The sequence below is a fragment of the Triticum dicoccoides genome, chromosome 2A (assembly GCF_002162155.2).
Source record: "Triticum dicoccoides isolate Atlit2015 ecotype Zavitan chromosome 2A, WEW_v2.0, whole genome shotgun sequence".
Lineage (NCBI taxonomy): Eukaryota > Viridiplantae > Streptophyta > Magnoliopsida > Poales > Poaceae > Triticum > Triticum dicoccoides.
In genome coordinates, this window is record NC_041382.1 from 695690170 (window position 1) to 695749124 (window position 58955).

The 58955-nt window shown below is 44.6% G+C and overlaps 1 pseudogene; it reads right to left on the reverse strand.

The window, feature by feature from the left end:
• Positions 1-11493: 11493 nt before the first annotated feature.
• On the reverse strand, positions 11494-23391 carry LOC119358126 (annotated as a pseudogene).
• Between the last annotated feature and the right edge of the window lie 35564 nt (positions 23392-58955).

The window sequence follows — 58955 nt, forward strand, 5'->3', positions numbered from 1 at the left end:
GACCCCGCCGCCCCGACTCTGCCTCGACGCTGCCCCGCTGCCCCGACGCCGCCTCGACCCCGCCCCGACGCCGCTGCCCCACCTCGACCCCGCCCCGTCCACACCACCGTCGCCGGGGCACCCGTCCTCCCTCCGCGGCCTCTCCGGCTGCTACGAGTGCCGCGCCATCAACGTCGAGCCCGTCTCAAGGTCTGCCGCCTGCCTATGCCTATGAATGTTTTGCCTGCATAAACACCAGATATAGAAAAAACAGCTATTTATCTCTCCCTGCAAACTGACTGATGCTAGTATAGATATTTAGTAGAATGAGTAGAGTTTGGTTTATAAATGTACCTTGGAATTCGATGTTCTTCATGACATCAAGGTCGATGCCAGAGGCCACCTGGTAGAGTGTCACCAAGGTCTAAAGAAGAAAAGGAGTCCATTAAAAAGAGATATTGCTCTTTCTAGCTTACAACAAAACTAGGGTTCATTATAACAACATATTACGCGAAGCAACAGGATTGCATCCTACCGCAATAGTAGAAATTACGCAAGGAGACCAGGAGTCTATTAGTGGTCATTACTGCTAGTCAAAGGAAGTAGTGAACCAAAATCTCAATGTCCCTCTACAAGTTATGGCATACAAAGACTGGAAACTTTCGGTTAAAGAAATTCCTCTTTCTCTGAACAAAAACATTTTCATTCAGTTAAATGCAAATTCACAAGTACAACCATCCACAGTAAAGGAGCTATGAACATATTATTATTTTGGTTACAGAAGCATCCACGCCAAAATATACAGGGATGTAAAAAACACTTAGAAAGAAAGCACTTCATCAAAACAAAGAGTTAAACCACATGACAGATAGGTAAGCTCTCCATACAAAGCATCCTAAAATCGGTGCTGCACACAACAGTTGTTCTTGAGATCGTGGTGGTGGGTATAATTGATGGATTCAATTACATCATAGAAAATGTGAGTAACTCTTTTGCTAAGAGAGAACAGTGTTTCCTGACCAACAATGAGACTACTAATAGCAACTTAACGAGACGACCGAATAAACATACACAGGCATAGGCAGTACACCTAGCAATCTGACATGGCATCACATATTCACTGAAAGGCATAGGCATAGGCAAGATTTTTCTGGTGCAAATCATGTAATAAAGAACTGAAAGGGAGTCAGTTAGTATGGCCACCTAAAGTTCGGTCCAGGATGGACGAAGCTCCAAAAGTTTGAATTTGAGATCGAGGGAGAACTTCTGGGGTTCTGTTGTGGGTTATGATTCCTCGTACAACGCTCACAACCTGAATAGATATGATTTTCTGTTGTGAGAAGTTGAAGGATTTGAGGTTGGCTCCTGTTGAAACTTGGCTAGAGATACAACTTTGTTTTGTCATTGGGAAGTGTAAAGCATTGGAGAAGATTTATTGTTGATGCTCACACCTCCAGAATATTTAGTTAAAACCTTCTGCTGAACTCATTAAGTTGTTGACTGCGCATTATGGAGAAAATTGTATTTCTGCAACCAGATTCAGCTACTGCCGTTACAACACTGTCTTTTGAGTAAATTGAGACTCCACATCATCACTGACATCGCAGGGCCATTTCTGTCAGATCCGTTGTCGAACTCCTCTAACTTGGAAACTTGGGTTATGTGTTACTCTTTCTTCTGAAGTTGTGCTTCTGTGTTATAAATCTCTGAAGTTGTGGTTCTGCAAAAATCGTGCCGCTGAAGTTGTTTGTTAGTGCTTCAAGTTATTTATCTTCTTTTAGGTTATTTATCACTTGTGTTATTATTATACATCTTGTGCTCATCTTGTTTAGCTTAGGTTGTTGGTACACTTAGTTTTTGGGCCTCAACATATTTACCATTTGTGTTTGAAAACTAAACGAGTAGTTTGTTTATACATTTGAACCTAATACCAATTCATTCATCTCCATACCACTGCAGACACAACAGAACAGAGGCACTTCATCACCCACGGCTGAGAAAGCAAGGTAGAATCACCACTGCATACATACTATTTCTCTTTTTTTTCTGTTCTTTTCAGATCAATATTGTTGTGATCTTTCATGTCTTTTATAACAGGGAAAATGGTTGTATATGATAGACATCGAACCGTTTCTGTAAACTGAGTACTAACTGAGTTCCCTAAAAAAAGAACCTTAGTACTAACTGAAATATGATGGAACAGAAAATACAATGAAATCAATACGGAACATGCTAGATAAATATTGCCATGAAACCAGATGACACTGATAATTTTAGTGGAAAACAAAGGACTCTTCTGTTATTTTTAGTGAAAAGTTGGTCCACCGACCACTCACATATCCAATTTCCATGATCCTCAACGGAAGTCAGAAACACAACATATCCATGGACTTCTCATTGTTCAAAATCTTCTCTTAGGATTAACCACAACAGCATATCGGGGGTTTAGGAATCAAAATATCAGTTACATCAAGAGTTAGCAATGACCAAACTGGCATGTAACAGAGACACTATAAAAGATAGCCAACATCCAGTTAGCCCTAGTACTTGGTGTTTGTAGAAAACCAGGAGTGTCAATGGGACTAGAATTCACTTGTTCTTATATGGGTTTGTAAAACTTGTTCATGTACTGAACTACTAATGCCTTGTGATGCTCTGAATTACTTGTGATGCCTCTGAATTACTTGTGATCACATTGAGAAAGACTTGTAAAGATGATGATCATCTTTAACAGAAAACAATTTGTGATGATTTTGCTAGTTTGCTGGGTTTTGTCTCCGACCATCGTGTCGTGATGATTTTGCAGGTACCCCGAGAGGCCCTTGAGTTTGCCGGAATGTCGATTAACTTCCGTTCCGGCAAATTCGGGTACTCCATATGTCCTATTTTCAGCAAAGGTCATGCTGAAATTTTCCATGAATTTTAGCATGACTTTGCTAAAAATAGGACATATGGGGTACTTGTGACTAATGCATGGGCCGGGGTATCTTAGTAGTTAATTAAGTAGGATCAAGTGCCCCGGCGTACTTGTGACTAATGCATGGCTTTTAGGGTGCCTCGGTGTCGATAAAAACCGAAATGATGAAAAGTTAGGCTTTTAGGGTGCCTTGGCGTCGAAAAACCCTCAATGATAAAAGTTTAGATTTTAGGATGCCTCGGTGTCGACAAACCCTAAATGATGAGACCATGATCTTGTTCCTTGACAATAACCAACTTTTTGACCAAACTTTGTTTCTATTTAGAGAGAAACATGGCCCACAACGATGAGGCCGGGGGTTCGGGCGGCAAGGCATTCTGGGAGCTGTCCCAGGAGATGGAGGAACAACCTCACTTGTATGAGGCCGCCGCCTTCCCCACCGATCCTAAGACCACGGATGGTGCCGCCGAGGATGACCACACTGATGCCACCACTGATGGTGCCGCCGAGGATGCCACCACTAATGATGGCGGCGCACGCATAGATAGCAGCCAGCCGAAGAGGCAACGGAAGGACCGGCGCCCGATCGTGCTCCGCACCCTCAAGGAGGAAGTTACTGAAGTGGACTCCAACGGGAATCCAACGGCGCCCGAACGAATAGTCAAGGGGTACTCGCTTCAGCTCGGGTGCATTGTCCGGAGCACCGTCTCGATCAACACCGAGAACCTGAGGCATCCTGACCGGGGGAATTTGCGCCACCTCCTCTTCACGAAGCTGCACGAACGATACAAGTTCCCCGCTGAATTCGAAAACACAAGCCTCAAAGGGAATAAAGTGAACAATGCTTCCCTCACGAAGATGAGCAAGGCCCTGTCTACTTGGAAAAGCAATGTGAAGAGAATGATCGAGAAAGGTGAGAGTTATGAGAAGATCAAGGAGAAAAATCATTCGATCACCGAAGATGACTACAACGACTTCAAGATCAATTGCTTGAGCACCGCAAGCTCCCAATCAAGTGAGTGGGGGAAACAAATGCGGGAGCTGAACATAGGGGAACACACACTCGGTCCCGGCGGTTACAGAGTGGCGGAGCCTATATGGGACAAGGAGGAGGCGGACCGTGCCGAGCAAGGCCTACCGCCCCTCTTCGATAAATACGGTGACAAGCAGACTAGGAACTTTGTCAGGGCCCGGTACAAGAAGGACCCGAAAACAAAGGAGCTTACCACGGATCCGAAGACCAGGCAGCTTGAGCTTGTTCTGGTAAGGAATACACCCCCGCGTAATTAGCTCCATATGGTTGCATTCTAATTAATGAAGCCGAATTTCTAAATGGTTCACATTCCTTCCGCAGGCGACTGAAAGCAGTAGCGCGGGGTCGACTCAGAGCAACCCTTGGGACACCACTCTAAATAGGGGGTTGAATATAATGAAGAACAAGGATAAGCTCAGTAAGCCGACGTCAGCTGGTCGTGTGGCCGGCAAAGGCTTGTCGACAAAATGGGGGTCATACTATACCGCTGGTGTGCGGAAGGAGAAAAAGACCAGCTCGGAAAGCCAGGCGCGAGAGGTTCAAGAACTCAAGGCACAGGTGGCGCGGATTCCGGAGATTCTCCAAGAGCAAGTGGAACAACGACTCGGAGCGACGATCACCGCCCTTGTGCCTACCTTGATCTCGGGGTTGAATGCGTGGATTGCGGGCGGCCAACAGGGGCCGCCCCCGATTCCTAGCTTCACGGCCAGCAACTCGCATAATGCGATGGCGGGGCCATTGGTGCCTCCGGCGGAGGCGGCATTGGTGTCTCCGACGCTGGCACGGGAGCTTAATGCACCCGGGTGTACGCCGGCCGGCACCTCTTCAGCAAGCGGCCGCTCCGTCAACTGCACGCCCGCCGTTGGCGGTGCCTCGACATTAGCCGAGCTCGACGCCATCATCACGGTAACTAATTAAGCCTCTCTCGGCCGAGGACTTCATCTCCTTGCCTTTGACTGGGCATCCCTGACGCCCTACATGTTTTCGCAGGGCGCCGCCGACGTTCCGTGCACTCTCCTCCACTTCGTGAACAACGAGTTGGTCGATGTCGCCAAGGGCAAAATCGTTCAACCGGGCAACCCCTTGTTCCACGGTACCCAGATGCCACCCAACTTGTTTAGGGTTCAACTGGTTCGGGTGCTGCCAGGCTGCGACGACTTGTTACCTCCGATTCGACCCGTCGGAGCCGACGATGATGACGTGATGACCCTCAGCGCCTGCCTGAGCTGGCCCCTGCTTTGGCCGAAGAGCCAGATTCGTTTGGGGGAGGGGGACACCACCCCAAAGACAACACCGCCAGTCGTGCCGGCGCCAAGTCGGCCCCATGGCAAGACCGCCGTAACGGTGCCGGACATCCCTATGCCACTGGATCCAAACATGCATATGGCACAGGATCAGAACGACGACGACGACGACGATGATACATTTGGCAACGTCGATCAGTACTTTGCCGAGCATGGGTACGATGGCGACTTCATGGGGCCTCCTTCTCAAGAACCAAACCCAACAAAAGACGTGTGCGATCTAGCTCGTACCGCGGAGAAGCCAAGTTGCAACAGGCGCCGTCTGGCGTTCAGCTCTCAGGAGACGCCTCCAGCTGCCGACTTCATCGAGCCTCAGATAGGCGAGGTGCGAAATATTATCAGCCCCAACACACTCAAGAAGGCGGTCTGTGAGCAGAACTCGGTCCCATTACAGGAGAAGAAGAAGGCACGCAAAAGAAAGACTAAGAAGGGTGCGAGCCAGCCGGCACCGAGTACGATCCGTGCTCAGGACGGGCCACCTTCACCGCAGGATATCTCGACGAGGGTGCATGTGGCGGGTAGGGCGATGCTACCGACAAATATGCTCAATGCTGCAACCGGTGCTATGCGGAGTCTGCATGACAGTGTTCTTGCTTTGGAGAAGCGGCGTCTCAGGGAGAAGGATGTGGCATACCCGGTTTTCGCGGCCAAGGTGCCAGAGGGCAAGGGCTTTGTGGATAACTCCATCGGGCGTACGATCGTCCTGCGTTTTGATGACATCCACGCTATGTTGAACCTTCATCCGCTGCACTACACCTTCGTTCGGCTATTTTCGCTGAGTATGGAGATGCGGATCATTCGCGACAAGACCCCGGACATCGTGATAGTCGACCCCTTCTACATGTGTGCCAAGATCTTGGGCAGCGCTGGGGACCGGCAAGTCGCGAGTTCTTACCTCGAAGGCGTCATTCTGGCAAACCAAGATAAGGATAACTTCCTCGTGCCTTACTTTCCCGAGTAAGTCCTCCCCTCAACCGGCCCGTAACATATGAATTCTTACTTTTCGATCGTTTTTCTTTTAACATTCCGTGTTTTCTGCAGTGACACACGTTGCACGCTCATCCTCCTAAGCCCCAAATATTCCATGGCCACGTATTTCGACCCGGACCGTCAGTCGAACGTAGACTACACAAATGTCAAGAAGGTTCTTGATGATGTTCTCCCCGGCTACGCCCAATCTGGAGGCACCTTCACCAGGCCTATTCGTAACTACGGCAAGCACGTGTTCTCCCACAATACGACGTTCTGCTGCGTCAAGCAGCCGCCTGGCGGTCAGAAGGGTGCCTACTACGCCATCCATCACATGCGGGCGATCGTACGGGACCATCATCAACTTCTGCTACCGAGTAAACTCCAAGATTGGGCCGCGAGCGTGTCGGCAATCCAGGACGCGGACCTCCGACAAGAATTCTTTCGCATCCAGTCGGAGTTTGCGGAAATCATCCATCAAGATGTCCTTCGTACCTCGGGGCCGTTCTACCTCAGAAATCAACCGTCCAACAGTGACATCGACACAATGCTACAAATGCAGGATGACAACGCCCGTTCTTTCATGACTCCCACGATAGACGGCGGCTTCATCCACGCTCCGGTCCCTTGAGTCGAGTTGTCTAGTTCTGAAACATCGATTGGCTCATGTTGTAATTAAACTTTAATGAACTTGTAGTATGTCTCTTTGGTTTTGAGAGTCGTTCAACTTAGATGTAACCGATGCTATTAATGTCTTGCTTTTCTCTTCCGATCGTTCTGTTGCATAATTATATATTGCTTATGTATTGTCTGTGAATTGGTACTAACATTTCGTTTGGCTAGTGCATAGTGATGCCGACGTATGTCGTGTACAAGGGTAAGGTTCCCGGAGTCTACGATGACTCGGAGGAGTGACAGAGACAGGTTCACCGATTCAGCGGTAACAGTTACAAAGGGTACACCACTAGGGCCGAGGCCGAATCTAGATACGCCCGCTATCTAGCGGGAGAGGGGAGGGAGCGTTGGAGGAACCGGATGAAGACGAGTTTCATCGTGATGATGCTCATCGTGATGACCGCAGCTCTCTTCTATGTGATGGTAGTTTAGATGATCGATATCGACTTGTAATGCGAAGACAAACTCGCTACTCGCGGTCTCGAGACTTGTAATATAATGTTCTATCTTTGTTCGGTCTTTTTAATTCGGAGACTAATATGATGAATTGTATTCGGAGACTAATATGATGAATTGTATTCAAAGACTAATCTTCTATTGTATTTGATGAATCTATTGTTGATGTGTGCTGTCTATATTTTGTCAAATTATACATTTTGTAACCTGTGCAAAAAACAGAAAATAAAAAAATAAAAAAAACCTAATATTCATACTAATGGCGCATCACACGACAGTGCGCCATTAGTATGACAGTGCATACTAATGGCGCATCACCGGGTAGTGCGCCATTAGTATGCTGCGGTTACTAATGGCGCATCCAGAGGTGGTGCGCCATTAGTATGCCAAAGCACCTGGGTATACATGCCAACTGGGAGGCATACTAATGGCGCACCCTCGCATATACTAATGGCGCACCAGGTGGTGCGCCATTAGTATACCAGATACTAATGGCGCACCAGCTGGTGCGCCATTAGTAAAAATTACTAATGGCGTGCTATCAATGGCGCACCAGTGATGCGCCATTAATGGCCATATTAGGTGCGCCATTATGATGTACGGCTAGCAATCTTTGATGCAGCATCTATGCAGGAATGAAGAGCTCATCCATAGTGGTCATGTTTGTGGAGGAATTCATGGCCAGCATCACCAGTAGTGAACAGGCACGCGTTCCGTCCGGCCTGGCAAATGTTTGGCTAGAAACCACTTTTGGACGCCGATAGCATAGTCACTGAGGCGTTGTGCTCTAAATTGACATCGCGTGGTCGTCTTTGACGTAACGTCGGATGAAGCCATGAGCGATTGCAAGAGCCATGACTCGTTTGGCGTCGTTGTGGTAGCTGCTAGCAAGTGTGTAGGTAAATAATTCAGCCATGACTCTTTCCTTGATAAGTCGAATCTGGTCTAATTGATGAACCCTAAATTCAGCCTATGTTTTTGCATCGCCGTCGGGCTGCCTCTTGACTTGCCGAAGCCGGAGGCGGAGGAGGAGGAGGAGGAGGAGGAGGGAGAGCAGTTGCCGGAGCTGATGGAGGTGACGGATCCGAAGGAGGACGGGGCGAAGTAGCATGCTCCGGGGTTTAGCATGGAGGAGGCGGATGCGGAGTTCACTGTCGCCCAAGCTGCGGAGATGGCGGAGCAGAAGACCATCCCGAAGTCCATCCATAATGAGGCTTATGTGGAGGTCAACCAGGAGTTCTCCGGTAGGAGCGGGCGGCGACGGATGCGCTCTTGGCCAAACTCGACGCGGAGATAGAGGAGGAGGCCAGAGCGTAGCAACTGAAGGAGCCAGAACTACAGCTGCCGCCCATGTATCAGGAGCCGGACACGGAGATAGTCGACATCTCTGACAAGGAGTAGCTAGGTGATCTACGTAGAACGTATGTTTTTTCCTTTGCATGCTTTGTATGGATTTAAGAATGTAGAATGAGGCGTTCAGATGTGGTTGTGATAATTTGAGGAGTGTCTGATCACTGCCCGCGAATGCGCCCTGACGGGTCCCGCGGACGTTTGAGAAGTCATATTTGTCATATGCAGCTGTGGATGCTCCGACCAAACAGAATTTAAGATGAAGAGGTTTATGAGAAGGGTGTTGGCGGGGGTGGGTGACATGCGACTATGTTTTTTTACCGGAGCGGGGAGCTACCGGCAAAGAATACATCACACATGATTGCTTTGACATTCATGGCCATTGTTCGGCCTTCTTTTGTTCATAGGATAGGGATTTTATAGGAATAGGAAAATCATAAGAAGTGAGATGACATGCATGTCAATTTCTATAGAGAATGAGATGCCATTTGGTTCATAGGATAGGATTTTTTCCATTGAGTCTAGGCTAATGTTTTTTTCCTCCAAAATGTGAAGGATTAATTGCCATCCTACATAGGAATAGGAATCCATTCCTACAAATCAAAGGGCTTCAAAGGAATTTTTCCTTTGCAAATCCTATCCTATAGAATTCCTACAAAAATCCTACAAACCAAAGGAAGCCGCATGTATAAGTAAGCCAATCTTTTTCACACTTCAATACGTGAGAATACAAACCTGCTGGGGACCCTTATGCATGCTACCTCTTGAGCACTGCGTTGGCTTTCTCTTGAAGAGAAAAAGGTGATGCAGTAAAATAGCGTAAGTATTTCCCTCAGTTTTTGAGAACCAAGGTATCAATCCAGTAGGAGATCACGCTCGAGTCCCACGCACCTACACAAACAAAAAGAAGCTTGCAACCAACACGATAAAGGGGTTGTCAATCCCTTCACGGTCACTTACGAGAGTGAGATCTGATAGATATGATAAGATAATATTTTTGATATTTTTATGATAAATAAAATATAGATGCAAAGTAAAATAAACGACAATAGAAATAACTAAGTGTTGGAAGATTAATATGATGGAAGATAGACCCGGGGGCCATAGGTTTCACTAGTGCCTTCTCTCAAGAGCATAAGTATTACTGTGGGTAAACGAATTACTGTCGAGAAATTGATAGAAAAGCGAATAATTATGAGAATATCTAGGTATAATCATGTATATAGGCATCACGTCCGCGATAAATAGACCGAAACGATTCTGCATCTACTACTATAACTCCACACATCAACCGCTATCCAGCATGCATCTAGAGTATTATGTTCATAAGAACAGAGTAATGCTTTAAGTAAGATGACATGATGTAGAGGGATAAACTCATGCAATATGATATAAACCTCATCTTTTTATCCTCGATGGCAACAATACAATGCGTGTCGTTTCTCTTTCTGTCACTGGGATCGAGCACCGCAAGATTGAACCCAAAGCTAAGCACGTCTCCCATTGCAAGAAAGATCAATCTAGTAGGCCAAACCAAACTGATAATTAGAAGAGACTTGCAAAGATAAATCAATCATACATAAAAGAATTCAGAGGAGATTTACATATTGTTCATAGATAAACTTGATCATAAATCCACAATTCATCGGATCTCGACAAACACGCCGCAAAATAAGGTTACATCGGATAGATCTCCAAGAAGATCGAGAAGAACTTTGTACTGAGATCCAAAGTGAGAGAAGAAGCCATCTAGCTAATAACTATGGACCCGTAGGTCTAAAGTAAACTACTCACACATTACCGAAGAGGCCATGGAGTTGATGTAGAGGCCCTCCGTGATCGATGCCCCCTTCGGTGGAGCTCCGGAAAAGGCCCCAAGATGGGATCTCTCGGGTACAGAAGGTTGCAGCGATGGAATTATGTTTTCATGGTGCTCCTGGATGTTTGGGGGTACGTGGATATATATATAAGAGGAAGAAGTACGCCGGTGGAGCAACAAGGGGCCCACGAGGGTGGAGGGCGCGCCCAGGGGGGTAGGCCCCCCTGCCTCGTGCCCTCCTCGATCGTTTCTTGACGCCCACTCCAAGTCTCCTGGATCACGTTTGTTGAGAAAATCACGTTCCCGAAGGTTTCATTCTGTTTGGACTCCGTTTGATATTCCTTTTTTGCGAAACCCTAAAATAGGAAAAAAACAGCAATTTGGGTTGGGCCTCCGGTTAGTAGGTTAGTCCAAAAAATGATATAAAAATGTACAATAAAGCCCATTAACATCCAAAATAGATAATATAATAGCATGAAGCAATAAAAAATTATAGATACGTTGGAGACGTATCAATGCATGCCATGCAGCTTTTGTCAGGAATCTACATGTGGGTAGTAGTACGACGATTGAACATTCACAAGTATCTCTCCCAAGGAAAGACTAGTATTAAATTTGATAGCCAAAATTTTAGAGATTGCTATATTTTAAACAATAAATTTAATTGCTGATATTTTTATATATCTGAATTGCTCGAGGCAAGACCTTTAAACTAAGATCAAAATTGGATACATTTCAACTAATTTTATTTCACAGATTCCAAATAACATATTTCACTCAACTAAAAAAACTATTTCACATATGTTGAACAAGAGAACTGATTTCACTCAATTTGAAAATATATATTTCACTCATTTCAATAAACAATTTCACTTATATTATTTACAAAAGATAGGTTTCACACATTTTTCAAAACACATTACACTCACTCAATTGAAATAATATATTTCACTCATTTTTGAAAAAAACTGATTTCACATTTCCGTTACATTCAAAATCCAATTTCAGTCAGTTCCAGAAAATGATTTCCCTAAAAATTTAATAAGTTCAATGAAATAACTTTCACATGTCGACAAATGTAAGTTTCACATTTTGTAAACAACAATTTGGCATCTTTTCGCACACCGCAATAACGTATTTTCACACTCAGTTCCACTTATTTTACAAAACGAATTTCACTCATTTGAAAAAACATATTTCACTCAAATTTTAACCATATTTCACTCATTCGAAACAACCAAATTTACTTATTTCAAATGATTTCACGCATTTCAAAAACATATTTCACTAATTTCAATGAAAAGTTACGTTATAATAACACAAAAAATATCCAATTTCACTATGTTCCAAAAAAATGATTTCCCTGAAATTCAAATAAGTTTGAAATATGTTTCATAAGTTAAAAAAAATACCATTTCATATATTTGAAATATTCAATTTCACGCATTGAAACAATCAAATTCACATGTTTGAAAGAACACGTTTCACATATTTTCACTCATTGCCAATAACAGATTTCGCCCGGTATATGCGGGAAATTAGACGTAAAATTTAAATGTGTTTGAAATCTGTCCAATATTGATCTTGTTCTAAAGATATTAGTGTCACAAGTTCAAATATGTAAAATATTTCAAAAATGAAATCACTGTTTAAAAGATATAAACGATTGAAAATGTCAAAGAGAAAATAAAAGCCATGAAATTTACAGGATGGGAGATTAGACAGATAGGTCGCTCTCATGCATTTGCAGCACAGAGTGGATGTCTTTTGCATGCATGCATGGGCGGGGCCTACGCATGATTTGACCTAATGGTGGATACGGCCGTGAACTTCTGCTTAGTCTTCACCAGAAGGTGGATCGAAATCACAAATGGGTTAAGCGTCAGTTTGGTTCACTTCTTCACAACATGACTGCCACACACAATGCAGTGAAGAAAAACCACTACTACCTCCATCAAGTCTTCGGTCGCACCTGGGCAGTCCTGTCACATCTGTATGGTGAAGAAGATCTGAAGAACATGGGTCTCAATGAAGATTTTGACTGGTCTGCACCTCCACCGAAGAAATTCAAGAAGGTCAAGGTTCCTTCTCCGGTGGCCAGCTCATATTCTTCATCAGGCGACACTGATGAACATGAAGATTTGGATGACACTGCGGCAGGCCCTACATCAACAAACGACCCCAACAACGCTGGCGCTCCTTCATCAACATGATTATCCTCAGGGGCGTTAGTCCTCATTTTTGATCCTTTTGGTCATTCGATGACAAAGGGGGAGAAATATGAGCTAGTCTTCAAGCGGGTCTACTATATGGGCATTTTTTTGCTAAGTTACAACTCTCGTTCTTCTGAAACTTTATTGGATCGAGTTGTAATCTTAAACCCGATGGTGCTCTGATACTTTTGATGCACCATGCTCTGATACTTTCGATGCACTATTCTGCATGCTTATTCCTTGTTAATATTATTGCACACATGCTGAATTTCATCAGGCACCATATTTCATGATGCATTTCACATTCTTCATATTATATATTAAATGCGTGTATGAATTACAAGATATAGGGGGAGATCTCCATGATTCAACTCTTCAAGTGTGCATTGCTTCAAAAGCAAATTCCTCACTATGCACATCTTCAGGGGGAGTTCTTCTATATCTTGCAATCAAATTCCTCAATATCAGTATTTACACTTCATATGTTTATCCCCGTTGAAAACTTAACCTATATTGTCATCAATCACCAAAAAGGGGGAGATTGTAAGTGCATCTAGTGCCCCTTAGTGATTTTGGTGTATTGAAGACTTATAGGTTAAGGGACTAATGCGTTTGTGAGTGTACACAGGTCTATAAGTCTATGAGGAGTTTGCTATTTACAGGAAAAGTCGACCCCTAAAAATGAATATCTTCGACTGAAGATTTTGGTATTTCTAAAGACTTTCATGAAGACTTTGAAAGTGAAGAAAACGGTGTGACCGTGAAGACTTGGTATTCATTCGAGGAATATGAAGCGTGAAGTCTTTTGTTTTCGTAGTTTCATTTTCTCTTTCTTGAGTCATAGGAAACACCGTACTGTTAAAGGGGGTCGAGGAAATACTAAGGAAAAATTTCCATGTGATGCTCAACTCAAAATCCTACACCTACCAATACCTTCGAGTGAAGCCATTGGAAATCTCATACAGTTCAGTCAATTTCTTCAGTGACAGAGACGAAGTTCTTCTGGTCTTTGAGGAATTTGTCCTGACTGAGGAGTTAGGAATTCGCCAGTGCGGATTGCCTACACAGTGAGGAACATGATAGCCCTGAGGTTTTTGCTACTCTAAATTCCGACCATTGCTGTGCTATGCGCCAGCTGTCCCAAAATATCTATCCACCTAACGGTCATATCATTGAAGGGCATTTATGTCTTATCATGTCGGGCTGCTCCCTAGGCTATAAATAGCCGCCCCCTACAACCACTAGCTGGTTGGCTGCTCCGAGAGAAACTGACACTTGTCATTTGAGAGCAACCCATCTTCTGAGGACTTTGAGCAAAAATCATCAAGTGAGGAAAAACCAAAAACCCAAAACCCAAACACCTACAAACCCCAAGTGATTGAGCATCACTGAAGAGATTGATCCTGAGTGGATCCGACGCTTGTTACCTTTGAAGACTGTGCTTCTTCCAGACGGTTAGGCATCATGGTCTAGAGCATCCAAGAGGAATTGTGGATCGCCGAGTGACCGAGTTTGTGAAGGTTTGGAAGTCGCCTGAAGACTTACCACGAGTGATTGGACGAGGTCTGTGTGACCTTAGTTCAAGGAGAATACAGTGAGGACTGGGTGTCTTGGACTAATTGTCCTTGACTGGGTGTCCGAAACTGTGTGTCCTCGAGTTTAAATACTCAGCCGCTCCAACTAGACGTACAACTGAGACAGCAGTTGGAACTGGTCTACCAAATCATTGTCTTCACCAATCTTACTGGTTCTATTCCCTCAACTCTTCCATTTCCTTATAACTATGTTGTGTGTTTGTTCATATCTATGTTTGAAGACTTTGACTGAAGACTTTCTCAATTTCCTCAGTTCAATTTCTTCAGTCTGTTTGTCTCCATCCTGTGTTATCCTGTGATTATGCTTCCTGTACTCTGTGCCTATCTTCATTTCATCATGATGACTATGCTTGTATTCTGTTATGTTTACTTTTGAGTACTTATTCCGCTGCTAGTAGTTCTTCGCTAAGGAATTTCCTCACCGGAAAATTCCTCAGTGAAGAATTTCATAAAAATCGCCTATTCACCCCCCTCTAGTCGATATAACGCACTTTCAACTACAAGAAAACCTCTATTAAAAGCTCAAATAGATACTCATGTTTGTTGATCAAAGTCAAAAGGTAAACTATTATTGGTACAAACTTACGAATGGGATCGAACATATAATAAATGACGCTAGAGTACTCGCTGTTCTGGAGGCATCGCTCGCGGGGGTCGTTTTTGACCGTTGGATGGAGCTACCCGAGATGCAACAGTGTTTCCTTTGGCTGCTGGCGTCGGGTCAGCCGTCCTTTTTTCCATGTTCGTGACTGCTTCAGAAGTGGATGACGGGTGGGGTCGTGAGCCTATGGGGGCCATTGAGCAGAGGGAGGGTTTCCCTGGAGCCTACGTGAAGACAGAGCACAGAAGCGAGCGAGCGAGCAGCAAAAGAAAAAGCGAAGCGACAATGCCTGTGACCTAACCCGCGTCTCCCCCGCGACCCCCGCAGACGCCACCGTCTCCTCTCCTTTCCTTGCCTTCACCGGCCACCGACGACCTCCCAGCCCTCCTTCTCCGCCTTGTCGCCTTGGCCACCTTGAGCTCGAGGGGGAGCAACCAGATGCGCCTCGTCCGTGTCGCGTGGTGGCCCAGATGCTGCCGCCTCGTGCTCTGCCGGTGCCCGTCTCCCCCGTCTACGGCCGGAGTGTTGGGGAACGTAGTAATTTCAAAAAAATTCCTATGCACACGCAAGATCCATCTAGGTGATGCATAGCAACGAGAGGGGAGAGTGTTGTCTACGTACCCTCATAGACCGTAAGCGGAAGCGTTATGACAACGCGGTTGATGTAGTCGTACGTCTTCACGATCCGACCAATCCTAGCACCGAAGGTACGGCACCTCCGCGACCTGCACATGTTTAGCTCGGTGACATACCGTGAACTCTAGATCTAGCTGAGTGTCGAGGGAGAGTTTCGTCAGCAGGATGGCGTGATGATGGTGATGATGAAGTTACCGATGCAGGGCTTCGCCTAAGCTCTACAACAATATGACCGAGGTGGAAATCTGTGGAGGGGGCACCGCACACGGCTAAACAATCAACTTGTGTGTTCTAGGGTGCCCCCTGCCCCTATATATCAAAGAGCAAGGGGAGGGGGCAGTCGACGTCATAGGGTACGCCCCAAGGGGGGAACCCTATTCCTACTATGAGTAGGTTCCCCTTTTCCTAGTACAACTACCTAGCGGCAGACGATTTTTTGAGCCTTGCCGATGATCAACGGTTGTTGTTGCTGGGCCCACCAGTCACATCGAAGATTGACACCGACATCAAGACCGGTGCTGAGACTGAGACCGGCATCGAGACCGGCGATGAGATTGAGACTGGCACCGAGACTAGCGGAGCCGGTATAGAACTGAAAGCAAAGAGGCAACGATGCCAAAACCAGCTCATGACTACTAGACTGGTGGTCACAGAGGTGGACGACGACATTTTTGAGCCAAAAGTGCCCGCGGAAGCGCGTGCGTGCGACGACAATCAAATAGGCTGCATCGTACGGGCAACCGCCACCATCAACAATGAGAAACTACATAAGATATATAATATGAGGCGCTCCCTCCTAAAGAAGTTGCACCAGATATTCTTGTTCCCAGGCCAGGATGAAAAGGAATATAAAAATCCAGATAAAGACCCAACAATGAAGAAGATAAACCAACACGCCATGACCAAGTTTAGCGACGCGTTGGACGCCTGAAAAGCAAGGGTGAAACATCGACTCGTCAACAAAAAGGAACCCTACTCCGAGATTGTAAAGGATAATCCGACAATCACGGAAGAGCAGTTTGAAATATCCAAGGCGGCTTGCAAGGCCGAAGCTGCCAAAAAGAAGTCAAAGTACATGAAGGGGCTTCAAGAGAGGAACATGGGGTGCAACCACCTCGGAAGCCGTGGTTACGGCGGGAAGAGGTCCAAATGTGCCAAGGAGGACGTGGAACACGAAAGTCTGGGAATCCCAGACCCCTTGGCGTACTTCACCGTCCCGCAGGAGCGTGACGTCCTCAGGGCCCGGTACCATTGGGACCCAGTCAAGAAGGTTTTCGAGACGAACCCGGTCAGGACGGAGTTCATGAGACTGCTGGTAATTTTAGTTTCTGATCAATTTGACTACATGTTTAGTCATATTTGTAAACGATCCTTATTCCTTTTGTAGAGAGAGCAGCACAGGATTGCGGCCGAAAGTGACTCGCCGTCTGAAGCGTTGGCGAGGCCCAAGTGGGACACCCTATTCAATCGGGCATTGAACATATTGAAAGGACTCCCGGTGGACACTCGGCCGTCGTATGGACGCGTGCACGGTGTGGGAGACGGCGCCACGTGGAAGAAGTACTAGCGTGAGACCACAGAGGAGAGAAAGGAAAGACGGAGGTTAACTGAAGAAAACATCGACAAGAAGGTTGAGATTGCGGTTGAGAAGAAATCAGCTGAGACAGTCACAACAGTGTACGCTGCCGCAAAACAGGCGATTGCAGATATGTCTGGTGTCTTGGTTCCGGCCGTTCTTAGTTGGAGGAGGCAAAATCCAGAAAAAACGCGGCGGACTTTTCCTTTGCTAACTTCTTTAGGTGCAGCTCGACTGGCATTGCACCAGCACCTGCTCCTGCTCCTGCATCGGCTCCCGAACCAGCTCCCGCACCTACTCATAGCAGCCCGTCCTCCGTCTCCAATGTGCTCGGTGGTGCTTCGTCTTTGGCTGAGCTCGATGCCCTCACGGTATCTGTCACACCGGCCCTCTTCAAGAAATGTATAATCTCCCATTTCTGTTGTCTTTCAGATGTCTCACGTCACAGACATGTCTTTGCAGGCCGACGTAACCTCGTGCACCATATTGTACACCACCGGCGACCAGAAGGTGGACATGGGGAAGGCGACGATAATGAAGCCGAAGGAACCATTATTCCACGGCCATTCGATCCCCTCGGACGTCTTCAAGGTTTCCATGGCCAGTGTCAAACCGAGCCACGAGAATTTGGCTCCTCCGGTATTAGGGGCGATGACGACGAGACCCCGCGGCAGCTTGGTGGTTGCAATGGGTGGGTCCTGTTGTGGTCAAAGAGTCTGCTTCGTCTAGAGGAGGCCGTGAGCACACCCACGAGCATGCAGCCTCAGCAATGTATGAACATCAACACCCCACCTACCCAATTAGCGTCAGTTGTCGTGCTAGGTGATAGTGGACGGGGTGAGGAAGAGGCTCCATTAGTCGCTGATGACATCGCCATAGATGAGGATGAGGATGACGATGACACTCAATAGTATCTCAATACTGGCCCCTATGATGAGTACTCAGGGTTTAAGCGTCTTGAGTCGGTGCCTGAATTGCCGCCTCCGGAGGCTGAACGTATTATAGACGAACTTCCAGTAGGAAAGAAGCATATGAAGAGACCGAGGAAAGGCAACAAAGCTGCTTCTATGATCCAGCCGCCTTAGTAGCCTTGGGTTCAAGACCGTATACCTATACCCGGTGCAGCAAAATGGCATACCCCCGGTGAACCAATCCTACCTAAGGCAGCGTTAGAGGCCATACATGGCGATCTAAGGGGACTTCATGACGATGTGTTGCGGAGAGAGAAAAGCCCCATCGCCTCGAAAAATCTAGGATACCCACTCTACGTGGTTAACGTGCCACGGCAAAGGTCATACATCCACACATGCCCCGCGGACAAGTTCTTCCTTTGATTTGATTACATCTTTGACATGGTTCACTTGAAGAAGCTGGATTTTACATTTGTCCGCCTTTATGCCTTGTACATGAACTAAATCACCGGGATTGAGTAGATACCTTATACGTGTGTCACTGACCCGTACTTCATGCACGAGGGCTTCTTGGCAGTCTGCGCAGAGCACCGTGAATATGCGAGGGACTACATCGCCAATTTCATGGTCGCCAATAAGGACAAGGAGGCGATTCTCGTGCCTTATCATCCCGTGTAAGTCATTGACGCGGATATCCTTCCATCGGTTTCAATCATTCATTTGCATGGTGGAGGCTAATTAATTTGAGGTGTACTTATTTTGCCCAATGGCGTGCACGCCATCCTCATCATCCTCTACCCCCGATACTCCCACGCTCTTTACTTGGACTCGTCGAAGAAAATGAACAAAAAGGATTACACCCACATCAAGTCTGTTCTCGATAGTGCTATCTTTTACTACGGCGTATGGGGTGGAGAGGTCAAGGACAAGAAGAAAAGGGACGGCTGGCCCGCCTTCGGCCATAAGGCCGACTTCTGCTGCATCGAGCAACCGAGTGATACTCTTAGTGATGGATTCCATGTCCTACACCACATGCTGGAGTACAAACGGGATCAGCAGAACCTTCGCATGTCACCTAAATCCGGCGATGCCCATATTCTGCAATGGGAAAAGAACGTAGGAGATATCTTGGATCATCGACTTCGAGGTAAGTTCTATCACATCCACCCTGAACTTGCCCAAGTCATCGTGAAGGAGGTCCTCGACAAAGCAGGCCTGTTCTACGAGGAAGAGCAAATGTCGCAGGAAGATGTCCGAATACGCGTAGCCGCTCAGCGTCTCGACCTGAAGCCTTTCACTAAGCTCGGTGACTATCTCCCTGACTTGGATGGATGGAATTACATGTTGGAGTGATTGACATTTGTCTGTTTAGTCCGTACTTTCTAAATGACGAAACTTTGAGTTATGCACAGTGAAACTTTATTTGTGACGTAATTAAACCGTCCTCCTCAACTAGCGAAGATCACTCTAGTTAGGGCATTTTGGGTACGTTGAACTTTGTTATTTATGCTTATGATATGTTGCTTTTATTTTTGCCAAGTCTGTCTCTTTCTGTTGCTCAACTATGTATGTTGCATATCATCGACTCATGTGACGGTGCAGGAGCATAGATCATCAATGACGAAGAAGTCCAATGCCAGGAGTATACGACGAGTGGCCGGAGTGTCAGGCCCAGGTGTACCGGTTTCTGATTTCCGAGTGATAGCCAGTAGTTAGTTTAGGTTCACGCTAATGTGAGAGAGGGATACGAACACATGTACTGCATAGTTCCGCTCTCACTCATAGTAATAGCTCTTCTCGCGTATATCATTGTTTAGATGGATGACGATGTTGTTGCTAGTAATCGAGACTTGTATCACTATTTTTGAGATGATGACGAGAGACCACTTTGAGTTGGATGATGATTATGATGATGACATGGTTTGATGCTATGATTACAATTGTATGTGTATGATATGCTAAAGATTATTGTATAAAGCCTGTTCAAATACAAAACAAATATATAGAAAAAAACAAAAACTAATAAAACTAATAGTAGCAAGGAGAATAAAGTTAGCAGCACCACGCTCTTACCAATAGCGCGCCCAAGTTAAAAGTGTTGCAACTATTAGCAGTAGCGCGTTGAACTAAAGCTCGCTGCTGCTAGCCATGTATAGCAGTAGCGTGGGGCTACACGCACTACTGATACATGTTAGTTGTAGCGCCGTATGAGTAGTGCGGGACCCCGCGCTACTGATACACCAAATAGCCACGCTACTGCTAGGCTTTTCCCTAGTAGTGCCAGTGTACTTGTACCAGACCTTCCACGGCTTCGCCTGCGTGTACCATAGCGTCATTTTCCTGCTCTCTTTGGGGAGGAATATTTTCACGAACTTGTCGGGGATGATCTGCAATTGCAGGTCGATCATAATCAGTTAGAGATCAATGCAATTTTAGAATATGAGTATCGAGAGAAGAAACTGGATTCATTAATTACCATGAAGCACGAGGCATAGACATCTTTTGTGCTTTATTTCCTTGACGGTGAAGGGCCTCATGGATTTTAACCTTTGCGCCCTCTCCATGGCGTCTTCCTTCTCCCTTTGAGTTACTGGACGCCTCTGTTGCGTTAATCCCGGCCTCCTCGTAACCTTGACGAGAACTAGTATAAAAAGATGCAGACTATATATATCAGGATACTGCACTTCAAGTTTATTCTAATTAGTACTAGAAGGTTGCTTTACAGGAAGGAAGGAAGAAAGAAGATTTACCTCTGCCAGGTTGGTTTTCACCATTGCTCTTGTTGAACATCATGAACTGAGCCTCCATACCATATTTGTTACCAAAAGATTTGTGCCTGCACATGGATTCTGGCGTGAATACATATGTATGAACTATACGCGGGCAAAGTTCATTAGCTCGATGACAAGAGCATATAGATAGGAATAATTTTATAGTATAAGACCAGTGCTATATCTAGCTACTAGAGTCAAGATTGACACACCATCTAAGTCATCTCAACCAATATATATGTGTGCGTACATGTAAAACAAGTACTACTCATTTTGAAATAGATTCGATCGAAGGCTTCTTCTTAGTTACCTACCAAATTTCCACTTCATGCTGCCCCTTTAGAAGGTCTTTTAGATGTTGAAACGACAGACCTGGTATAAAAAAATTAAGGAGCAGCAGAGCTTTTACCCTCAGCTTTGGACTCCTTGGATGGTTGACTGGCCAACTCTACTTACAATGGATGTGCACATATGTTAGCTAAATAACAAGAGCCTATGAATCATTTGACAACATTTATCCATCACAACAGTTAATTTGAATTCAATCCATTAGATGGTTATTCGTAATTACCTACAGAATTTTTACCTAATGATGATACCTTATAAGTTGAATCACCAAATGGAGATATCTCCTCAGCCTTGGACTTCTTGGGTGGACGATGCTCAAATTCTTCTTACAGTTTGATGTGCACATAGGCAATGGTTAGCTCAATAACAAGAGTATAAGAATCATTTTACAACATCAAGCCATCTCATACCAATATATACGTAAAAGGTACTAGAAGTACTAAATATTTTGAAATCACTGGATCGAAGGGTTCTTCTTAATTACCTGCCAAACTGTCGCTTGATGCTGCTCCCTCAGAAGTAGGATCACCAGATGGAGCTTCAGAATTTTTCCACTTTGCGAGCTTGGACTTGCTAGATTGGTCCACTTCTGCCATGATATCATCAACCTTCTTGAACCTAGCCCTCTTCCTAACAAAAAAACCATCCTTGGTCTTTTGGCAATACTCCTGTTGTTATTGTGTTGGTTCGAGCACATCATCCCTGCACATGCAAGCTTCACTGTCTTCCTCATTCTCCAAAGATTCTGATAATGCATCTTCCTATTCCTCTACCTCTTCTTCTTCTGAAGCATCTTCTTTTTCTTCTGAAGCTTTATTTTGTGGTGTACCAACTGCACTGGTGTTAGTGTGAGCGTCTTCTTCTTCTGGGGAAGTACCATATGCATTGGTGCTAGTGAGACCTTTCTCTTCCTCTCTAGTCACGTAGATGTCCTTGTATTGTGGCTAGGAGAGAGATGCATACGGATCCTCGCAAGACGATTGGATGAAAACCGTCTCTAAGAACTGTGACTGCCCGCCGTAACGGAATACTAGCAGCCAGCCATACCCGACACAATGGTCCGAGAGGAACTCCTTCCATCCACGCGCAAAGCGTATCTCCCCGGAGATTTTAGCCAGCTCTATGCGCCATTTATTCCTGCTTGGACCTCTCAGGAGAACCATTCATGTACACTCTTCCAAGTATTTGTGGAATCCTACTAGAATTTTCTGCAACATATGTCATCATACAAATTAATTAGTAATGGGTGAACATGTCGAGCACAACCCAAACATGCATATATGGCATTTAACCTTGCCTTCCTATAGTCCAATCCAAGCCATCAGCCACTACTCAATTGCCCTTAACTTTTGCAGAAATGTTACATATGTCTCCTTTATTTACAACCTAAATGTTTTTGTAAATACAAAAGATATCAACTTTCATGAAGTAGTTTTATATTTTGGATATGCTATCTCTTGTATCCTTCTGAATGGCAGAAAACATTATATAGTCCATGTTTGAAACATATTAATCAATAATTGCACCAAGAATCTATTGGGTGGAATATACTATATATGTAACTCTATCAAATTAGAGAGCACCATTCCTAAAAGTGAACCACAATGGAAAAGATAATCTTCACAGCAATCATGCAAAATATGGTAGGTAAAAATAGAATAGCTAAAATGTGTTAGTCTCTTTGTTTATTAATATGATGTAGACAATCTACCACTTGTTCCATAAATGAATGGGATATAAACGCCCTAAAGAAGTGGGGGTAATTTTTTTATCATTCTGGTCCTTCTCATCCCTTTTCTTCGACTCCTCTTCCTCTTTATCAATCTCCTTCCTTACCTTTTGCTCAATTATCTCCATTGGCTCCTCCTATTTCTCTTTCCGAATATCTCGCTGCTCCTGATCGTCTTTCTCATTCTCATTATCCTCTCTTTCCTTATGTGACTTCACATTCTTCACATTTCCCTTTCTTTTCCTCCGATCCTCCCTCTCCTTCTCCTCATCATCCTTCCTAACAACTCTCGTTTTCTTCTCTTTCTCCTCCTTGTATTTAGCCATCTTCCTCTTTGAGGAATTTTTCTTCTCCTCTATTTTCTTATCACCTTCATCTTTATTTTTCTTTCTTTTCTCTTTTGTGTTCACATTTTCATCTTCCTCTTCCTTTACTTTAACATTTTTCTTATTATCTACCAAGCCCATAGTGCTATACCGTTACTTATGATGTACCATGATTGGACCTTTACTGACGGCAAGTACTCCTCCCTTGGCAATACAATATAAGGTATATGATGCATTAGCATAATACTTTGCAATGGTAACAATGACATATAATACCACTCAAGTTTCACTTGAGAGTTGAATCTATGTATGAAACACTTTCCAAGTTTGGATTTTTCCTATGACTATTCGATGACTATTCCAAATTGTATTAGTTATTTTCAAGAACACTCCTACAAAGGTCCTTTTATTATAGATCTAACAACCAACATTAAAATAATTTCCATATAACCCCTTTGGGGAAGAAAGTAGAACACTATTTATCCCATATTTATATTCAAATGTTTGACATACATGTACACATCATACACCAATGCTAGGAATATATATAGGGTGGCCACATGCATAATATTTTCGGGAGGCACACTTGCACATTTTTATATATTCATGTAGCTAAATAATTCGGTTTTGATACATTGTCCGATCAATCCACTAATAGGCCTTCATGTGCTCCCCATGTTTATCCTTCTAGAGGATTTGCCAAACAAATATTTTTTTCTTGATGAGGTTTACAAATTTGATGATTCCATTATGAAAATTTAGTAAACCAAGAAACATGCCCATATTGTGTTGATATATTACCATCCCTGTCTCGAGACAAGAAAGGTATGGCCCAACAAGTAACCCCACAGTTATCACAAGAAAAAAATGTGGCATTGTACTAACCTACAATATTTTAATAAAACTAAATATAACATTATGAACTAATTTTTTTCCTAGTGGGGTTCTTTCTTCCATATATATAGGGCATTAGATCATTCTTCCCACATGGCCAAATTTCCAATGCGACGATGATCACACGAACACCATTGTTGTTTGTTGCACAAGAATATATGCCCCCCTCCCTCAAAGTGTCAAGACGGATACATCAATCTTATCAACAAAAACTCTAGTTATATCCCACATGTTGATCTATGCTCTACTAAAATATTTACGAACAACAAACTTGGATACACTTGTCCTTGAGTTGGGAATAACAAAAGCATGATGCACACTAGGTTTATAGAATAATAAGGTGAGACATAATCATACCAATGTGCCAAAGATCTAACTATGCTAGCATATATAGGATATACTATAAGGCTTACCAACGTTGTAAATTGATTTAAATCTAGATCGATCTGAATACCAGAGCTCTTCAAGGGGCATCTGTTTCAACGAAGAAGGCGAGAGTAGAGGACGATGTGATTTAGATGAAGGCAGCATGGTTGGTTGCCGCGACGGTGGCTTGATGGACTTTGCAAGATTTGGTGTTTATAAAGGGGGTCGGAAAGGGGAAAACCCTAGGTCTTGAAAGGGGTGGGACTTGGGAGAAGAAATGAAAGTCCAGTGTTAATTTTTCGAGGCCCATCATCATCAAATGGAACAATATCAATCTCGCTAGGCCCAATTCTAGGCCTGCTAGTTTTTCCTGGCAATACTTTTAGTGAGGGCCTATGTTAGGCCCGTTGGTTGAGGGTGTTCCGTAGAAGGTCAATCTATAGTATTTTATATAAAATCTTTAGGCAAAATAAGTTGATTTACGTTCATCTAGTATGCATTATTAATTTTGACTATTGGTTGCTAAACTAAGTTGTATTTAAAAAGGCAAGCTTGTTTTTATGACATTTTAGAAAATATATTTTGATATGGGATCGTGTTCTCTAGCAGAAATTACAGAGCGTCGACCAAACCAATAGAAGTTTTGTCGTATTTTCCCCACCAGTTTTTTTATTCTAGTGTAAAAAAGGAGGTCGATGAGAGTTATTTTTTCATATAAGCAATATCATAACATTATGATGTAGTGTACAATACACTTTTCTATGAAAGTGTTTTCATGTATAGTGTTGCCGAAAGGTTACATTGGTAATGATATTATGTATTTAAAAATAAAATAAGACCATTTTTTATAGATAATGATGGCTTGCAAGTACACATGCTTTAGTTGTAGCCTTTATGAAGTAGAAGTGTTGATCCCATAGGGAGAACATGAATTGAACTTTTGTCCCTCATAGATACTCATGAAAATGTGCTTGCAAGTAAATTGTAAAATCAAATAAAAATGAGGGCGGAAGTATAATGATTCTGAGTATAGTGTGGATTAAGTGTTAATGACACAAAAGAGTGGCACCCCGGCTTAGAGGAACAGGAACACCATGTATTCCAGCCCTGAGATCAAGTCTTCTAGAATACGGCACTACTTGACATAGAATAGAACAACTCTTTATTACAAATAATATGGGTACCAAGGTTCTAATATTGCAAAGGTTACAGGGGCATGACGACACTACACCTGCTAAGGTAGCTCTATGCTAGCAGCGGAACAACAACAATGGTGATGAACTCCACTCCGTAGGGACTCTGGCTAGGACACATACTAGCTTGAAAACTCTGGATCCTCGACAAGTAATCACTCACGACATCACCTGCAATCTGGCATGACACGCCAGGTGAGTACTTTGAATGTACTCACAAGCTCACAATAACCAAAGAAATCAAGAAAAACAACATCATGGCATTTACAGGTTTATTATCAATGAGATACATGATACTACTAGAACAATATGAGGGTGAGCATGGCATATACATGTTACGCATGATATGAACATGATGATGCTAGCACTAGCATGAGAGCGAGTCAATGTTTAAGGTTTCATGGACCAACTTACTCGTCGCGGAGGTTATCTCACAAACACCATATGTATCAATTGTACTTACCGCTGTGATCATTACATGATCACCTCCTAATCAACCAACACCGATATCAATGATACTATCGTAATCATCACATGACCACAAGGAGCTCGATCATCATCGCATGACCACATAAGATCAACCAATTTCTTTCCTCATCGAACTGGGGTTGTTTATGATTCACGTTATTATTATGGTTGACCTATAGTGTGAACTACTATGAACTGTGTCTAGATTGGATCTGGTGGTTCTGGAACTTGCGGTGGCTGGAATTGTGTTTCGTCGACTCCCCTAGGGTTTTTGGACTTTCCGGGTATAGAGCAAAGAGGCGGTGCGGGAGACGGCCGAGGTGGGCACAACCCACTAGGACGCACCTGGGCCTCCAGGCGTGCCCAGGTGGGTTGTGCTCCCATCAGAGCCACCGTCTGGTACTTCTTTGGCCCAACAGGTGTCTTCTGGTCCAGAAAAATTCTCCAAAAAGTTTTGCCACGTTTGGAGTCTATTTCGTATTGATTTTCTGCGAAGTAAAAAACAAGCAAATGGAACTGGGCACTATGTCAATAGTTTAGTCCCAAAAATGATATAAAGTTGCTATAAAATGGTTGTAAAACATCCAAGAATGATAATATAACAGCATGGAACAAGCAAAAATTATAGATACGCTGGAGACGTATCACTAATCTATGTAAAACTAAAACGTTCAGGAAGAACTATGAACATGGATACACCATTTCTTGTGGTGGGAAGAAGTACAAAAGTAATATATGCACCTTGGATTTTTAAAATGCTTAGGCGATTGAGAACCATAATAGTGTGAATAGGCTAAAGATTGAATTGCGCTAGCATAGATTGGATATACGGAATGTAGGGCTTACCAAGCATAGTGAACAAACTGAGATCTTGATGGATCTTCAGACGACCTCAACAAGGGACCTTCGATTCAATCGAGTGGACACTAGTACAACGAGCTCCTAAACAAACGGTTTAAAGCCCCTTTCCGCGACGGCATCTGGAACCATCGCCAAGTGAGTGTGGGCGATAGGGGCTCCTTCCCACACGACCCAAAAACCGTCGGGGATATGCCGTCCTGGCACACACGTTCGGCAAAATGAGGCCGTGTGTGACCGGCGAGCGCTCAAATACGAAAATATGTACAGTAGAGCTAAACAATACAATTATACAGCGAAATTGTTTCTGGTCGCAAGTACATCCCACATAGTCAGTCCCTGCTAAATGTTTCCGTTCGTATGTACATCCCACACAGCCGCTCGAAGGAAAACGTTTCCGTTCGCAGGTACATCACACACAATTTTTCCCGTTAAATCGCTCGCGTTATTGAATATATCACACACGGTCCATGGAAGAAACTGGGTGGTAAAGGCTGTCCATCACACACAGTTTTCATGTGATAAACGTTTGCGGAAGGTGGCCTAACGCAAACAGTTTTCAAGAGAAAGTCGTGTGTGATGGTTCATTGATCCAACACGGTTTATTCCTAGAAACTGTGTGCGTTGCCTGAGGTCATAGCTCATGGTATTTTTGAACAACTGTTTGCAATAGCAAAACCCAATTAGCAGGCTAATTCGCCACTAGCAGGCTAATTATCCGATTATTCATAATCCATTTATTAATCTAATTGACCGTTGATATTAAGCACACAATATATTTCATTTTCATAATTGAAATACATCAGAGTACAACATCATATAGCTTCAGCACTCAGCTACCCCATTACACAACTACACCAGGACCAAGTTTTACATGCAACATCTACAACCTTTCGAAATTAGCATCATAGACGGTACATAGACAGATGTATCTCATCTGGAAAACTGCTGAAGCAGAAGGCGAATATTGAGCCTTCATTGATGTTGAAGGTCTTTGTAACTTTAGGCCAGTGCATGTGGATGATTGACCGTACATCTTTCGTCCTCTTCAGGAACACTTCAATATTGAACCATGGGTGTTGTATGAATACCTTCATCGCCTCCTGACCATATAGGTGGTTTGAGAGGTAATCATCAGTGAACTGCTTTGGAAAGGCCTGAAAACAAATATGTGCATAAATATCTTCTCTATATTGGAAATGGGGCAAAGGAATAAAAAAAGGCAAGGTATAATAGTTAGTACCATCCTGTAGTGAACTGATGTCTTCTTTATTGTGTAGACAAAGATCTTGTTGCTTTTTGTCGCTAATTTCTTTATCCTAACAATCTTTCTGAGTTTCTTGACTTGACTGATATTCATGGACAACTCATTTCCCCATATGCAAAAAGGGTCGAACAGTGGGTCAAAACCTCTAACAGCAGGACCTACATGTGCAAGACCAAATTGTTAAAAACCTAAATATTATAATGGTTCCTGCAATTGCACAATAATGTGCTATTAGACAACGGACCATGCACGTGCTAACCTTGATTCTAAACCTCAGTGCTTCCCATTGTTTCCCTGCAACACATATAAGGTAGTTAGTAATTAGGTTAAGTAAGGGTTCACATGCTATCAGTGAAATATGTTGATGAAAAATAATCGCACTGCAGATTCATCAGATTAATTCAAGCCACAGGGAAAACCCATTTATCCAAACCAAGCATGATTAAGAACTAGGAAATATAGCACCTGTATATGTTTCTCATGTATTAAGTGCAGCCAAATTTGATTTATTCCTCACATGCACCACAATACAAAATTCTACCCACGACAATTGGACATTGCGTTACAGAATTGAACCAAGCAGTTAACTAAACACCACAACAAATGAACCAAACATTAACTGAGCACCACATTGCACAATATAACATTGAACCAAGCAGTTAACTAAACACCACAACAAATGAACCAAACATTAACTGAGCACCACATTGCACAATATAACATACTCCTAATAGAAGATCAGGCAGTTAACCAAACGATTAACTACAGCCAATTGTAGCAATTGTATTTGTTTTTCATGTATTTACTACAGCCAAATTCAATTTATTCCTCACATGGTATACAATAACAGAATGCACCCACAATTTTGTAAGGATAAATTTGATTTATTTCTCACATGGAAGACAATAGAAAATTGCAGCCTGAAGAATTGAACATCACATTTGCAGAATTGAACCAAACAGTTAACTGAAGACGACAACTAATTAACAAAATAGTTAATAAGTGAGCACTACACTGCACGACATAGAACATATACACTAGAGCAACAAATTGCATGGTAAAATTAGATAGCGCAATTCACTAGAATTTGTGAAGGAAAGGCAGGAGCAGCACACGCAACGGGTAAACCGAGCATGTATAACCGGTGTAGCTAGCAAATGGCAAGGTGCTCCTTCACAATTTGGGGGTCAGCAAGAATGGCAGCCATCGCGACCGCATCCGCGCGTGCGGTCGCGATTTGCTTCTCCGCTACCAAATGCTCCTTGAGGTCCTGGCTATACTACGTGCACCATGGCTTAGGCCGGCGCATATTTGGTGGAGGGGTCGGTGATTTGGGTGGAAGGTGTCGCGCTCGCACCGGCGGTAGGGGCATGTGGGATGTGGAAGGATGAGGAGGATGGGGGTCAGGTGTGGATTACCTGCCTGGATAGGCGAGGCCGATGAGTGTGAAGGAGGGTCGCCGGCGAGGAGGCGGCGATGCTGCAAGCAAGGAGTGAAGGTTTCAACTTGGAAAGGAAGGCGAAAAGAGGGGAAATGCGGCTTTTGGTAGGGGGGAGGGGGCGGGGAGGTAGATATTTCCGCGGAGGCCGAAAATTTGGAATCGCTTCAGCCAAAAAACTGGCGCGCAAAGTGTCATCGGACATGGACCCTTATTCAGAACTGGCGCGCTGTGGACTGTAGCCGACACACCTTCTCTCGTAAGCCATGGGCGTACTATACACCAACGGTGCTCCAAGATATTTTGTGCTGCATCTCACAAGGTTGGTGATAATAAACTGTGTGCGATCTACTTGATTTATCACCTTGATCATTTGAATTACGTAATGGGGTCACAGCTACGGTGTTTGAAATGTTAGAAGTTATATCTGCAGTGAACATACAACTATAGGTGTGTCATCAAAAAAATTGGAATGATTCAGGGTTTGTTTGTACATTTTTATACATTAACTAGGTTTTCCATGCATTTTATGTGCATAATTCAAATTTGAACTACATGCACGTGCTCTACTGCATATAAACTTATTGAAAAATCAAATATGTGTCCTTGGTTGCATGCTTAGGTCCCATGCAAGAAATGGGAATGAATTTCAAACACCCTGCCACCGTCACTCGACCGCAAACATTGACATGCCTGGTTTTTAAATTCTAGTAAATCCAAAACTCGTCTGAAATTCATGAAACTTGGCATGCTATCATGTAGCGGCATCAACATGCCATGGTACAATTTTTGTCCCATTTGGGGCAGGTTTGGGTATAAGCTTCTCACAAACCAGAGCTTCCCACAACAAGCTTGATGGTTTTGGTAGGGAACGTGCCACCTTTGGGGATGAAACGATATCCGTTGCCTCATATTGCTTTCAAAAAATTTCGAGTGTCAACATAGAACAATAGGAGTGTTGTGCGTATTTTTGTGATTTTTCGTGGTTCGTTTGGACATTTTTATGCATTAACTGAGTTTTCAATGCATTTATGTGTATAATTCAAATTTGAACTACATGCACACGCTCCAGTGCATATAATCTGGTTGAAAAATCAAATCTTTGTCCTTGTGTGCATGCTTAGGTCCCATGCAAGAAATGGGAATGAATTTGAAACACTAGGGCACCGTTGATTGTCGGCAAAACATTGAGATGCCTGGTTTTTAAATTCTAGTAAATCCAAAACTCGTCTGAAATTCATGAAACTTGGCATGCTATCATGTAGTGGCATCAACATGCCGTGGTACAAATTTTGTCCCATTTGGGGCAGGTTTGGGTATTTGCTTCTCACAAACCGGAGCTTCTGACAACAAGCATGATGGTTTTCGGTAGGGAACGTGCCACATTTGGGGACGAAACGATATCCATAGCCTCTTATTGCTTTTAATTTTTTCTCCTGTTAACATAGAACAACAGGAGTGTTGTGCAAATTTTTGTGATTTTTCGGGGTTCATTTGGACATTTTTATGCATTAACTGAGTTTTCAATGCATTTTATGTGCATAATTCAAATTTGAACTACATGCACATGCTCCAGTGCATATAAATTGGTTGAAAAACCAAATCTGTGTCCTTGGGTCCATGCTTAGGTCCCATGCAAGAAATGAGAATGAATTTCAAACACCGGGGCACCGTTGATTGCTGGCAAAACATTGAGATGCCTGTTTTTTAAATTCTAAATCCAAAACTTGTCTGAAATTCATGAAACTTGGCATGCTATGATGGAGCGGCATCAACATGCCATGGTACAAATTTTGTCCCATTTGGGGCAGGTTTGGGTATATGCTTCTCACAACAAACATGATGGTTTTCGGTAGGGAACGTCCCACCTTTGGGGATGAAATGATATCCATTGCCTCTTATGGCTTTCAAATTGTTTTCTCGTGTCAATATAGAACAACAGGAGTGTTGTGCGAATTTTTGTGATTTTTCAGGGTTTGTTTTGACATTTTTATGCATTAATTGAGTTTTCAATGCATTTTATGTGCATAATTCAAATTTGAACTACATGCACATGCTCCAGTGCATATAAATTGGTTGTAAAATCAAATTTGTGTCCTTGGGTGCATGCTTAGGTCCCATGCAAGAAATGGGAATGAATTTCAAACACCGGGGCACCGTTGATTGCCGGTAAAACATTGAGATGCCTGGTTTTTAAATTCTAGTAAATCCAAAACTCGTCTGCAATTCATGAAACTTGGCATGCTATCATGGAGCGGCATCAACATGGCGTGGTACAAATTTTTTCCCATTTGGGTTAGGTTTGCGTATATGCTTCTCAGAAACCGGAGCTTCTCACAACAAGCATGATGGTTTTTGGTAGGGAACGTCCCACCTTTGAGGACAGAACGATATCCATTGCCTCTTATTGCTTTCAATTTTTTTTCTCGTATCAACATAGAACAACAGGAGTGTTGTGTGAAATTTTGTGATTTTGCGGGGTTCGTTTGGACATTTGTATGCATTAACTAAGTTTTCAATGCATTTCATGTGCATAATTCAAATTTGAACTACATGCACATGCTCCAGTGCATATAAATTGGTTGAAAAATTAAATCTGTGTCCTTGGGTGCATGCTTAGGTCCCATGCAAGATATGGGAATGAATTTCAAACACTGGGGCACCGTTGATTGCCGGTAAAACATTGCGATGCGTGGTTTTTAAATTCTAGTAAATTCAAAATTCTGATAACCATTCATGTGACGCCACGTGTCTTGGTTTTAATGGTTGTAGGAGGTGCCGTGCGGAAATCTTCTTGACCTTGACTGGACGGGTGGCGTGCAAGCATCGTCTGGTGCGCAGGCTGACCGAGAGGCGTGCAAGATGTCCTCCAGTGCGCAGGCTCACCAGGAAGCATGCGACCTGTACACTGCGCAGGTTCACTGGAAAGCGAGCCCTTTGATTTCCATGGCCGCCTGCCTTGCTCGCGTCCTCTCCATTAATGGCACCCAAGCTTTAGTTTAATTTGCTTTTTTAATATAAAACTCTCATCGCAAACGTTTTAGTTAGAACACCCGTATGCAAACCGACAGCTTCCCCAGGAAGCCAAGAGAAAATGTGCCGAGCAGGATTTCTGCAGCTCTTGATCGCAAACGATTTAGATAGAACACCCGTATGCAAAGTGAGAGCAGCACAGGATTTGTGCATCCCTTCAACGCAAACGGTTGTTCTAGATGACCCGTGTGCAACCATGTACAAACAGTTTGGTAATATTTGCATCTGTCATATTCGGTATGTTGCCATTTGTCAAACAGGAAAGATTTACATTTGTTGATCTAGTAACGTTGCCATTTGACAATCCTTGTAACATTACGATTTTTCAAAAATGCAGCTAGAGATCATTAGCACTATGTAATTTTTGCAACTAAAATTCAGTAATTAAGCATATATTTCATTCATACATTAAGCAGTTGTTCTTAATTTCTACAAACAGTTCAACTCGACAGCTGAACCGACCAAACTTCTCCCCAATTGTTGCCAACCATGTACTGAAATAGCTAGTTCAACTATATATACTAGCTAATTTTAAGTACGTTGTACAGTTCGACCACACATCTATAGTTAGATGAACTGAACAAAATAGCCCCTAAATACTACTACTACCACAGAGGGGCTTTGTGCTACTTTCGGTAGCCTCTCCTCTGCTGAGTGCGCTCAGTAAGAGGCAGAGGAGGAGGAGCCTACCGACGAGCTAGGCAAATGCAATATGGTGCCTGCCGCTGCTGCACGTTCAGCGACGCTTGCCAGCTCGAACGCCCACTGTCGTTCCAGACGATCCCTCTCGAAGCGGCCTGACTGCTCGTAGATCTCCTGATTCCTCGCCTCTGCATCATCATGTGCTGCAGCCACGGCTGCGGTAAGGCTCTTTGCGTGCTCGATGAGGCGCTCATGCTCTCCCCGCAGGAACTCGATGTAGCGCGCAAGGTCACTGACGCACGTGTGGGCCTCCACCTCTGCCCCCTCCTTCGGGCTGCGGTGGCGGAGCAGGTGATGATCCCGGCGGTCGACGGTGGGCTGGCGGCCACGACGGCCGACGATGGGGTGGCGGCCACGACCACCACCTCCCGCCTTCGGGCCGCGGTGGCGGAGCGGGTGATGGCCACGGTGGCCGGCAGTGGGGTGGCGGCCACGACGACCACCTCCCGCCTTCGGGCCGTGGCGGCGGAGCGGGAGATGGCCCTGCCTTTCTACGATGGTGTGGCTTCAACGGCGGTCGGCAACAACTGCCGACGGGTAGTGGCGGCGGAGCATGTGGTGGGTGTTCCGCGCACACCCAATAGGGACGCCATGCGCACTACACTACGCCACAGACTGCGCTGCCGCCGCGGTGTAGCCTCCCAGCTAGAGCTGTCCTCTAATGATGGCTTAGTGGCTGAGCGACGACGATGGATCGGTGCCATTGGTGATTGTGTAAGAAGCAGACGAGATAAGCTACAGGGAGGGAGGGGAAAATGCGATGCAGGACTCGCCGGCCGTGAGGGTTTTTATAGCAGGCCGGTAAGCATTGGGATTTTGGGGGATTTCACCGAGTCGGGCGGGAAGCTTGTGCAGGAACCTGCGAGGTTGCATGGGAACGGGCTCACCGACGATTCATTGGCGCCACCGTTTGGCCAAAAGAACGCTCCCGCGCGCTGCGCAAGCTTGTGCTGTAAGCCTTCTACGGCAGTGGGGTGACAAGATATGCGAGAGGAGGACGAGAGGACATGTATGCTATGTCTTGAGCTTGCGTTGGTTTTCCTCGAAGAGGAAGGGATGATGCAGCAGAGTAGCGTAAGTATTTCCCTCAGTTTTTGAGAACCAAGGTCTCAATCTAGTAGGAGGCCACACTCAAGTCCCTCGTACCTGCACAAAATGATAGCTACTCGCAACCAACGCGATTAGGGGTTGTCAATCCCTTCACACTCACTTACGAGAGTGAGATCCGATAGATGTAATATTTTTGGTATTTTTGGTATAAAGATGCAAAGTAAAAAGTAAAAGCAAAGTAAAAAAGCAAAGCAAGATTAAAGTGATGGAGATTGATATGATGAGAATAGACCCGGGGGCCATAGGTTTCACTAGTGGCTTCTCTCAAGAGCATAAGTATTCTACGGTGGGTGAACAAATTAATGTTGAGCAATTGACAGAATTGAGCATAGTTATGAGAATATCTAGGCATGATCATGTATATAGGCATCACGTCCGTGACAAGTAGATCGAAACGATTCTGCATCTACTACTATTACTCCACTCATTGACCGCTATCCAGGATGCATCTAGAGTATTAAGTTAAAAACAGAGTAACGCCTTAAGCAAGATGACATGATGTAGAGAGATAAATTCATGCAATATAAAATAAACCCCATCTTGTTATCCTCGATGGCAACGATACAATACGTGCCTTGCTGCCCCTTCTGTCACTGGGTAAGGACACCGCTAGATCGAACCCAAAGCTAAGCACTTATCCCATGGCAAGAACTACCAATCTAGTTGGCCGAACCAAACGGATAATTCAGAGAGACTTGCAAAGATAACCAATCATACATAAAAGAATTCAGAGAAGATTCAAATATTATTCATAGATAGACTTGATCATAAACCCACAATTCATCGGTCTCAACAAACACACCACAAAAAGAAGATTACATCGAATAGATCTCCACAAGAGAGCTGGAGAACTTTGTATTGAGATTCAAAGAGAGAGAAGAAGCCATCTAGCTACTAACTATGGACCCGAAGGTCTGAGGTAAACTACTCACACTTCATCGGAGGGGCTAGGATGATGTAGAAGCCCTCCGTGATGACAGCCCTCTTCCGGTGGAGCTCCGGAACAGGCCCCAAGATGGGATCTCGTGGATACAGAAAGTTGCGGCGGTGGAATTAGGTTTTTGGCTCCTATTCTGATCATTTGAGGGTACGTGTGTTTTGGGGAACATAGTAATTTCAAAAAAATTCCTACGCACACGCAAGATCATGGTGATGCATAGCAATGAGAGGGGAGAGTGTGATCTACGTACCCTTGTAGACCGACAGCGGAAGCGTTAGCACAACGCGGTTGATGTAGTTGTACGTCTTCACGGCCCGACCGATCAAGCACCGATACTACGGCACCTCCGAGTTCTAGCACACGTTCACCTCGATGACGATCCCCAGACTCCGATCCAGCAAAGTGTCGGGGAAGAGTTCCGTCAGCACGACGGCGTGGTGACGATCTTGATGTACTACCGTCGCAGGGCTTCGCCTAAGCACCGCTACAATATTATCGAGGACTATGGTGGAAGGGGGCACCGCACACGGTTAAGAATATGATCACATGGATCAACTTGTGTGTCTAGGGGTGCCCCCTGCCCCCGTATATAAAGGATCAAAGGGGGGGTGCGGCCGGCCAGGAGGAGGGCGAGCCAGGAGGAGTCCTACTCCCACCGGGAGTAGGATTCCCCCCTTTCCTAGTTGGAATAGGATTCGGGAGGGGGAAAGAGGAGAGAGAGAAGGAAGGGGGGGCGCCGCCCCCCTCTTCTTATCCTATTCAGACTAGGGGGGAGGGGCGCGCGGCCCAGCCCTGGCTACCTCTCCTCTCTTCCACTAAAGCCCACTAAGGCCCATATACCTCCCGGGGGGTTCCGGTAACCTCCCAGTACTCCGGTAAAATCCCGATTTCACCCGGAACACTTCTGATATCCAAATATAGGCTTCCAAAATATCAATCTTTATGTCTCAACCATTTCGAGACTCCTCGTCATGTCCGTGATCACATCCGGGACTCCGAACAAACTTCGGTACATCAAAATGCATAAACTCATAATATAACTGTGATCGAAACCTTAAGCGTGCGGACCCTACGGGTTCGAGAACAATGTAGACATGACCGAGACACGTCTCCGGTCAATAACCAATAGCGGAACCTGGATGCTCATATTGGCTCCTACATATTCTATGAAGATCTTTTATCGGTCAGACCGCATAACAACATACATTGTTCCCTTTGTCATCGGTATGTTACTTGCCCGAGATTCGATCGTCGGTATCTTAATACCTAGTTCAATCTCGTTACCGGCAAGTCTCTTTACTCGTTCCGTAATACATCATCTCACAACTAACTCATTAGTTGCAATGCTTGCAAGGCTTATGTGATGTGCATTACCGAGAGGGCCCAGAGATACCTCTCCGACAATCGGAGTGACGAATCCTAATCTCGAAATACGCCAACCCAATATGTACCTTTGGAGACACCTGTAGAGCACCTTTATAATCTCCCAGTTACGTTGTGATGTTTGGTAGCACACAAAGTGTTCCTCCGGCAAACGGGAGTTGCATAATCTCATAGTCATAGGAACATGTATAAGTCATGAAGAAAGCAATAGCAACATACTAAACGATCGGGTGCTAAGCTAATGGAATGGGTCATGTCAATCACATCATTCTTCTAATGATGTGATCCCATTAATCAAATAACAACTCTTTTGTTTATGGTTAGGAAACATAACCATCTTCGATTAACGAGCTAGTCAAGTAGAGGCATACTAGTGACACTCTGTTTGTCTATGTATTCACACATGTATTAGGTTTCCGGTTAATACAATTCTAGCATGAATAATAAACATTTATCATGATATAAGGAAATAAATAATAACTTTATTATTGCCTCTAGGGCATATTTCCTTCAGTCTCCCACTTGCACTAGAGTCAATAATCTAGTTCACATCGCCATGTGATTCAACACTAAGAGTTCACATCACCATGTGATTAACACCCATAGTTCACATCATCATGTGACCTATACCTAAAGGGTTTACTAGAGTCAATTATGTGATTAACACCCAAAGAGTACTAAGATGTGATCATGTTTTGCTTGTGAGATAATTTTAGTCAACGGGTCTGTCACATACAGATCCGTAAGTATTTTGCGAATTCTATGTCTACAATGCTCTGCACGGAGCTACTCTAGCTAATTGCTCCCACTTTCAATATGTATCTAGATCGAGACTTAGAGTCATCCAAATCTGTGTCAAAACTTGCATCGACGTAACTTTTTACGACGAACCTTTTGTCACCTCCATAATCGAGAAATATTTCCTTATTCCACTAAGGATAATTTTGACCAATGTCGAGTGATCTACTCTTAGATCACTATTGTACTCCCTTGCTTAACATAGTGTAGGGTATACAATAGTTCTGGTACACATCATGGCATACTTTATAGAACCTATGGCTGAGGCATAGGGAATGACTTTCATTCTCTTTCTATCTTTTGCCGTGGTCGGGCTTTGAGTCTTACTCAATTTCATACCTTGTAACACAACCAAGAACTCTTTCTTTGACTGTTCCATTTTTGAACTACTTCAAAATATTGTCAAGGTATGTACTCATTGAAAAAACTAATCAAGCGTCTTGATCTATCTCTATAGATTTTGATGCTTAATATGTAAGCAGCTTCACCGAGGTCTTTCTTTGAAACACTTCTTTAAAAACACTCCTTTATGTTTTGTAGAATAATTCTATATTATTTCCGATCAATAATATGTCATTCACATATACTTATCAGAAATACTGTAGTGCTCCCACTCACTTTCTTGAAAATACAGGCTTCACCGCAAGTCTGTATAAAACTATATGCTTTGATCGTACTAACAAAGCATTTATTCCAACTCCGAGAGGCTTGCACCAGTCCATAAATGGATCGCTGGAGCTTGCACACTTTGTTAGCTCCTTTTGGATCGACAAAACCTTCCGGCTACACCATATACAACTCTTCTTCCAGAAATCCATTCAGGAATGCAGTTTTGACATCCATTTGCTAGATTTCATAAAATGCGGAAATTGCTAACATGATTCAGACAGACTTAAGCATAGATACGAGTGAGAAACTCTCATCATAGTCAACACCTTGAACTTGTCGAAAACCTTTTTGCGACAATTCTAGCTTTGTAGATAGTAACACTACTATCAGCGCCCGTCTTCCTCTTGAAGATCCATTTAATCTCAATGGCTCGCCGATCATTGGGCAAGTCAATCAAAGTCCGTACTTTGTTCTCATACATGGATCTCATCTCGGATTTCATGGCTTCAAGCCATTTTGCGGAATCTGGGCTCACCATCGCTTCTTCATAGTTCGTAGGTTCATCATGATCTAGTAGCATGACTTCCAGAACAGGATTACCGTACCACTCTAGCGTGGATCTCACTCTGGTTGATCTACGAGGTTCAGTAGTATCTTGTTTTGAAGTTTCATGATCATTATCATTAGCTTCCTCACTAATTGGTGTAGGTGTCGCAGAAACAGGTTTCTGTGATGAACTACTTTTCAATAAGGGAGAAGGTACAATTACCTTATCAAGTTCTACTTTCCTCCCACTCACTTCTTTCAAGAGAAACTCCTTCTCTAGAAAGGATCCATTCTTAGCAACGAATGTCTTGCCTTCGGATCTGTGATAGAAGGTGTACCCAATAGTCTCCTTTGGGTATCCTATGAAGACATATTTCTCCGATTTGGGTTTGAGCTTATCAGGATGAAACTTTTTCATATAAGCATCACAATCCCAAACATTAAGAAACGACAACTTTGGTTTCTTACCAAACCACAGTTCAGATTGCGTCGTCTCAACGGACTTAGATGGTGCCCTTTTAAATGTGAATGCAGCTGTCTTTAATGCATAACCCCAAAACGATAGTGGTAGATCGGTAAGAGACATCATAGATCACACCATATCTAATAAAGTACGGTTATGATGTTCGGACACACCATTATGCTGTGGTGTTCCAGGTGGCGTGAGTAGTGAAACTATTTCACATTGTTTCAACTGAAGGCCAGACTCGTAACTCAAATATTTTACCTCTGCGATCATATCATAGAAACTTTTATTTTCTTGTTACGATGATTCTCCACTTCACTCTGAAATTGTTTGAACTTTTCAAATATTTCAGACTTGTGTTTCATTAAGTAGATATACCCATATCTGCTCAAATCATCTGTGAAGGTTAGAAAATAATGATACCCGCCACGAGCCTTAACACTCATCGGATCTCATACATCAGTATGTATTATTTCCAATAAGTCAGTTGCTCGCTCCATAGTTCCGGAGAACGGCGTTTTAGTCATCTTTCCCAAGAGGCATGGTTCGCAAGCATCAACTGATTCATAATCAAGTGATTCCAAAAACCCATTAGCATGGAGTTTCTTCATGCGCTTTTCACCAATATGACCTAAACGGCAGTGCCACAAATAAGTTGCACTATCATTATTAACTTTGCATCTTTTGGTTTCAATATTATGATTATGTGTATCACTACGATCGAGATCCAACGAACTATTTTCATTGGGTGTGTAACCATATAAGGTTTTATTCATGTAAACAGAACAACAATTTATTCTCTTACTTAAATGAATAACCGTATTACAATAAACATGATCAAATCATATTCATGCTCAACGCAAACACCAAATAACACGTATTCAGGTTCAACACTAATCCCGAAAGTATAGGGAGTGTGCGATGATGATCATATCAATCTTGGAACCACTTCCAACATACATCGTCACTTCACCCTTAACTAGTCTCGGTTTATTCTGCAACTCCCGTTTCGAGTTACTAATCTTAGCAACTGAACTAGTATCAAATACTGAAGGGGTTGCTATAAACACTAGTAAAGTACACATCAATAACATGTATATCAAATATACTTATGTTCACTTTGCCATCCTTCTTATCTGCCAATCACTTGGGGTAGTTCCGCTTCCATTGACCAGTCCCTTTGCAGTAGAAACACCTAGTCTCAGGCTTAGGACCAGACTTGGGCTTCTTCACTAGAGCAGCAACTTGCTTGCTGTTCTTCTTTAAGTTCCCCTTCTTCCCTCTGCCCTTTTCTTGAAACTAGTGGTCTTGTCTACCATCAACACTTGATGTTTTTCTCGATTTCTACCTTCGTCAATTTCCGCATTACGAAGAGCTTGGGAATCGTTTCCGTTATCCCTTGCATATCATAGTTCATCACGAAGTTCTACTAACTTGGTGATGGTGACTAGAGAATTCTGTCAATCACTATCTTATCTGGAAGATTAACTCCCACTTGATTCTAGCGATTTTAGTACTCAGACAATCTGAGCACATGCTCACTAGTTGAGCGATTCTCCCCCATCTTTTAGCTATAGAACTTGTTGGAGACTTCATATCTCTCAACTTGGGTATTTGCTTGAAATATTAACTTCAACTCCTGGAACATCTCATATGCTCCATGACGTTCTTGAAGTCCCGATTCTAAGCCATTAAGCATGGTGCACTAAACTATCAAGTAGTCATCATATTGAGCTAGCCAAACGTTCATAACGTCTGCATCTGCTCCTGCAATAGGTCCGTCACCTAGCGGTGCATCAAGGAAATAACTCTTCTGTGCAGCAATGAGGATAAACCTCAGATCACGGATCCAATCCGCATCATTGCTACTAACATCTTTCAACACAATTTTCTCTAGGAACATATCAAAATAAACACAGGGAAGCAACAATGCGAGCTATTGATCTACAACATAATTTGCAAAATACTACCAGGACTAAGTTCATGATAAATTTAAGTTCAATTAATCATATTACTTAAGGACTCCCACTTAGATAGACATCCCTCTAATCCTCTAAGTGATTACGTGATCCAAATCAACTAAACCATGTCCGATCATCACGTAAGATGGAGTAGTTTCATTGGTGAACATCGCTATGTTGATCATATCTGCTATATGATTCACGCTCGACCTTTTGGTCTCCGTGTTCCGAGGCCATATCTGTATATGCTTGGCTCGTCAAGTATAACCTGAGTATTCCGCGTGTGCAACTGTTTTGCCCCCGTTGTATTTGAACATAGAGCCTATCACACCCGATCATCACGTGGTGTCTCAGCACGAAGAACTTTCGCAATGGTGCATACTCAGGGAGAACACTTCTTGATAATTAGTGAGAGATCATCTTATAATGCTACCGTCAATCAAAGCAAGATAAGATGCATAAAAGATAAACATCACATGCAATCAATATAAGTGATATGATATGGCCACCATCATCTTGTGCTTGTGATCTCCATCTTTGAAGCACCGTCATGATCACCGTCGTCACCGGCGCGACACCTTGATCTCCATCGTAGCATCATTGTCGTCTCGCCAATCTTATGCTTCCACGACTATCGCTACCGCTTAGTGATAAAGTAAAGCATTAAAGCGCGATTGCATTGCATACAATAAAGCGACAACCATATGGCTCCTGCCAGTTGCCGATAACTCGGTTACAAAACATGACCATCTCATACAATAAAATTTAGCATCATGTCTTGACCATATCACATCACAACATGCCCTGCAAAAACAAGTTAGACGTCCTCTACTTTGTTGTTACAAGTTTTACGTGGCTGCTACGGGCTTAAGCAAGAACCAATCTTACCTACGCATCAAAACCACAATGATAGTTTGTCAAGTTGGTGCTGTTTTAACCTACGCAAGGACGGGGCATAGCCACACTCGGTTCAACTAAAGTTGGAGAAACTATCACCCGCTAGCCACCTTTATGCAAAGCACGTCGGGAGAACCGGTCTCGCGTAAGCGTACGCGTAATGTCGGTCCGGGCCGCTTCGTCCAACAATACCGCCGAACCAAAGTATGACATGCTGGTAAGCAGTATGACTTATATCACCCACAACTCACTTGTGTTCTACTCGTGCATATAACATCAACACATAAAACCTAGGCTCGGATGCCACTGTTGGGGAACATAGTAATTTCAAAAAAATTCCTACGCACATGCAAGATCATGGTGATGCATAGCAACGAGAGGGGAGAGTGTGATCTACGTACCCTTGTAGACCGATAGCGGAAGCGTTAGCACAACGCGGTTGATGTAGTCGTACGTCTTCACGGCCCGACTGATCAAGCACCGAAACTACGGCATCTACGAGTTCTAGCACACGTTCAGCTCGATGACGATCCCCGGACTCCGATCCAGCAAAGTGTCGGGGAAGAGTTCCTTCAGCACGACGGCGTGGTTACGATCTTGATGTACTACCGTCGCAGGGCTTCGCCTAAGCACCGCTACAATATTATCGAGGACTATGGTGGAAGGGGGCACCGCACACGGTTAAGAATATGATCACGTGGATCAACTTGTGTGTCTAGGGGTGCCCCCTGCCCCCGTATATAAAGGATCAAAGGGGGGGTGCGGCCGGCCAGGAGGAGTGCGCGCCAGGAGGAGTCCTACTCCCATCGGGAGTAGGATTCCCCCCTTTCCTAGTTGGAATAGGATTCGGGAGGGGGAAAGAGGAGAGAGAGAAGGAAGGGGGGGCTCCACCCCCTCTCCTTATCCTATTCGGACTAGGGGGGAGGGGTGCGCGGCCCAGCCCTGGCCACCTCTCCTCTCTTCCACTAAAGCCCACTAAGGCCCATATACCTCCCGGGGGGTTCCGGTAACCTCCCGGTACTCCGGTAAAATCCCGACTTCACCCGGAACACTTCTGATATCCAAATATAGGCTTACAATATATCAATCTTTATGTCTCGACCATTTTGAGACTCCTCGTCATGTCCGTGATCACATCCGGGACTCCGAACAAACTTCGATACATTAAAATGCATAAACTCATAATATAACTGTCATCGAAACCTTAAGTGTGCGGACCCTACGGGTTCGAGAACAATGTAGACATGACCGAGACACGTCTCCGGTCAATAACCAATAGCGGAATCTGGATGCTCATATTGGCTCCTACATATTCTACAAAGATCTTTTATCGGTCAGACCGCATAACAACATACGTTGTTCCCTTTGTCATCGGTATGTTACTTGCCCGAGATTCGATCGTCGGTATCTTAATACCTAGTTCAATCTCGTTACCGGCAAGTCTCTTTACTCGTTCTGTAATACATCATCTCACAACTAACTCATTAGTTGCAATGCTTGCAAGGCTTATGTGATGTGCATTACCGAGAGGGCCCAGAGATACCTCTCCGACAATCGGAGTGACGAATCCTAATCTCGAAATACGCCAACCCAACATGTACCTTTGGAGACACCTGTAGAGCACCTTTATAATCACCCAGTTACGTTGTGATGTTTGGTAGCACACAAAGTGTTCCTCCGGCAAACGGGAGTTGCATAATCTCATAGTCATAGGAACATGTATAAGTCATGAAGAAAGCAATAGCAACATACTAAACGATCGGGTGCTAAGCTAATGGAATGGGTCATGTCAATCACATCATTCTCCTAATGATGTGATCCCGTTAATCAAATAACAACTCTTTTGTTTATGGTTAGGAAACATAACCATCTTCGATTAACGAGCTAGTCAAGTAGAGGCATACTAGTGACACTCTGTTTGTCTATGTATTCACACATGTATTATGTTTCCGGTTAATACAATTCTAGCATAAATAATAAAAATTTATCATGATATAAGGAAATAAATAATAACTTTATTATTGCCTCTAGGGCATATTTCCTTCAGTGTGTATATATAGGAGGAAGAAGTACGCCGGAGGAGCAACGAGGGGCCCACGAGGCAGGGGGCGCGCCCTAGGGGGGGGCACCCTTGTGACCGCCTCTTTTGTTCCTTAGATAAGGGTCCAAGTCTCCTGGATCACGTTCGGTGAGAAAATCACGTTCCCAAAGATTTTATTCTGTTTGGACTCCGTTTGATATTCCGTTTCTTCGAAACATTGAAATAGGCAAAAAAAAAGCAATTCTGGGCTGGGCCTCCGGTTAATAGGTTAGTCCCAAAAATAATATAAAAGTGGAAAATAAAGCCCAATATAGTCCAAAACAGTAGATAATATAGCATGGAGCAATCAAAAAATATAGATACGTTGGAGATGTATCAGGCATCCCCAAGCTTAATTCCTGCTCGTCCTCGAGTAGGTAAATGATAAAAAGAGAATTTTTGATCCGGAGTGCTACTTGGCATAATTTGAATGCAAATCTTCTTAATTGTGGTATGAATATTCAGATTAGAAATATTCAAGACAAAAGTTTATATTGACATAAAAATAATAATACTTCAAGCATACTAACAAAGCAATTATGTCTTCTCAAAATAACATGGCCAAAGAAAGTTATCCCTACAAAATCATATAGTCTGGCTATGCTCCATCTTCACCACACAAAGTATTTAAATCATGCACAACCCCGATGACAAGCCAAGCAATTGTTTCATACTCTAACTTTTTCAAAACCTTTTCAATTTTCACGCAATACATGAGCATGAGCCATGGATATAACACTATAGGTGGAATAGAATGGTGGTTGTGGAGAAGACAAAAAGGAGGGGAAGATAGTCTCACATCAACTAGGCGTATTAACAAGCTATGGAGATGCCCATCAATAGATATCAATGTGAGTGAGTAGGGATTGCCATGCAATGGATGCACTAGAGCTATAAATGTATGAAAGCTCAACAAAAGAAACTAGTGGGTGTGCATCCAACTTGCTTGCTCACGAAGACCTAGGGCAATTTTGAGGAAGCCCATCATTGGAATATATAAGCCAAGTTCTATAATGTAAAATTCCCACTAGTATATGAAAGTGACAACATATGAGACTCTCTATATGAAGAACATGTTGCTACTTTGAAGCACAATATATGAGACTCGCTATATCATGGTGCTACTTTGAAGCACAAGTGTGGAAAAAAAGGATAGTAGCATTGCCCCTTTTTTGGGCCTTCTTTTTTTCTTTGTCCTTTCTCTTTTTTTATTTGGGACAATGCTCTATTGAATGATGATCATCACACTTTTATTTATTTAGAACTCAATGATTACAACTCGATTCTAAAACAAAGTATGACTCTATATGGATGCCTCCGGCGGTGTACCGGGATATGCAATGAATTAAGAGTGACAAGTATGAAGAAATTATGAACGGTGGCTTTGCCACAAATACTATGTCAACTACATGATCATGCTAAGCAATATGACAATGATGAATGTGTCATGATGAACTATATGGTGGAAAGTTGCATGGCAATATATCTCATAATGGCTATGGAAATGCCATAATAGGTAGGTATGGTGGCTGTTTTGAGGAAGGTATATGGTAGGTGTATGATACCGGCAAAAGGTGTGCGGTATTAGAGAGGCTAGCAAAGGTGGAAGGGTGAGAGTGCGTATAATCCATGGACTCAAAATTAGTCATAAAGAACTCGTATACTTATTGCAAAAATCTAGAAGTTATCAAAGCAAAGTATTACTCGCATGCTCCTAGGGGGATAGATTGGTAGGAAAAGACCATCGCTTGTCCCCGACCGCCACTCATAAGGAAGACAATCAATAAATAAATCATGCTCCGACTTCGTCACATAACGTTTCACCATACGTGCATGCTACGAGAATCACAAACTTTAACACAAGTATTCATTAAATTCACAACTACTCAACTAGCATGACTTTAATATTATCACCTCCATATCTCAAAACAATTATCATGCTTCAATATTTTCTTAGTATTCAACACACTCAAAAGAAAGTTTCACAAATCTTGAATACCAAGCAAATTATTATTAGGCAAATTACCATGCTATTAAGAGACTCTCAAAATAATTTAAGTGCAGCATGAGAGATCAATAGTTTCTTTAAAACAAATCCACCACCGTGCTCTAAAAGATCTAAGTGAAGCACATAGAGCAAAATTATAACACTCAAAAGATATAAGTGAAGCACATAGAGCAAAATTATCTAGCTCAAAAGATATAAGTGAAGCACATAGAGCAAAACTACTACGCTCAAAAGATATAAGTGAAGCACATAGAGCAAAATTATCTAGCTCAAAAGATATAAGTGAAGCACATAGAGTATTCTATCAAATTTTAATTCATGTATGGCTCTCTCAAAAGGTGTGTACAGCAAGGATGATTGTGGCATACTAAGACACAAAGACACAAATAATACAAGACGCTCCAAGCAAAACACATATCATGTTGGTGAATAAAAATATAGCTCCAAGTAAATTACCGATGGAAGTGGACGAAAGAGGGGATGCCTTACGGGGCATCCCCAAGCTTTGAATTTTTGGTGTCCTTGGATTATCTTGGGGGTGCCATGGGAATCCCAAAGCTTAGGCTCTTGCCACTCCTTGTTCAATGATCCATCAAAAGAATTCACCCAAAACTTGAAAACTTCACAACACAAAACTCAAAATAGAAAACTCGTGACCTCTGTTAGTGAAAGAAAACAAAAGACCACTTCAAGGTACTGTAATGAACTCATTATTTATTTATATTGGTGTTAAACCTACTGTATTCCAACTTCTCTATGGATTATAAACTATTTTACTAGCCATAGATTCATCAAAATAAGCAAACAACACACGAAAAACAGAATCTGTCAAAAACAGAACAGTCTGTAGTAATCTGTAGCTAGCGCAATATCTAGAACCCCAAAAATTCTAAAATAAATTTATGGACGTGAGTAATTTATCTATTAATCATCTTCAAAAATAATTAACTAAATAGCACTCTCCAAATAAAAATTACAGAAGTTCTCGTGAGCGCTAAAGTTTCTGTTTTTTACAGCAAGTTCAACAAGACTTTCCCCAAGTCTTCCCAACGGTTCTACATGGCACAAACACTAATTAAACACAAAAAACACAACCAAAACAGAGGATAAATAATTTATTTATTACTAAGCAGGAGAAAAAAGCAAGGAATAAAAATAAAATTGGTTTGCCTCCCAACAAGCGCTATCGTTTAATGCCCCTAGCTAGGCATAAAAGCGATGATAGATCTAGGTATTGCCATCTTTGGTAGGCAATCCATATGTGGCTCTCATGATAGTTTCATATGGTAATTTTATTTTCTTTCTTGTAAAGTGTTCCATGCCCTTTTTAATGGAAATTGAAATCTAATATTCCCTTCCTTCATATCAATAATCGCACCAACCGTTCTAAGGAAAGGTCTATCAAGAATAATAGGGAAAGAAGGATTGCAATCTATATCAAGAACAATGAAATCTACGGGCACATAATTCCTATTTGCAACAATAAGAACATCATTAATCCTTCCCATAGGTTTCTTAATAGTGGAATCCGCAAGATGCAAGTTTAGAGAGCAATCATCAAAATTACGGAAATCTAGCAAATCACACAAAGTCGTGGGAATAGTAGAGACACTATCACCCAAATCACACAAAGCATAAAACTCATGATCTTTAATTTTAATTTTAATAGTTTGTTCCCACTCATCATAGAGTTTTCTAGGGATAGAAACTTTCAACTCAAGTTTTTCTTCATAAGATTGCATCAAGGCATCAATAATATGTTCGGTGAAGGCTTTATTTTGACCATAAGCATGTGGAGAATTTAGCACGGATTGCAACAAGGAAATACAATCAATTAAAGAGCAACTTTCATAATTAAATTCCTTAAAATTGAATATAGTGGGTTTAGCAACATCTAGATTTTTATTTCTTTCAATCCCACTTTCATCAATTTCATCATTAAGATCTAAATACTCAGAATTTTTAGAATGCCTTCTAGGTAAAGGAAGATCATATTCAGTTTCATCAAGATTCATATTGCAAAACAAAGATTTAATAGGGGACACATCAATAAATTTTAGATATTCATATTGATTTTCATAGGAATCCGGTTTAGCAGCCATCTTATTAACTAAGGTGGCTTGCATATCCGAAATTTCAGCAGTCATCTTTTCAAGACGAGCAATTTGGGATCTTATACCATCAAATTCTTTAGACATATCATCTAGCTCTTTATTCATATAACTCATAAAACTTTTTTTGTTCCTTAAGCTCGTTTCTAAAGAAATTATTATGCTCAAATTGCAAAACCATAAACTTCCTAACGTTGGTTTCGATCTCCTCTAACCTTTTAAGGTGAAGATCACCAAATCTCGGTTGAGCCATCGCGACAAACAAGCAATCTAACACACAGGAAAACAAAAAGCAAGTGGGCAAAAGAGGCAAATAGAGAGGGAGGATAGAGAGAGAGGGGGCGAATAAAACGGCAAGGGTGAATTGGAGGGAGAGGAAAACGACAGGCAAATGGCAAATAATGTAATGCGAGAGATAAGGATTGTGATCGGTACTTGGTATGTTGACTTTTTGCGTAGACTCCCCGGCAACGGCGCCAGAAATCCTTCTTGCTACGTCTTGAGCATGCATTGGTTTTCCCCGAAGAGGAAGGGATGATGCAGCAGAGTAGCATCAGTATTTCCCTCAGTTTTTGAGAACCAAGGTATCAATCCAGTAGGAGGCCACGCTCAAGTCCCTCGTACCTGCACAAAACGATAGCTACTCGCAACCAACGCGATTAGGGGTTGTCAATCCCTTCACGGTCACTTATGAGAGTGAGATAATATTTTTGGTATTTTTGGTATAAAGATGCAAAGTAAAAGGTAAAAGCAAAGTAAAAAGAAAAGCAAGATTAAAGTGATGGAGATTGATATGATGAGAATAGACCCAGGGGCCATAGGTTTCACTAGTGGCTTCTCTCAAGAGCATAAGAATTCTACGGTGGGTGAACAAATTACTGTTGAGCAATTGACAGAATTGAGCTTAGTTATGAGAATATCTAGGCATGATCATGTATATAGGCATCACGTCCATGACAAGTAGATCGAAACAATTCTGCATCTACTACTATTACTCCACTCATCGACCGCTATCCAGCATGCATCTAGAGTATTAAGTTAAAAACAGAGTAATGCCTTAAGCAAGCTGACATGATGTAGAGAGATAAATTCATGCAATATGAAATAAACCCCATCTTGTTATCCTCGATGGCAACGATAGAATACGTGCCTTGTTGCCCCTTCTGTCACTGGGTAAGGACACCGCAAGATCGAACCCAAAGCTAAGCACTTCTCCCATGGAAAGAACTACCAATCTAGTTGGCCAAACCAAACGGATAATTCAAAGAGACTTGCAAAGGTAACCAATCATACATAAAAGAATTCAGAGAAGATTCAAATATTATTCATAGATATAGTTGATCATAAACCCACAATTCATCAGTCTCAACAAACACACCGCAAGAAGAAGATTACATCGAATAGATCTCCACAAGAGAGGGGGAGAACTTTGTATTGAGATTCAAAGAGAGAGAAGAACCATCTAGCTACTAACTATGGACCCGAAGGTCTGAGGTAAACTACTCACACTTCATCGAAGGGGCTAGGATGATGTAGAAGCCCTCCGTGATGACGGCCCTCTTCCGGCGGAGCTCCGGAACAGGCCCCAAGATGGGATCTCGTGGATACAGAAAGTTGCGGCGGTGGAATTAGGTTTTTGGCTCCTGTTCTGATCGTTTGAGGATACATGTGTATATATAGGAGGAAGGAGTACGCCAGAGGAGCAACGAGGGGCCCACGAGGCAGGGAGGCGCGCCCTAGGGGGGCGCCCCCACCCTCGTGACCGCCTCTTTTGTTCCTTGGAGCAGGGTCCAAGTCTCCTGGATCACGTTCGGTGAGAAAATCACGTTCCTGAAGATTTTATTCCGTTTGGACTCCGTTTGATATTCTGTTTCTTCGAAACACTGAAATAGGCAAAAAAATAGCAATTCTGAGCTGGGCCTCCGGTTAATAGGTTAGTCCCAAAAATAATATAAAAGTGGAAAATAAAGCCCAATATAGTCCAAAACAGTAGATAATATAGCATGGAGCAATCAAAAATTATAGATACATTGGAGACGTATCAATGTACACAAACAGTTAATAAAAAACATTTGCGATTTAATTACCTACTATACCCCGTCCTTGTTTATGAGTAGGATTTATTAACTAATAAAATACAAATGCATGACGCCATAGATTATATCGATGGAGTTGTATTAGAACATAGTTTCCAGCTATACAATTTTTGTAACATGCATTAACACTTTTTTGGTTAAATTTAAGGTTATACACCAGCAAGCATTTGCCCGCAACACACACACGGCTTATTCCATCACAAACAGCTCTGATGGATCAACTGTCTGCCACGTATCACACACGCAACTCTAATCTAATTCATGCTTGATGTCTTTGGCATCGCTCGCAAAGTTTGTCTTATTTTCCACGTATCACTGTGCCGTCCTCTGCTTGCGTCCTTGGCAAGCTCTGCTCGCCGTTAGGTGCCGCAGCGCGCTGTTCTCGCTGTTAGGCGCGGCGGCGCGCTCAGTCGCGTCCATTGGCGCGCTTTGCTCGCGTCCTTCGGTGCGCTCGGCTTGTGGATAGCTTTTCCTTGAGGCGACCGCGGGACGCTCTGCTCACGTCCCTCTCCGCGTGCTCTGCCAGCTGTTAGGCATGCGCACGATCACGTCGGGGGCACCATATGCATGCGGTTGCACCGCGCGCGTTGCCACATGATGCAGTTACGTGCGGCACGATGGAGTTACGCGCTGCAAATTAGAACTGCCATCAGGGCCTGCCGATATTCCTGGCCGTCCAGCTTCCCCTTTAATTCCCGCGACCATTATGACCTTAGTCTTTTCAACCTTTCGATCGCGCCCCACAACACAACAAGCACACCCACGACGACACATAGAGAGGGGATGTCCGGCGACGCTCCAATGGAGTTCGGCGAGCATAGAGTGGAGACCCACACGAGGGAGACGGATCTCTCGGAGGTGTACACAATCGACCCGGCCGTGGTGGACGACTACATCAACATTGTTGAGCAGTTGCTTGCTAGAGACAAGTACAAGGTGGTCGGCATCGACCTCCAGTACACCACCGGTCGTCCCAGCATAGATCGGAAGGTTGTCATTGCCCAGTTGTGTGTGCGCCATCATGTCCTCATCTACCACTACTGCATGGCCACATAGCCTTGTGACCATTTCAATAGGTTTGTCAACAGTACTGACTACAAGTTCGCCATGGTGGATACCAAAGACGATGTAAAAGCGCTTAGCGTTACGGGCTTGGCCTGCAAGAACCTTGTCAAAATCCGTGACCACTACAGGGTCTGGGGCAGCACGAAGGAGGACTCCATGGTCGAACTCGCCTCGGCCATCATCGACCCCTACTACGAAAAGATGAAGCAGGATGCCCAGAGAACAAGTATCTTATCCTGGCACAAGGCCTGGATGTGGCAACTGGATGAACTTCACCTCAGGTTCACGACCAAGAGCATGTACACATGCTACGAGATGCACAGGTGGATCGTTGACATGAGGAAGTGCCTCGTTACCCAAATCGATGAGCCCGGATCGAGCCACAAGAAGAGCAAGCGTCACAAGAAGTAGATGACGATCAGATGACCGTTTATGCTAGTTAATCATGCATGTAATATATCGTTTACTTTATTGATGTGTGTGGGAATGTCATGTATGTAGTAGCCACCTATGTAATTATGCATGTAATAGTTTACTTTGGTGTGTGCAAATTCCATGGTTGTAGTAGCCACCTATGTAAGTGGATGTTTAATTTGGTTATGCAAGCATGTCTGAGGGAGTCCTGGATTAGGGGGTCTCCAGACAGCTGAACTATATCCTTTGGCCGGACTATTGGACTATGAAGACACAAGATTGAAGACTTCGTCCCGTGTCCGGATGGGACTCTACTTGGCGTGGAAGGAAAGCTAGGCAATACGGATATGTATATCTCCTCCTTTGTAACCAACCTTGTGTAACCCTAGCCCCCTCCGGTGTCTATATAAACCGGAGGGTTTTAGTCTGTAGGACAACATACAATCATACCATAGGCACTTCTAGGGTTTAGCCTCTCTGATCTCGTGGTAGATCAGTTCTTGTAATACTCATATCATCAAGAACAATCAAGCAGGACGTAGGGTATTACCTCCATCGAGAGGGCCCGAACCTGGGTAAAACATCGTGTCCCCTACCTCCTGTTACCATCCGCCTTAGACGGACAGTTCGGGACCCCCTACCCGAGATCCGCCGGTTTTGACACCGACATTGGTGCTTTCATTGAGAGTTCCACTCTGTCTTCATCATAAGGAAGATGGCTCGCCTTGTTGTCAAGGACAACATCACCTCTGGGGGAGCCCTGGTTGTAGGCCAAACTCTTTGACTAGGCAGCTTCGTCATGACCTCCCGCTCGGCTGCTACGCCGACGATGACCTCTCAGGTCATCAAAAATAGCCTCCACATCGGCTCAAAATTCGCCGAGCAGATGGATCCAATGGAGCTCTCCTCTTTGAAAGAGCTCTTGGATCACATTGCCGCTCTGGGAGTCGCTACGGACTACGATCGGATCAGGCTTAAACCCGACCAAAGGGAGATTAACTCTTCGTCGGTCACCCATCAAATAGCGGTGGTGGAGGAGAAATGCTGCGATTCTCGCTCTATCCCGAGGACGAACTATGTCCGGATTCCCGAGCTCTCCGAATAGGATACGCGCTCGCGGAGGACGCCGCCCTAACCCTGAATCTAGAATCAGGCCACATACCATACCCGCAGGGCAATGTCCCAGAGCCCGAACTTCCAAGATCAGAAACTCCCCTGCCCGGGATCACAGATCAGGTCAAGGTCCGAATTTCAATCCACCCACCCACCCAGATACAAACTATCTTTCCCACATTAGGCAAGCGCCCCAAGAGACAGTACATCACTATTGGGCCAGATTCCTCCTTGTAATGAACAAGGTCAAGGACTGTCGCAAGGAAGATGCAATTTCATTCTTTTGCAACAATTGCACGGACAAGGGAGTCCTCAACGCCATAAGTCGCTGTGACATAGCACACTTCGCTGACTTGGCGGACATTGTACGGAAATACTGTGTGATAGAGAGTGCCTGAAAAACCCAAACGCAATTTTGGGATAATCCAGCTCTGACAAAACCCCCAGTCCGAACTAAAAGGGCGCACTCTTACAAGTCGCCCGACCCAATTACAAAGAAGCAAAAGCCCACTACAGGGCGTGGAACTATATTGGAGGGATGGCTCAACGGCCCCTGCCAAAAGCGGTGAGTGTCGTGGTTCTAACTCTAACAGTGATGTAGGGGGGTATGTATGGAGAGGCTAGATCTCAGCTATTGGGAAGTTCGCCGGCCCCCTCCTGCCCTCAGTAATGCAGGGTTTAAGGTACATTTAAGGTTGGGTGTTACCAGTAATGCCCTTAATAAAGTGTGATAATGACCATAAAGACTACTTAATAGCCGACCGTTTGCCTGCGGAGTGACTCTAGGTCTCCTGGCAGTCGAGTGGTTGGTTTCATGGTCGAGTGGTTGGCTTCATGGTCGAGTGTCTTGAACCCGTCGAGTGGGATACCTTCAAGTCGATTGAAAGGTGACTTCCCCTAGGGATGTCCCAGGGTAGGGCTCTTTGGACAGGCCCGTGCCCCTACCCTAGGTACATGGCTTCATCATTAGCCCGCGAATGGATCGAGGTTAGAGTGGGGAAAGAATTGGAGATCTTTCCGACCGGTTCTTTGGGCTACGTGAGCGCCTCGTCTTGGGCCAACCATCACGGATGACGTCATCAACCTCTTTCAGTCGCCTTGCTCCATTCCAGGCCTTTCGTCGAGTGAATTTATTTATGTGTGACATACCGAGTGTTGGCGCGAGCGGGGTCTTCTGTTTTAGCAAGTTGTTCTGCGGCCCGCGGGTGTCGCGGGATTCGGATTTTGGGAAGCACGCGGGACGGGAGCGGCCGCAGTAATGGGAAGAGATAAAGTGGAAGCTCCTCGATCCTCGCGTTGCCTTTTTCGCCATGTACTGCACGCGCGTCTGTTGCAGGATTTGACTGGATAGCCTGGGCCTACCAGTCAGCCACTCGGGAGCGGCCCCTTATAAGTTGCCGGCTCGGGTTTCCAAACAGTGCGCTTCCTTCTTCCTCTCTCCCTTCGCAAGTTCCTCTGCCACCTCCGTTCTCACCCTAGCGCCGCGGGTCCGTGCAAGATTTGCCGGTGACGATGGCGAAGGACAAGACATCCGCCCTGGAGCGCGCGAAGAAGGCGGCGGCGCAGGGGAAAGGGAAGAGATCCGCACGGGGCGGATCCTCCTCAAGGTCTGCTCTGCCCCGAGGCTGGATCCAAGGCGACTGGATGTCGTTGGTGATCCGGCAAGAAGATCTCGATGACATGGTCGAGGGGGGGGGGTCATTCCCCACGAAGCCGCGCGTCTCCCGGGGAGAGAGATCGAACCTCAGCCCCGCGATGGTGAGTGCGTGTTCCTAGCCACCCATGTCGACCGCGGGTTTTCTCTGCCGCCCCATCCTTTTTTCCGGAGCTTCCTGAACTTCTTCGGAGCGCAGCTTCACCACTTCACTCCCAACTCCATCGTATACCTTGCTGCTTTCATTTCCATGTGTGAGGGTTTCTTGGGTTGCCGCCCCCATTGGGGTCTCTTCAAGCAAATCTTTACCTGTCGTTCTCAATCGGTGAAGAAGGCCAAGTCGAGGATGAAAGGACGCAGGTGATCCAGCTGTGCGGGGGCCTGGCGATCCAGATGAGGGGAAAGAGTTGTTTTCCATCTATCACTTTCCCGGAGTCGGTCCGTGGCTGGCAGGCGACCTGGTTCTACTGTCAAGACCAGGCGACCCCAGGACAGTCGACTGGTCTCCCCCCTTTCTCACTCGACCAAGCCGAAAAACCTGCTTCTCTGAAAGTGGCGCCGGAGGAAAGGGCCCAAGTCAAAGTGCTGGCCGGTCGAGTGGTTGAGCTTGTCCGTGAGGGCGTGACGGGAATGAATTTGCTAGAGGTCTTCCTTCGGAGGCGCATCCAACCGCTCCAGGCTCGTGACCACCCGATGTGGCTGTACTCGGGTCTTGACGACACCACTCCGATCCACCCGGAGGAGGTCACTGATGAGATGCTGGAGGGGTGGCTGTCGAGCATCACATGAAACAAGGACAACCCCCGAGGACCCAGGAGGGTAATTCCACTCGACAACTCGTACGACGTGGATCAGGTATGTCTATGCTCCTGACTGAGATCTTTTTTTTCTTCATTGGTCTTCTTTGAGTTGGTCGATTGACCTTTGTCTTGTCTGTCGTTTTTCAGGCGACTACTGAGATGTTATCGACGCCCAATGGGGCACAGGGGCCAACTGAGGAAGGGGAGGCGAGCGGAGGTGAGAGCCGGGACGATCAAGGCGAGTGGGAGTCCGACGGTGAAGGAGAGGGAGGCGACGACGTCGACTCCAGCAAAGAGGAGGAGGAGGAGGTTGAACCCCCCCGCCCGGAGGGGCGATCCAAGCTCACACACGATCCAACGCGTGAGCGTGGTAGTGCGACTGCTCCTGCTGGGCAGTCGTCGAAACGCCCTCGGACCTCTTCTCCTACACCGACTGGAAAGGCTCCCAAGCACCCGCGCGCAGCGCCGTCCAAGCCGCCCAAGGCTCTGCCCAAGATGAAGATGGCCGTCCCCACCATTTCTGGGTAATAATAAAACTTGTTTTCCTTTGTCGACCGTGGACGGATCCTTGGTCGATCCATTGAGCCAATCGACTGACTTTCGAGGCTTGCAGTGCTGCTACTTCTGAGATCTCCGCCAAGGACGACGACCAAGAGATGGAGGATGCTGTTACCTCCAACCCTGGTACGATTACTGACGTTCCGCTTTGAGTCGACTAAACATTTATTGCAACCCTGGTCGATTGAACGTTTCCTTTGTAGCTCCTCCTCATGTTATCGACCTCTCGGATGACGACGACAACGGTCCGTTGAGAGTGAGGAGGCACAAGAGGGCGTCGGCTGACAAGACCCCCCAATCTGCTCCGGCGTACGAGGCCGTGGCTCGGGATGGTGGTGACACCACTCGGGCTTCTGTGACCTTCGCCGTTCCTCTGGAGAGTGCGTGGCCCTCGTCGTTGACTGCGGATCCGTCTTCGCTTTTTGCCGCATACCCCGTCCCTGAGGACCAAGCGGCTGCTGCAAAAGAGGCTATACGTCAGGCGGGGATCATGATGGAGCAAGTGAAGTTGGCTCGGGAGGCCAACCAAGCAGCTTATGACGCGAGCTCGGCTCTTCAGAGCAATGTCTAGGTCAGTCGACTCAACTATTGGTCTGTTAAGATATGCTGTTTGAAGAATCTCTTTTCCGAAGATCTTCGTATCTGTACACCCACTGGGTGTGTGCCAATTCTTGGACGAGTGGGGGCACGCTAAGTGCACCCACTGGGTCTAGTCCCCGAGACTACGGTGGACTACGGGCAGTCGACTGTAGTCTTTATATTGTGTTGCTGTAGCTGTATTTCTTCATTCAGTCTGGTCAGGCCATGTCGAATGGGACTGTATCCGGTCGACTACGGGCAGTTGACTTTTTCTTTTTTTACAGTGGGGGCACGCTGAGTGCACCCACTGGGTGTAGTACCCGAGACTACTGTCGAATGTTCTTGATTCGGCTGTAGTCTTAGAAACGTCATCATTGTCTCTTGGTTACTCGGAAGCAACTTGTCTTGGACGTCTGTCGACTGATTTTTCTTTTTACAGAAATCTTGCGAACTTGTAGCTCGCTATACTGAGTTGGAGAATCAGCAGATCCAGCTCAACCTTAACTTGACGCTTGCTCAGGAGAATTTGAAGAAGGCGCAAGAAGAAGCAAAAGGTATGGCTGGTGAGGTTCTCCATTGTTAATGGGTGGCTTTTCTTTCTTCTCCATTCTTGATGTTGGTTCCACTCGACGCGCCGTAGATAAACTGGAGGAAGCTCTGAAGAAGAAGGATCAAGACCATGCAGAGGCACAGAAGGAGGTCTCAAGCAAAACGAAGCTCGCAGAAGAGAAACTGGCTTCGGTCGGAACTCTTGAACAGGAGAACTCCAGACTGAAAACTGCTCTCGAGACAGCTAATCGAGATGCCAGTCGACTGAAGAAAGAAAAGATGGCTCTGCACGACAAGGCGGGTGAGCTGGCGGGGAAGGTAAAAGATCTGGAGGCTTATCTCGGTGGACTCGCCAAGAAGCTGTTCGTCATGCTCGAAGGTAATTATTCCAACCCGGCTATCTTGTAGTTGCCGAGCCCGTGTACGGCCACTGTCTTATTCTTGAATCATGTTTGCAGAATTCTGCCAGAGCTTCGAAGAGGAAACCAGTCGAGTGGAGCTAGGCTTGGATCCCGCCAATTCTCTCGTGAAGGACGAGGCTGCTATGAACGTGCTCCGACTGGAGTCTCGTGTTACCAGCGTTGTTGATTATCTTGCTCGGCTGAAGGTTGCGATGTCGCGGATCGACACATCACTCTGGCCCGGAACGACACTTCAGAACGACCTCGAGTCCCTGATGGTCCGACTGATGAAGTCCCGGGTCGAGTGGCGGAATGGAAGAAATCTTCTGCTAGATGTGGTGCCGATGTCGCTCTATCTCTGGTCCGCGTCCATTGCAAGGAGGCGCGAGAAGAAAAGCTGGCCGCCATCCAAGTTGCCAATACCAGGAAGCACAACTTTCAGGACTTCATGGAGACTTTTATTGCCGCTGCCACTCGTATTGCAGACGGGATCGACTTGGACGAGTTCGTCGCCCCTTCCAGTCCTCCTCCTGAGGAATGAAAAACTTTTATGCTTCACTTTAAATTTGCCTCGGAATGCCGAGTGGATTTGTAACCGTTAAACTCCGCCGAGCCAAGGGCTTGAGTACTTTGATCTGAGGTCTGGGACCTTTTAGGCTTTATCTGATCTTGATTTCTCATTGAATATCTTCATGGTTTGATTCGTCGAGTGGATCTTGATCTTCACTCGGAATAACCTTGTATTTGCGGCGCAGCTCCGAAGGGGAAGGTATCAGTCGACTCGCGGATTGGGTTGTGTCTTGTACTTAGGCGAGCACTGGGCTGCAGCTAAGCCTCCGAGTGAGAGGTTTGCTCTCCACTCGGTAGGATTTTTAAACACTTAGGCGAGCGTTGGGCTGCAGCTAAGCCCCCGAGTGGGAGGTTTGCTCTCCACTCGGTAGGATTTTTAAACACTTAGGCGAGCGCTGGGCTGCAGCTAAGCCCCCGAGTGGGAGGTTTGCTCTCCACTCGGTAGGGTTTTTAAACACTTAGGCGAGCGCTGGGCTGCAGCTAAGCCCCCGAGTGGGAGGCTTGCTCTCCACTCGGTAGGATTTTTAAACACTTAGGCGAGCGCTAGGCTGCAGCTAAGCCCCCGAGTGGGAGGCTGGCTCGCCACTCGGTAGGATTTCTAATCACTTAGGCGAGGGCTTGCACTGCAGCTAAGCCTCCGAGTGGGAGGTTTGCTCTCCTCTCGGTAGGATTTTCATATACTTAGGCGAGCGCCTGACTGCAGCTAAGCCTCTAAGTGAGAGAACTTAGGCGAGTACTGGACTGCAGCTCAGCCCCCGAGCGGGAGGATTGCTCTCCACTCGGTAGGATCTTTTTTTTCAAACTTAGGCGAGTGTCTGAC